The sequence below is a fragment of the Mus caroli genome, unplaced genomic scaffold (assembly GCF_978045245.1).
Source record: "Mus caroli unplaced genomic scaffold, Mus_caroli_1 scaffold_11, whole genome shotgun sequence".
NCBI classification, from domain to species: domain Eukaryota; kingdom Metazoa; phylum Chordata; class Mammalia; order Rodentia; family Muridae; genus Mus; species Mus caroli.
This window is the reverse complement of record NW_028227266.1, coordinates 34,990,271-35,060,333: the sequence shown is the minus strand read 5'-3', so window position 1 is coordinate 35,060,333 and position 70,063 is coordinate 34,990,271. Positions and strand designations below refer to the sequence as shown.

General features: G+C 40.2%; 2 protein-coding genes across 3 annotated transcripts; both read right to left on the bottom strand.

Moving 5' to 3' along the window:
- Nucleotides 1–25,223: 25,223 nt before the first annotated feature.
- LOC110302158 (olfactory receptor 8B12-like) lies at nucleotides 25,224–26,156 on the bottom strand. The gene has a single exon (XM_021172958.2). The coding sequence runs from the start codon at nucleotides 26,154–26,156 to the stop codon at nucleotides 25,224–25,226; it is 933 nt and encodes a 310-aa protein (XP_021028617.1).
- Nucleotides 26,157–43,915: 17,759 nt separating this feature from the next.
- Nucleotides 43,916–52,059, bottom strand: LOC110301912 (olfactory receptor 8B12-like). Of its 2 annotated transcripts, XM_085828245.1 has the most exons (2): nucleotides 52,042–52,059; nucleotides 43,916–44,836 (listed from the first exon to the last, which is right to left on the bottom strand). In XM_085828245.1, the coding sequence occupies exons 1-2, from the start codon at nucleotides 52,054–52,056 to the stop codon at nucleotides 43,916–43,918; spliced, it is 936 nt and encodes a 311-aa protein (XP_085684371.1). In that variant the 5' UTR covers nucleotides 52,057–52,059. The 2 variants fall into 2 exon arrangements, with proteins under 2 accessions (XP_085684371.1, XP_021028288.1); XM_021172629.1 differs by lacking the exon at nucleotides 52,042–52,059 and having other exon boundaries at nucleotides 43,916–44,851.
- Between the last annotated feature and the right edge of the window lie 18,004 nt (nucleotides 52,060–70,063).

Genomic DNA, 70,063 nt, shown 5'->3' with positions numbered 1-70,063 from the left:
TTGTAGAGTCTATATCACATCAGTCCAGGCTCTTCTGGCTTTTAGAGTTTGCACTGAGAAGTCTGATATAATTCTAATAGGTCTATCTTTTTGTGTTATTTGGTCTTTTTCTTTTGCAGATTTCAATATTCTTTGTTTTATAAGTTTAGTGTTTTGATTATTATGTGCCAAGGGAACTTTCTTTTTAGGTCCAATCTATTTAGTGTTCTGTAAGCTTCCTGTACCATTAAAGGCATGTCCTTCTATAGGTTAGGAAACTTTTCTTCTATAGTTTTGTTGAAAATATTTTATGGAACTTTGATCTAGAATTCTTCTCCTTCCTCTACTCCTATTATTCTTAGGATTGGTATTTTTATAGTATTCCAATTATATTTGGATGTTTTATGTCAGGAATTTTGTAGAGTTAACATTTTCTTTGACCAATGTATCCATTTTTAATATCATATATTCAATACCTGAGATTCTCTCTTCCATCTCTTGTATTCTGTTGGAGAAGTTTGTCTTTGTAGTTCCTGCATAAATTCCCAAATTTTCCATATCCAGAAATCCCTCAGTTTGCATTTCCTTTATTGCTTCTATTTCCATTTTCAGGTCTTGAACAGTTTTATATGTTTTCTTCAACTCTTTGTGTTTTCTTGGTTTTCTTGAAGGGATTTATTCACTATCTCCTTAAAGACCTCTATCATCTTCAAATAGCTAATTTTAAGGCCTTTCTTTGTGTTTTCCCTACATTGGAATGTTCAGGGTATGCTGTGATACAGTAGCCGAACTATAGTGGCAACACATTATCTGGGATGTTATTGACTTGTGTCCTTATGCTGGCTCCTAGACATCTGGATTTGGGAGTGATTATAGGTCTAGGTTATGGTTTTTGGATTTGTCTTTATTGGGTAGATGTTTTTTTTTTTCTTGGTTTCTGTTTCCTGTCTGGATTTTCAGTGTTATGGTGAGTGCTGCCTGTTTTCCTAACCTGTTTAGCTTTGCTTTTTCACAGGCAATGCCTGCTGTTACAGGCATAAATGAGGGGATACAGGGGTAAATGGGGGAAGGAACATCAGGAGGGAATGCTCCATGGGATCCACAGGAGATTCATGCAGGAAGGAAAGAAGGTGGCAGCTGGTGACCTGTTTCAGTGCTCAGGATGAGACTGAGGAATTGGGTCTGGGGGGATTTAGCCAAACATTTGTTTTAAAGTGCCAGGATTGTTGTCTCAGCTCTGGAAAGTAAAGAAGAGGCAAGCTGTCTGGAACAATTGCCACATTTATTAGCTAGTCATGGATCTACTCCCTAACTATCTGCCTACCAAGAAATCTGACTAACTCCTAGATTTTCATTAGGGCTCAAGAATTTATTTGTATGTTTTTTTTTTGTACCGTGATCATTGGTAGTTGTATATGAACATTGAAGTCTACCTTATCGATGTATAAGTAAAACCAAAGAAAATTAAACCAAATTATATGTACAATTCACTACTATTGAAAAACTTCATATTGACACAATCACCACTCAGTTAAGTTATATTTTCATTTCCAAAATAAGTTGGCTAACATAAGTTACCCTCACCCTACATGACTACTGCCTAATTGTAACCATCATATATTATTTTACCTGTCTTAAATATTATACAAAAGCATCATCCAATTTCATGTGATGCTTCTTTCACTCAGATAAATTTTAAAATTCATTTATTTTTTCCATGTCAGTTTTTTTTTAATTTTTTATTACGTATTTTCCAATGTGTATTTACATATTTACGTATTACATTTCCAATGCTATCCCAAAAGTCCCCCATAACCTCCCCCCCACTTCCCTACCCACCCATTCCCACTTTTTGGCCCTGGTGTTCCCCTGTACTGGGGCATATAAAGTTTGCATGTCCAATGGGCCTCTCTTTCCAGTGATGGCCTACTAGACCATCTTTTGATACATATGCAGCTAGAGTCAAGAGCTCCGGGGTACTGATTAGTTCATAATGTTGTTGCACCTACAGGGTTGCGGATCTCTATAGCTCCTTGGATACTTTCTCTAGCTCCTCCATTGGGGGCCCTGTAATCCATCCAATAGCTGACTGTGAGCATCCACTTCTGTGTTTGCTAGGCCCCGACCTAGTCTCACAAGAGAAAGCTATATCAGGGTCCTTTCAGCAAAATATTGCTAGTGTATGCAATGGTGTCATCATTTGGAGGCTAATTATGAGATGGATCCCTGGATATGTAAGTCTCTAGATGTTCCATCCTTTTGTCTCAGCTCCAAACTTTGTCTCTGTAACTCCTTGCATGGGTGATTGTTTCCTTTTCTAAGAAGGGGCAAAGTGTCCACACATTGGTCTTCGTTCTTCTTCAGTGTCATGTGTTTTACAAATTGTCTCTTATATCTTGGGTATACTAAGTTTCTGGGCTAATATCCACTTATTAGTGAGTACATATCATTTGAATTCTTTTGTGATTGTGTTACCTCACTCAGGATGATGCCCTCCAGGTCCAACCATTTGCCTACGAATTTCATAAATTCATTCTTTTTAATAGCTGAGTAGTACTCCATTGTGTAAATGTACCACATTTTTTGTATCCATTCCTCTGTTGAGGGGCATCTGGGTTCTTTCCAATTTCTGGCTATTATAAATAAGGCTGCTATGAACATAGTGGAGCATGTGTCCTTCTTACCGGTTGGGACATCTTCTGGATATATGCCCAGGAGAGGTATTGCTGGATCCTCCAGTAGTACTATGTCCAATTTTCTGAGGAACCACCAGACTGATTTCCAGAGTGGTTGTACAAGCTTGCAATTCCACCAACAATGGAGGAGTGTTCCTCTTTCTCCACATCCTTGCCAGCATCTGCTGTCACCTGAATTTTTGATCTCAGCCATTCTGACTGGTATGAGATGGAATCTCAGGGTTGTTTTGATTTGCATTTCTCTGATGATTAAGAATGTTGAACATTTTTTCAGGTGCTTCTCAGTCATTCGGTATTCATCAGGTGAGAATTCTTTGTTTAGCTCTGAGCCCCATTTTTTAATGGGGTTATTTGATGTCCTGGAGTACACCTTCTTGAGTTCTTTATATATAATGGATATTACGCTCTTCCGGTCAGAAAAGCACCGGGGTAGCTAGGGCGCAGAGTCTGCTGACACTCGCCAGCTACCCACAACACCCGCCACAGGATCTTAAGACTTCTGGTGAGTGGAACACAGCTTCTGCTCCAATCCAATTGTGCGCGGGACCTGAGACTGCATTAGTTAGGGAAGCAGAAACCGGCCTGAGTAAGGCCACAGGCCTCATCCAGCCGGATCAGCACCTGGGTAGCTAGAGCACAGGGTCGGCTGACACCCGCCAGCTACCTACGACCCTTGCCACAGGAGTTTGAGACTGCTGGTGAGTGGAACACAGCTTCTGCTCCAATCTTTAAACAGTGACAATGACAACAACTAACCCCAGAGATTACCAGATGGCGAAAGGTAAACATAATAATCTTACTAACAGAAACCAAGACCACTCAACATCATCAGAACCCAGCACTCCCACTTCGCCCAGTCCAGGGCACCCCAACACACCGGAAAAGCTAGACACGGATCTAAAAGCATATCTCCTGATGATGGTAGAGGACTTCAAAAAGGACTTTAATAACACACTTAAAGAAATACAAAGGAACACTGGTAAACAGGTAGAAGACAGTAAAGAGGAAGCACAAAAATCCCTTAAAGAATTGCAGGAGAACACTGCTAAAGAGTTACAAATCCTTAAAGAAAAAGAGGATAACATAATCAAACAGGTAGAAGTCCTTAATGAAAAACAGGAAAACACATCCAAACAGATGATGGAAATGAACAAAACCATACTAGACCTAAAAAGGGAGGTAGACACAATAAAGAAAACCCAAAATGAGGCAACACTGGAGATAGAAACCCTAGGAAAGAAATCTGGAACCATAGATACGAGCATCAGCAACAGAATACAAGAGATGGAAGAGAGAATCTCAGGTGCAGAAGATTCCATAGAGAACATCGGCACAACAATCAAGGAAAATGTAAAACGCAAAAAGATCCTAACTCAAAACATCCAAGAAATACAGGACACAATGAGAAGACCAAACCTACGGATAATAGGAGTGGATGAGAATTAAGATTTTCAACTCAAAGGACCAGCAAACATCTTCAACAAAATTATAGACGAAAACTTCCCAAATCTAAAGAAAGAGATGCCCATGAACATACAAGAAGCCTACAGAACTCCAAATAGACTGGACCAGAAAAGAAATACCTCCCAACGCATAATAATCAGAACAACAAATGCTCTAAATAAAGATAGAATACTAAAAGCAGTAAGAGAAAAAGGCCAAGTAACATATACAGGCAAGCCTATCAGAATTACACCAGATTTTTCACCAGAGACTATGAAAGCCAGAAGATCCTGGACACATGTTATACAGACACTAAAAGAACACAAATGCCAGCCCAGGCTACTATACCCAGCCAAACTCTCAATTAACATAGATGGAGAAAACAAAGTATTCCACGACAAAACCAAATTCACACATTATCTCTCCACGAATCCAGCCCTTCAAAGGATAATAACAGAAAAAAACCAATACAAGGACAGGAACCACGCCCTAGAAACAACAAGAAGGTAATCCCTCAACAAACCTAAAAGAAGACAGCCACAAGAACAGAATGCCAACTTTAACAACAAAAATAACAGGAAACAACAATTTCTTTTCCTTAATATCTCTTAATATCAATGGACTCAACTCCCCAATAAAAAGACATAGACTAACAAACTGGCTACACAAACAAGACCCAACATTTTGCTGCTTACAGGAAACTCATCTCAGAGAAAAAGATAGACACTACCTCAGAATGAAAGGCTGGAAAACAATTTTCCAAGCAAATGGCATGAAGAAACAAGCTGGAGTAGCCATTCTAATATCTGATAAGATTGACTTCCAACCCAAAGTCATTAAAAAAGACAGGGAGGGACACTTCATACTCATCAAAGGTAAAATCCTCCAAGAGGAACTATCAATCCTGAATATCTATACTCCAAATACAAAGGCAGCCACATTCATTAAAGAAACTTTAGTAAATCTCAAAGCACACATTGCACCTCATACAATAATAGTGGGAAACTTCAATACACCACTTTCACCAATGGACAGATCATGGAAACAGAAACTAAACAGGGACACAGAGAAACTAAGAGAAATTATGAATCAAATGGATCTGGAAGATATCTACAGAACATTTTATCCTAAAACAAAAGGATATACCTTCTTCTCAGCACCTCATGGTACCTTCTCCAAAATTGACCACATAATTGGTCACAAAACAGGCCTCAACAGATACAAAAATATTGAAATTGTCCCATGCATCCTATCAGATCACCATGGACTAAGGCTGATCTTCAATAACAAAATAAATAATAGAAAGCCAACATTCACGTGGAAACTGAACAACACTCTTCTCAATGATACCTTGGTCAAGGAAGGAATAAAGAAAGAAATTAAGGACTTTTTAGAGTTCAATGAAAATGAAGCCAAAACATACCCAAACTTATGGGACGCAATGAAAGCATTTCTAAGAGGAAAACTCATAGCTCTGAATGCCTCCAAAAGGAAACTAGAGAGAGCACACATTAGCAGCTTGACAACATACCTAAAAGCACTAGAACAAAAGGAAGCAAATTTACCCAAGAGGAGTAGACGGCAGGAAATAATCAAACTCAGGGGCGAAATCAACCAAGTGGAAACAAGAAAAACTATTCAAAGAATCAACCAATCAAGGAGCTGGTTCTTTGAGAAAATCAACAAGATAGATAAACCCTTAGCCAGACTCACTAGAGGGCACAGGGAAAGCATCCTAATTAACAAAATCAGAAATGAAAAAGGAGACATAACAACAGATCCTGAAGACATCCAAAACACCATCAGATCCCTCTACCAAAGGCTATACTCAACAAAACTGGAGAACCTGGATGAAATGGAGAAGTTCCTAGACAGATACCAGGTACCAAAGTTGAATCAAGATCAGGTTAATGATCTAAACAGCCCTATATCCCCCAAAGAAATAGAAGCAGTCATTAATAGTCTCCCAACTAAAAAAAGCCCAGGACCAGATGGGTTTAGTGCAGAGTTCTATCAGACCTTCAAAGAAGATCTAATCCCAGTTCTTCACAAACTATTCCACAAAATAGAAACAGAAGGTACTCTACCCAACTCATTCTATGAAGCCACAATTACTCTGATACCTAAACCACAAAAAGACCCAACAAAGATAGAAAACTTCAGACCAATATCCCTTATGAATATTGATGCAAAAATCCTCAATAAAGTTCTTGCTAACCGAATCCAAGAACACATCAAAACAATCATCCATCCTGACCAAGTAGGCTTCATCCCAGGGATGCAGGGATGGTTCAATATACGGAAATCCATCAACGTAATCCAGTATATAAACAAACTCAAAGACAAAAACCACATGGTCATCTCGTTAGATGCGGAAAAAGCATTTGATAAGATCCAACACCCATTCATGATAAAAGTTTTGGAAAGGTCAGGAATTCAAGGCCCATACCTAAACATGATAAAAAGCAATCTACAGCAAACCAGTAGCCAACATCAAAGTAAATGGTCAGAAGCTTGAAGCAATCCCTCTAAAATCAGGGACTAGACAAGGCTGTCCACTTTCTCCATACCTATTCAACATTGTACTTGAAGTCCTAGCCAGAGCAATTCGACAACAAAAGGAGATCAAAGGGATACAAATTGGAAAAGATGAAGTCAAAATATCACTTTTTGCAGATGATATGATAGTATATATAAGTGACCCTAAAAATTCCACCAGAGAACTCCTAAGCCTGATAAACAGCTTCGGTGAAGTAGCTGGATATAAAATTAACTCAAACAAATCAATGGCCTTTCTCTACACAAAGAATAAACAGGCTGAGAAAGAAATTAGGGAAACAACACCCTTCTCAATAGTCACAAATAATATAAAATATCTTGGCGTGACTCTAACTAAGGAAGTGAAAGATCTGTATAATAAAAACTTCAAGTCTCTGAAGAAAGAAATTATAGAAGATCTCAGAAGATGGAAAGATCTCCCATGCTCATGGATTGGCAGGATCAACATTGTAAAAATGGCTATCTTGCCAAAAGCAATCTACAGATTCAATGCAATCCCCATCAAAATTCCAAATCAATTCTTCAACGAATTAGAAAGTGCAATCTGCAAATTCATCTGGAATAACAAAAAACCTAGGATAGCAAAAACTCTTCTCAAGGATAAAAGAACCTCTGGTGGAATCACCATGCTGGACCTAAAGCTCTACTACAGAGCAATTGTGATAAAACTGCATGGTACTGGTATAGTGACAGACAAATAGACCAATGGAATAGAATTGAAGACCCAGAAATGAACCCACACACCTACGGTCACTCGATCTTCGACAAGGGAGCTAAAAACATCCAGTGGAAGAAAGACAGCATTTTCAACAAATGGTGCTGGCACAACTGGTTGTTAACATGTAGAAGAATGCGAATCGATCCATTCCTATCTCCTTGTACTAAGGTCAAGTCTAAGTGGATCAAGGAACTTCACATAAAACCAGAGACACTGAAACTTATAGAGGAGAAAGTGGGGAAAAGCCTTGAAGATATGGGCACAGGGGAAAAATTCCTGAATAGAACAGTAATGGCTTGTGCTGTAAGATCGAGAATTGACAAGTGGGACCTCATGAAACTACAAAGCTTCTGCAAGGCTAAAGACACCATCAATAAGACAAAAAAACCACCAACAGATTGGAAAAGGATCTTCACCTATCCTAAATCAGATAAGGGACTAATATTCAATATATATAAAGAACTCAAGAAGGTGGACTCCAGAAAGTCAAATAACCCCATTAAAAAATGGGGCTCAGAACTGAACAAAGAATTCTCACCTGAGGAATACCGAATGGCAGAGAAACACCTGAAAAAATGTTCAACATCCTTAATCATCAGGGAAATGCAACTCAAAACAACCCTGAGATTCCACCTCACACCAGTCAGAATGGCTAAGATCAAAAATTCAGGTGACAGCAGATGCTGGCGAGGATGTGGAGAAAGAGGAACACTCCTCCATTGTTGGTGGGATTGCAAGCTTGTACAACCACTCTGGAAATCAGTCTGGCGGTTCCTCAGAAAATTGGACATAGTACTACCGGAGGATCCAGCAATACCTCTCCTGGGCATATATCCAGAAGATGTCCCAACCGGTAAAAAGGACACATGCTCCACTATGTTCATAGCAGCCCTATTTATAATAGCCAGAAGCTGGAAAGAACCCAGATGTCCCTCAACAGAGGAATGGATACAGAAAATATGGTACATTTATACAATGGAGTACTACTCAGCTATTAAAAAGAATGAATTTATGAAATTCCTAGCCAAATAGATGGACCTGGAGGGCATCATCTTGAGTGAAGTAACACAATCACAAAAGAACTCACACAATATGTATTCACTGATAAGTGGATATTAGTCCAAAACTTAGGATACCCAAGATATAAGATACAATTTGCTAAACGCATGAAACTCAAGAAGAATGAAGACCAAAGTGTGGACACTGTGCCCCTTCTTAGAATTGGAAACAAAACACCCAGGGAAGGAGTTACAGAGACAAAGTTCGTAGCTGTGATGAAAGGATGGACCATTTAGAGACTGCCGTATCCAGGGATCCATCCCATAATCAGCTTCTAAACGCTGACACCATTGCATACACTAGCAAGATTTTGCTGAAAGGACCCAAATATAGCTGTCTCTTGTGAGACGATGCCGGGGCCTAGCAAACACAGGAGTGGATGTTCACAGACAGCTATTGGATGTATCACAGGGCTCCCAATGGAGAAGCTAGAGAAAGTACCCAAGGAGCTAAAGGGATCTGCAACCCTATTGTTGGAACAACAGGATGTACTAACCAGAACACCGGAGCTCTTGTCTCTAGCTGCATATGTATCGAAAGATGGCCTAGTCGGCCATCAATGGAAAGAGAGGCCCATTGGACTGCAAACTTTATATGCCCCAATATAGGGGAATGCCAGGGCCAAAAGAATGGGAATGGGTGGATAGGGAAGTAGGGGGCGCTATGGGGGACTTTTGGGATAGCATTGGAAATGTAATTGAGGAAAATATGTAATAAAAATATTAAAAATTTAAAAAAAGATAATTAGAAAAAATAATAATAATAATGGATATTACTCCCCTATCTGATTTAAGATAGGTAAAGATCCTTTCCCAATCTGTTGGTGGCCGTTATGTCTTATTGACGGTGGCTTTTGCCTTGCAGAAGCTTTGCAGTTTCATGAGGACCCATTTGTCAATCCTCCATCTTACAGCACAAGCCATTGCTGTTCTATTCAGCAATTTTTCCCCTGTGCCCATATCTTCGAGGCTTTTCCCCACTTTCTCCTCTATAAGTTTCAGTGTCTCTGGTTTTATGTGAATTCAGAACATAATTTCCTTGAAAAAGTACACTTTATAAATCAGTGTATCTCTAGTTCACATGAAGAATCTTAGGAAGTAGCAGCTAAGTGGGTAGCCATGAATGGTTACCATGGGGCTGGCATCAAAGGAGATGATCATGTGCTTTTGGTCTTTGAGTTTGTTTATATAATGGATTACGTTGATGGATTTCCGTATATTAAAGCATCCCTGCATCCCTGGAATAAAACCTACTTGGTCAGGATGGATTATTGCTTTAATGTGTTCTTGGATTCGGTTAGGGAGAATTTTATTGAGGATTTTTGCATCTATATTCATAAGGGAAATTGGTCTGAAGTTCTCTATCTTTGTTTGATATTTCTGTGGTTTAGGAATCAGAGTAATTGTGGCTTCATAGAATGAGTTGGGTAGAGTTCCCTCTACTTCTATTTTGTGGAATAGCTTGTGCAGAACTGGAATTAGATCTTCTTTGAAGGTCCGGTAGAACTCTGCACTAAACCCATCTGGTCCTGGGCTTTTTTCGGCTGGGAGACTATTAATGATTGCTTCTATTTCTTTAGGGGATATGGGACTGTTTAGATCATTAACTTGATCCTGATTTAACTTTGGTACCTGGTATCTGTCTAGAAATTTGTCCATTTCATCCAGGTTTTCCAGTTTTGTTGAGTATTGCCTTTTGTAGAAGGATCTGATGGTGTTTTGGATTTCTTCAGGAACTGTTGTTATGTCTCCCTTTTCATTTCTGATTTTGTTAATTAGGATGTTGTCCCTGTGCCCTCTAGTGAGTCTAGCTAAGGGTTTCTCTATCTTGTTGATTTTCTCAAAGAACCAACTCCTCGTTTGGATAATTCTTTGAATAGTTCTTCTTGTTTCCACTTGGTTGATTTTACCCCTGAGTTTGATTATTTCCTGCCGTCTACTCCTATTGGGTGAATTTTCTTCCTTTTTTCTAGAGCTTTTAGATGTGTTATCAAGCTGCTAGTGTGTGCTCTCTCTAGTTTCTTTTGAGAGGCACTCAGAGCTATGAGTTTCCCTCTTAGAAATGCTTTCATTGTGTCCCACAGGTTTGGGTATGTTGTGGCTTCATTTTCATTAAACTCTAAAAAGTCTTTAATTTCTTTCTTTATTCCTTTCTTGACCAAAGTATCATTGAGAAGAGTGTTGTTCAGTTTCCACGTGAATGTTGGCTTTCCATTATTTATGTTGTTATTGAAGATCAGCCTTAGTCCATGGTGGTCTGATAGGATGCATGGAACAATTTCAATATTTTTGTATCTGTTGAGGCCTGTTTTGTGACCAATTATATGGTCAATTTTGGAGAAGGTCCCGTGAGGTGCTGAGAAGAAGGTATATCCTTTTGTTTTAGGATAAAATGTTCTGTAGATATCTGTTAAGTCCATTTCTTTCATAACTTCTGTTAGATTCACTGTGTCCCTGTTTAGTTTCTGTTTCCACGATCTGTCCATTGATGAAAGTGGTGTGTTGAAGTCTCCCACTATTATTGTGTGAGGTGCATTGTGTGCTTTGAACTTTACTAAATTTTCTTTAATGAATGTGGCTGCCCTTGCATTTGTAGCATAGATATTCAGAATTGATAGTTCCTCTTGGAGGATTTTACCTTTGATGAGTATGAAGTGTCCCTCCTTGTCTTTTTTGATAACTTTGGGCTAGAATTCGATTTTATTCGATATTAGAATGGCTACTGCAGCTTGTTTCTTCAGACCATTTGCTTGGAAAATTGTTTTCCAGCCTTTCACTCTGAGGTAGTGTCTGTCTTTTTCCCTGAGATGGGTTTCCTGTAAGCAGCAGAATGTTGGGTCCTGTTTGTGTAGCCAGTCTGTTTGTCTATGTCTTTTTATTGGGGAATTGAATCCATTGATATTAAGAGATATTAAGGAAAATTAATTGTTGCTTCCTTTTATTTTTGTTGGTATAGTTGGCATTCTGTTCTTGTGGCTGTCTTCTTTTTGGTTTGTTGAGAGATTACTTTCTTGCTTTTTCTAGGGTGTGATTTCTGTTCTTGTATTGGTTTTTTTCTGTTATTATCCTTTGAAGGGCTAAATTTGTGGAAGGATAATGTGTGAATTTGGTTTTGTCGTGGAATACTTTGGTTTCTCCATCTATGGTAATTGAGAGTTTGGCTGGGTATAGTAGCCTGGGCTGGCATTTGTGTTCTCTTAGCGTCTGTATAACATCTATCCAGGCTCTTCTGGCTTTCATAGTCTCTGGTGAAAAGTCTGGTGTAATTCTGATAGGCCTGCCTTTATATGTTACTTGACCTTTCTCCCTTACTGCTTTTAATATTCTATCTTTATTTAGTGCATTTGTTGTTCTGATTATTATGTGTTGGGAGGAATTTCTTTTCTGGTCCAGTCTATTTGGAGTTTTGTAGGCTTCTTGTATGTTCACGGGCATCTCTTTCTTTAAGTTTGGGAAGTTTTCTTCTATAATTTTGTTGAAGATATTCACTGGCCCTTTAAGTTGAAAATCTTCATTCTCATCAACTCCTATTATCCGTAGGTTTGGTCTTCTCATTGTGTCCTGTATTTCTTGGATGTTTTGAGTTAGGATCCTTTTGCATTTTGTATTTTCTTTGATTGTTGTGCTGATGTTCTCTATGGAATCTTCTGCACCTGAGATTCTCTCTTCCATCTCTTGTATTCTGTTGCTGATGCTCGCATCTTTGGTTCCAGATTTCTTTCCTAGGGTTTCTATCTCCAGTGTTGCCTCACTTTGTGTTTTCTTTATTGTGTCTACTTCCCTTTTTAGGTCTAGTATGGTTTTGTTCATTTCCATCACCTGTTTGGATGTGTTTTCCTGTTTTTCTTTAAGAACTTCTAACTCTTTGGTTGTGTTTTCCTGTTTTTCTTTAAGGACTTGTAACTCTTTAGCAGTGTTTTCCTGTATTTCTTTAAGTGAGTTATTAAAGTCCTTCTTGATGTCCTCTACCATCATCATGAGATATGCTTTTAAACCCAGGTCTAGCTTTTCGGTTGTGTTGGGGTGCCCAGGACTAGGTGGGGTGGGAGTGCTGCGTTCTGATGATGGTGAGTGGCCTTGATTTCTGTTAGTAGGATTCTTACGTTTGCCTTTTGCCATCTGGTAATCTCTGGAGCTAGTTGTTATAGTTGTCTCTGGTTAGAGCTTGTTCCTCAGGTGATTATGTTTGCCTCTATCAGCAGACCTGGGAAACTAGCTCTATTCTTAGTTTCAGTGGTCAGAGTACTCTCTGCAGGCAAGCTCTCCTCTTGCAGGGAAGGTGCCCAGATATCTGGTGTTCGAACCTGCCTCCTGGCAGAAGTTGTGTTCCACTCACCAGAGGTCTTAAGATCCCGTGGAGGGTCCTGTGAGAAACTTGGGGGTGTCCAGAGACTCAGTGCACAAGGAACCCCGGTGCTGGAGTGGACCAGAAGGGACTTGTGTCCCTAATCAGGCTGGGTTATCTGTTTCCCTAGTTAATACAGTCTCAGGTCCCACATGATTGGATTGGAGCAGATGCTGTGTTCCACTCACCAGAGGTCTTAGGATCACGTGGGGGATCCTGTGTGGGTCCTTGTGGGTGTCCGGAGACTCCCCGGGCCAGGAACCCTGGTGCTGCAGTGGACCGGAAGGTGGTCGGATGTCCGGAGCCCGAAAAGTGCACTGCCTTAGAAGCTCTGTGGCTCCCATCTGTCCCTGAAGCTGTGTGCTTTTGTGTGCACACTTTCACCTGTGCAGACTACTTTTTGGCGGAGTCCCGGAACCAAGATGGCTCCCACCGTTCCTGAGGCAAAAGCCTTCTGGGCAAAATTCATTTATATTGAGATTCTTTGATATGAGCTTAATCCCTCAATAATTGCTAAATAGTGTTTAATTGTGTGAACATATCAATTGCTTATTTTCTTATTTGAATTGGTTGGAAATTTGAACTTTTGAGCAAGCACAGAAAATCCACCAAACATGACCACTCTACAAGGGGAAAAAAGTTTATTGGGGGACAAAAACAGGCTGTCTCACAAGAAACTAGAAAAAAGCAGCTCAGCTAGAAAGATCACATATACCTTGTGGAGTGCTTGAGGTTTAAGGCCAGATCCTTTTCTCCCAAAACATTTCTTCCCCATGGGTAGAACAAGGTCCCTGGGCTGAGCAGACGGAAAGTGTTCTGTGCCTGTGACAATCAGGCCAGTTTATTAGTAGTAAATGACCTGTTGAGAAGGAATGGGAAAACTGTAGTTATCTGTTAAAAAAGGTCTCTGAGTCATGGGGTTTCTGAAAAATGCACAAGCAGTTAATCATCGTCTCTTTGTTGTGGCCCAGGAAGTTTGAACTGAGACAGGGAAACAATTTAAGCCTATACATGACCAGATAAAAAGATATTACCTATGAAGACTGCAAGCAAATACATGGCCAGATAAAACTATTAGTTCTAGGGTTAGCATATCCATAAAAATTGTATACAAATTCTTCTAATAATCAGCTTTTGATGTTGCCTTGATAAATAACTGCATCCCCTTAATTTAAATTATTCACTGTTCCCTCAAAACTTCTTTTTTTTTAAATTTTTAATATTTTTATTACATATTTTCCTCAGTTACATTTCCAATGCTATCCCAAAAGTCCCCCATAGCGCCCCCCACTTCCCTACCCACCCATTCCCATTCTTTTGGCCCTGGCATTCCCCTATATTGGGGCATATAAAGTTTGCAAGTCCAATGGGCCTCTCTTTCCAGTGATGGCCGACTAGGCCATCTTTCGATACATATGCAGCTAGAGACAAGAGCTCCGGGGTTCTGGTTAGTACATCCTGTTGTTCCAACAATAGGGTTGCAGATCCCTTTAGCTCCTTGGGTACTTTCTCTAGCTTCTCTATTGGGAGCCCTGTGATACATCCACTGTGAACATCCACTCCTGTGTTTGCTAGGCCCCGGCATCGTCTCACAAAGTTCGTAGCTGTGATGAAAGGATGGACCATTTAGAGACTGCCGTATCCAGGGATCCATCCCATAAGCAGCTTCTAAACGCTGACACCATTGCATACACTAGCAAGATTTTGCTGAAAGGACCCTCAAAACTTCTAATCCTTAGTTGGTTATCCTGAGACACAGATTCTTCAGAGTTTCAGCTGCAAGTAGCTAGTTTTCCAGCTCTGCAGACCCTCCCCCCTTGCTCTAGGCTTTGAACTGTGTGTAGGCAAATGACTCTGCCTGGCAGCAGTGCCTGCTAAGGCAGTAATTGCTCTGAGCTCTGTTTTCCTCTGCCAGCTGGCATGAGGTTCCCTTCCCAGTCTCTGTCACAGGTTTCAGATGCAAGTAGCTGGTTTTCCAGCTCTGCATCCCCTCCCCCACTTGCTCTAGGCTTTGATCTGTGTGTTCGGTCCTGCCAGGCAGGGCCTGCTCTAAAATCTTTGCTTCCTCTGAACTCTGTTGCTCTGAACTCTGCTGCCCCCTCCCTACCATAGCCCCACTGGAGAGTTCAGTCCAAGCTGAGCAACCAGACAGAGATTTGGTCCCCGCCCCCGCACAGTGGAGTCCCAGAATGGGCTGCAGGCCTGCGTACAAAAGGACAAAGACCGGGGCGGGCTGCAGTCTGGCAAACAAGGCAGGGGCTGGCAAAAGTGACTCGCAGTGGGCAGACAGAAAGCGGGCAGAACAAAAGAGCCAAGGTGGACGCTGTGTGGGCGGGCAGGCCGGACAGCCCCCTTAGCTAAAAAGCCTTTCACTCAACCCCTTACTTTACCTTCTGCTTTCCTAGAGAAAACCAAGGGGGAAGCAAACTGCAGGGTACAATGCACCCCTCCCCCCCCATCCAGATAAGCCCACAAAAACTGCACTGAAGCTGTGTTCCCTCACAGGAATACCTGAATCGTGCTTTTCAACCCAAAATTTTCTTGCTTCTTTATTTAAGTGCTTTATTCTTCTCTAGTATTCATGATATATGTCCAAAAATTCTTTCAACTTGTTTAAGATTATCTTTAAGGTTCAAAAATCATCCAATCCTTAATTAATAACCAGTTTTCTTTTACAGACAGTCACTGCCTACCCCAGATACACAATTAACATAATATTTTCTTCCTCAACCATCCACAACGGACTGTAATGTGCTCCTAAGCAAATCATTGCAGGCATAACTTCTGTTATCTACACTTTGCAGCTGTTAGATCTAGTGGGGAAACCCCCACCCAATTCCTGATTCAGCGTGCACCCAAAAAATCACCAAGGACCATCTCTTGATGTAATTACATGAGGACGTTTAATTACGGAGCTCCGGACCAACATGCATCCCACACAGGAGATAACGGATGTCGGCCACGAGGCTTGAAAGCTAGGGGTTTTTATGGGGTAAGGGGCTTAGGGGTGTGGAATTCAGCATAGCAACACACTATTGGCTTATTCAAACATTAACAGAAAGTTTACAAAGATCAGGACTTTGTTCCTGTGGGCTGGGGGCTTATCTTTGTTCACATAGCAACCAGTTGATGTATGACTTTACCGGACGTCAAGGGGCAGTAGACAGAGGGGAGGTTCCGGCCAGGTGGTGTTGACTCAGATAATATAGCCCTGCTGGTCCTTGCATACCTTTTCATCTTTACAGTCAAGATGTTCTTAGGAATGCCTTAACAACAGCCCTGCCCTGGCATGTCTGGGGGCTGTTCTGCTTTGTTCTCAGTCCCAGGCCGGGGCAGTGGGCTCCTAAACAACTCACAAGTTACAATATTTCATCTTCCTTCACAGCTATCCCCTGCTGGAGTTCTGCATCTTTGTTATAATTACTCTATAGGTCTTATCTCCACATGGTTCCTGCTGCCACAGATCCATCTGAGACAGCGCCATCTCCTGAGACCTACAGACAACAAAGCTGCCTTCCTCCAAAAATCTCATCTGACTGAGGACTCCCAAGACAAGTGCTGAACCACAGAAGACAGACTTGGGACCTTCCAGCTACAGATGAACTCTTTTGCCAAAGCCAAATGGCTGCTGAAATTTGAGGAAAGTTACATGATAGTGAGGAAAGCATAATGTCTATCTAGATTAATTAATTGCTGTTCAAAATTGATGCTTTTACCCTCAAATTATACTATCCATGGAACAACTGATTGATTGTATAATCTCTTGCCTTCTCAACTCTTACCCTTAACCCTCCTTACTACTCTGGCCTTGTTCTACTACTTCTCTAGGCTATATATTTTCTTCTGATACTTCCATCCATTCTAAATTTTCACCAGAAATGACACAGTCACATCAGTGACCACCCCTTTTCTTATAAAAATAGGGGAGATGTCGGGAACTGGACTATGCACAGACAGGCTGGTCTCCAGTAGAGCCGAGGTCTGAACCCCAGAATGGTGATAATTCACCTATATGACACGGTAGGCGTTCCCTCATGTTCCTGGAACTCTGGCTCCTGCCTAAGTAACTGCCCCACCCCCACAGCCCCCACAAGAGAAGCATGACTAGAAGTCATGTAAGCAATGTCTCAAGCTTCTGACCTTCAGGCTAAACTCTTCCCCAGTTACATGGCAACAGTAAAGACCATAAAGAGGGTCTGCTTGGCCTCACCTCTCTCTTACTTCTCACTCTCAACCTCTCACTCCTCTCTCTTACTCTCTCTTTTCTTTGTTCTCTTACCTCTCACTTCTCTCACTCCTCTCTCCTCTCTCTTTATCTTCTCCTCTCCTCTCCACTTCTCTCTCCCTCTTACTCTTACTCTCTTTCTCTCTAGCCTTCTCTCTCTCTCTCTCTCTCTCTCTCTCTCTCTCTCTCTCTCTCTCTTCTAACTTCCCTCTTTCCCCCTGTCTTTCTACAATAAAGCTCTAAAACCATAGACAGTCTCTGCTCATCAAGATCCACTGCGCTCACTCTCACCGGTGTGGGAACCTCTCTTCCCTCATCCCACTGTCCCATAACCCTGGGGCTTTAAGGAGTAGCCCTGGGGCTCCCAGGTTGGGCTGCCCCTTGTCCACCCCAAGAAGAGTGGGTCAGAGGCTTGAATGCCCACCCTGGACTGAGTGAAAAGCATATGGTAGCCCTTCCATGTCTGCCTGTCAAGAGCATAGGTGAAACTCTGGCGGGACAAGGGTCTTTCCTTCCCACTCTTCCCCAGGGCCCCTTTTTAGTTTCCACAGTTGCCAGCATGAGCAACAGAATACAAGAAATGGAAGAGAGAATCTCAGGTGCAGAAGATTCCATAGAAAACATGGACACAACAATCAAAGAAAATGCAAAATGCATAAAGATCCTAACTCAAAACATCCAGGAAATCCAGGACACAATGAGAAGACCAAACCTAAGGATAGAAGGTATAGATGAGAATGAAGATTTTCAACTTAAAGGGCCAGTAAATGTTTTCAACAAAATTATAGAAGAAAATGTCCCTAACCTAAAGAAAAATATGCCCATGAACATACAAGAAGCCTACAGAACACTAAATAGACTGGACCAGAAAAGAAATTCCTCCCAACACATAATAATCAGAACAACAAATGCACTAAATAAGGATAGAATGTTAAAAGCAATAACGGAAAAGGTCAAGTAACATATAAAGGCAGACCTATCAGAATTACACCAGACTTCTCACCAGAGACTACGAAAGCCAGAAGGTCCTGGACAGATGTTATTCAGACTCTAAGAGAACACAAATGCCAGACCAGGCTACTATACCAAGAAAAACTCTCAATTACCATAGATGGAGAAACCAAAGTATTCCATGATAAAACCAAATTCACATAATATCTATCCATGAATTCAGCCCTTTAAAGAATAATAAAGGGAAAACTCCAACACAAAGAGGGAAATGACACACTAGAAAAATCAAGAAAGTAATTCTTCAACAAACCTAAAAGAAGATAGCCACAATAACAGAATCCCAACTCTAACAACAAAAATAAAAGGAAGCAACAATTACTTTTCCTTAATATCTCTTAACATCAATGCACTCAATTCCCCAATAAAATGACATAGACTAATAGACTGGCTACATAAACAGGACCCAACATTATGCTGCTTACAGGAAACCCACCTCAGGGACAAAGACAGACACTACCTCAGAGTAAAAGGCTGGAAAATAATTTTCCAAGCAAATGGTCACAAGAAACAAGCTGGAGTAGCCATTCTAATATTGAATAAAATCAACTTCCAACCAAAAATTATCAAAAAAGACAAGGAGGGGAACTTTATACTCATCAAAGGTAAAATCCTCCAAGATGAACTCTCAATTCTGAATATCTATGCTCCAAATGCAAGGGCATCCATATTCACTAAAGAAACTTGAGTAAAGCTCAAAGCACACATTGCACGGCACACAGTAATACTGCAAGACTTTAACACTCCACTCTCATCAATGGACAGATTATGAAAACAGAAACTAAACAAAGACACAGAGAAACTAACAGTAGTTATGAAACAAATGTATTTAACAGATATCTACAAAATATTTTACCCTAAAACAAAAGGATATACCTTCTTCTTAGCACCTCATGGTACCTTCTTCAAAATTTACCATATAATTGGTCACAAAATAGGCCTCAACAGATACAAAAAGATTGAAATTATCCCATGCATCAGATCATCACAGACTAAGGCTGATCTTCAGTAAGAGCATAAATAATAGAAAGCCAAAGTTGACAGGGAAGCTGAACAACACTCTGCTCAACGATAACTTGGTCAAGGAAGAAATAAAGAAAGAAATTAAAGACTTTTTAGAGTTTAATGAAAATGAACCCACAACATACCCAAACTTAAGGGATACAATGAAAACAGACCCAAGAGGAAAACTCATAGCTTTGAGTGCCGGCAAAAAGAAACTAGAGAGAGCACACACTAGCAGCTTGACAGCACCCTAGAAGCTTTCAAACAAAAGGAAGCAAATTCACCCAAGAGCAGTAGAAGGCAGGAAATAATCAAACTTAGGGCTGAAACCAACCAAGTTGAAACAATAAGAACTATACAAAGAATCAACCAAATCAGGATCTGTTTTTTTGAGAAAATCAGCAAGAGAGATAAGCACTTAGCCTAACTAACTAGAGGGTACAGGAAGAGTATCCTAATTAACAACATCAGAAATGAAAAGGCAGGAAATCCAAGGCATCATCAGATCCTACTACAAAAGGCTATACTGAACAAAACTGGAAAACCTGGATGAAATGCACAACTTCGTAAACAGATACCAGGTACCAAAGTTAAATCAGGATCAGAGTAATGATCTAAACAGTCCTATATCCCCTAAAGAAATAGAAGCAGTTGTTAATAGTCTCTCAAACAAAAAAAGCCCAGGATCACATGGGTTTAGTACAGAGTTCTATCAGACCTTCAAAGAATACCTAATTCCAATTCTTGTCAAACTATTTCACAAAATAGAAACGAAAGGTATTCTACCCAATTCATTCTATGAAGCCACAATTACTTTGATATCTAAACCACACAAAGACTCAACACAGAAAGAGAACTTCAGGCCAATTTCCCTTATGAATATTGATGCAAACATACTCAATAAAATTCTTAAAAACTGAATCCAAGAACAAATCTAAATGATCATCCGTCGTGATCAAGTAGGCTTCTTCTCAGGGATACAGGGATGTTTTATACAGAAATAACCATCAACATAATCCACTATATAAAGAAACTCAAAAACAAAATGCACATTATCATCTCGTTGGATGCTAAGAAAGCATTTGACAAAATCCAACACCCTTTCATAATAAAAGTCATAGAAAGATCAGAAATTCAAGGCCCATACCTAAACAAAATAAAAGCAATATACAGCAAACCAGAAGTCAACTACTAAACTAAATGGAGAGGAACTTGAAGCAATCCCACTAAAATCAGAGAATAGAAAAGGCTGGCCACTCTCTCCCTACGTATTCAATATAGTACTTAAAGTCATAGCCAGAGCAATTAGACAACAAAAGGAGATCGAGGAGATACAAATTGGAAAGGAAGAAGGCAAAATATCACTATTTGCAGATGATATGATAGTATATATAAGTGACCCTAAAAATTCCACCAGAGAACTCCTAAACATGATAAACAGCTTCAGTGAAGTAGCTGGATATAAAATTGACTCAAACAAATCAGTGGCCTTTCTCTACACAAAGGATAAACAGGATGAGAAAGAAATTCAACGCCCTTCACAATAGTCACAAATAATATAAAATACCTTGGTGTGACTCTAACTAAAAAAGTGAAAGATCTGTATGATAAGAACTTCAAGTCTCTGAAAAAAGAAATTAAAGAAGATCTCAGAAGATGGAAAGATCTCCCATGCTCATGGAGTGGCAGGATTAATATAGTCAAAATGGCTGTCTTTCCAAAAGCAATCTACAGATTCAATGCAATCCCCATCAAAATTCCAACTCAAATCTTCACCAAGTTAGAAAGTGCAATTTGCAAATTCATCTGGAATAACAAGAAACCTAGGATTGCAAAAACTATTCTCAATAATAAAAAAAAAACCTCTGGTGGAATCACCATGCCTAATCTCAAGCTGTACTACAAAGCAATTGTGATTAAAAAAAAAAAAAAAACAACCTGCATGGTACTGGTAAAGCGACAGACAGACAGGTAGACCAATGGAATAGAATCGAAGACCCAGAAATGAACCCACCCACCTATGGTCACTTGATCTTTGACAAGGGAGCTAAAACCATCCAGTGGAAAAAAGACAGCATTTTCAACAAATGCTGCTGGCTCAACTGGCGGTTATCATGTAGATGATTGCAAATTGATACATTCTTATCTCTTTGTACTAAGGTCAAGTCTATGTGGATCAAAGAATTCCACATAAAACTAGAGACACCGAAACTTATAGAGGAGAACATGGGGAAAAGCCTCGATGATATGGGCACAGGGGAAAAAATCCTGAACAGAACAGCAATGGCTTGTGCAGTAAGATTGAGAATCCACAAATAAGACCTCATAAAATTGCAAAGCCTCTGTAAGGCAAAAGCAACTGTAAATAAGACAAAAGGGACACCAAAAGATTGGGAAAGGATATTTACCAATCCTACATGGGATAGGGGACTAATATCAAATAAATACAAAGAACTCAAGAAGCTGGACTCCAGAAAATCAAATAACCCCATTAAAAATGGGGTACAGAGCTAAACAAAGAATTTTCAACTGAGGAATACTGAATGGCTGAAAAACACCTGAAAAAATGTTCAGCATCCTTAATCATCAGGGAACTACAAATCAAAATAACCCTGAGATTCCACCTCACACCAGTCAGAATGGGTAAGATCAAAAATTCAGGTGACAGCAGATGCTGGTGAGGATGTGGAGAAAGAGGAACACTCCTCCATTGCTGGTGGGATTACAAGCTGGTACAACGACTCTGGAAATCAGTCTGGCAGTTCCTCAGAAAATTGGACATACTACTGGAAGATCCAGCAATACCTATTCTGAGCATATACCCAGAAGATGTCCCAACCGGTAAGAAGGACACATGCTCCACTATGTTCATAGCAGCCTTATTTATAATAGCCAGAAGCTGGAAAGAACCCAGATGTCCCTCAACTGAATAATGGATACAGAAGATGTGGTACATTTACACAATGGAGTACTACTCAGCTATTAAAAACAACAAATTTATGCAATTCTTAGGCAAATGGATGTATCTTGAGGATATCATCCTGAGTGAAGTAACCCAATCACAAAAGAACACTCATGATATGCACTCACTGATAAGTGGATACTAGCCCAAAAATTTAGAATACCCAAGATACAATTTGCAAAACACATGAAACTCAAGAAGGAAGACCAAAGTGTGGATACTTCGTTCCTTCTTAAAATGGGGAACAAAATACCTATGGAAGGAGTTACAGAGACAAAGTTCGGAGCAGATTCTGAAGGAATGGCCATCCAGAGACTGCTCCACTTGGGATCCATCCCATAAACAACCACCAAACCCAGACAATAGGCAGATGCCAACAGGAGCCTGCTGACAGGAGCCAGATATAGCTGTCTCCTGCGAGGCTCTACCAGTGCCCAGCAAATACAGAAGTGGATGCTAACAGTCATCCATTGGACAGAGTACAAGGTACCCAATGAAGGAGCCAGAGAAATACCCAGGGAGCTGAAGGGGACTGAAGCCCCATAGAAGGAACATCAATATGAACTAACCAGTACCCTCAGAGCTCCGTGGAACTATACCACCAGTCAAAGAAAACACATGGTGGAACTTGTAGCTCTAGCTATATATGTAGCAGAGGATGGCCTAGTCGGTCATCAATGGGAGGAGAGGCCCTTGGTCCTGTGAAGGCTATATGTCCCAGTATAGGTGAATGCCAGGACCAGGAATGGGAGTGGGTGGGTTGGAGAGCAAGGGGAGGGGGGAGAGGGGAGGGGAGAGGGGATTTTTAGAGGGGAAACTAGGAAAGGGGATAACATTTGAAATGTAAATAAAGAAAATATCTAATAATAAATAAATAAATAAATAAAACCAAGGAACTCATGACTGACCTGACGTTTGGAGCTCATTGCAAAGAGATTGGGCTGGCTGGTCCTAGGAGCCAAAAGCATAGAAGAGATGATCCAGGAAGCTAAGACAACCGAGACTATAAGACTAATGGAAGCTAACAAAGAGGGAATCCCTGGAAATGTTCTATCTAAATACTATCGAAGCAAGGCATAGCATGGGACCTCCAAGACGATGCTCTCAATTTGCTTCGTTTTTAAAGTTTTTTTCTTCAATGTGTGTGTGTCTGTGTCTGTGTTTCTGTGTGTTTGTGACTTTGTTTGTATCAGAGTCTGTGTGTGTGTGTGTGTGTGTGTGTGTCTGTATATGTGTGTCTGTGAATCTGTGTGTGTGTATTTCTCTGTGTCTGTGTGTATGTCTCTGTCTGTCTATGTGTCTGTGTCTGTGTGTGTGTGTGTGTGTGTTAATGTGTGTCTATATCTCTATATATGAGTCTGTGTGTGTGTCTGTATCTGTGTCTGTGGGTGTCTATGTGTGTGTGTATATATGTGTGTCTGTATGTGAGTCTGTGTCAGGCTTGGGCAGAGGTCTGTGTCTGTGTGTCTTTGTGTGTGTCTATGTCTGTGTCTGTGTGTTTATGTTTGTGTGTATCTATGTCTGTGTGTATCTATGTCTGTTTGTGTCTATGCCTATGTATGTCTGTGTATGTCTATGTCTGTTTGTGTTTATGTGTGCCTGTGTCTGTGTGTGTCTGTGTCTATGTGTGCCTGTGTCTGTGTGTGTCTGTGTGTGTTTCTGTATCTGTCTGTGTCTGTCTGTGTGTGTCTGTGTCTGTGTGTGTCTATGTCTGTGTCTGTGTGTGTCTGTGTGTGTGTATGTGAGTCTGTGTCTATGTGTGTCTATATCTGTGGGTGTCTATATGTGTGTGTCTGTATCTCTGTGTGTGTCTGTGTGTGTCTGTATCTGTGTGTGTGTCTATGTGTGTCTGTATCTGTGTGCATTTGTATGTATGTCTGTATCTGTGTGTTTCTTCATGTCTGTGTGTGTGTCTTTGTCTGTGTCTATGTGTGTATCTGTGTCTCTGTGTGTCTTTGTCTGTATCTGTGTTTGTATGTATGTCTGTATCTGTGTGTGTCTTCATGTCTGTGTGTGTGTGGCTGTGTCTCTTTGTGTGTCTATGTGTGTTCCACATGTGAGTAGGACAAGGTGTTGCATCCTCTAGAACTATAGCTACAGGGAGGTGGGAGCCACAGAACCTGGATACTAATAACTATGTGCAGGTCCACTGGACTAGCATCAAAATGTGTGTGTGTGACTGCTGAGTCATCTCTACCACCACCCCAAAAATTGTCTTCTGAGAAGTTGCATTGAATTATTATACATAAAATAAGATTTTAATTTATTATCATGATTTTAAAAGATAAATAAATCAAAGGGCCAGAAGGTGGTCCTTGACAAATAATAGCAACAGGAAAGAGTATAAAAAAAAAACAAAATTGCATTTATATGATTAGAAAGATGTAACAATTAAGGAACAGGGAGTCATAAATTTGGGAGAAAAAGAGGGTACATAGGATGGGCTGGAGGGTTGAAAGAGAAAAGGGAACCTATATAATTATATTTTAATTTCAAAAAATAAAATAATTTAAAAAGAAATCCTAAAGGAAGGATAATATGGCAAGAAAACAACATAAAGGTAAATAATACATACATGAATTCAACTTTCTAAACTTGAGATAATTTTTGATACCAAATAGTTTTATGTCCTTGAATAAAACATATTTCTATATCTTCAATATCTACTATATATAGATAAATATTCCATGATTATTACAAATGCATTATATTAAATATTGAACAAATGGAAAAAGCTGGCACATTGAGGCACAGGCTTTGAACCCTGACCACTGCAACGTGACAAAAATTGCTATTATGTTCAATGTTTGTAAATTACAGAAAACTAGCTTATGAATGAGAGAAAATGACTGTTAATTATACATTTGTGCATATTCAATTGACAAGTACATATTTTTCATTAAAAATAAATGTTGAAAGAGTTTTGGCAGAGTAAGAGTCAGGAAGAAAAAAGCTGTGTTAAAATGTTGCTCAAATGTAAGGATTTGAAGCCCTGTTTCTGGGCTGCATGTAATTTGTTGGATGAACAATTGCCCAGTATCCATGAAGACCTAGTTTCTCCATAGTGCCATAAATTTCTCTTATCATACAAGAAGGGGAAAAAAATGACCAGAACTTGAACTCCTCGTGGCAACATTGCATCTTCTTATCCAAATACAGATCTTTGCATATGAACACTGCTCACAGACCAGTCACACCACTGCAGCTCATGATACTGCTCCTCTGTTAAGAAAGAATTCTCATACCCAAGGTTTTCCTCAGAGCAACTTTGACATCCTTATTTCTCAAGCTATAGATCAGAGGGTTCAACATGGGCACCACAATTGTATAGAACAAGGAAGATACTTTTCCTTGGTCAAGGGGCAAAATGGAAGGAGGTTTGAGGTACATGAAAGCCCCAGAACCAAAGAAAAGACAAACCACAATCAAGTGGGAGCTGCAGGTGCTGAAGGCCTTAGACCTGCCCTCTGTGGAATGCATACGAAGAATGCTAGAGAGGATGAGGGCATAAGAAATGAAGATGGTGACAATGGGCACACCAATACCAAATGCCACAACAATAAAAACTACGAGCTCATTTGAGAAGGTGTTGCTACAGGAGAGCTCAAGAAGAGGAAGAATGTCACACATGAAGTGATTGATGAGGTTATCAGCACAGAAGGTCAGATTCATAAGGTTCCCTGTATGGGCTATGCCTCCAGAGAAACCCATTACATAGACTCCCAGTAAAAGAAGTAAAAATACCTGGGGAGACATGGTGACCGTGTACATCAGGGGGTTACAGATGGCAACATAACGGTCATATGCCATGGCTGACAGAATGAACGACTCAGAGAAAACAAAGAAACAGAAGAAAAACAACTGTGTCATGCACCCTGAGTGTGAGATGATGTTCTTCCGTGAGATAAAACTCATAAGCATTTTGGGGATGATAGTGGAGGAATAACAGAAATCTATTACAGAAAGATTGAAGATAAAGAAGTACATAGGTGTGTGCAGGTGAGAGTTCAACCCAATCAGGGAGATCAAGCCCAGGTTCCCCACCAAAGTCACCATGTAGAAACCTAGAAACAGGAAGAAGAGGGGCATCCGGAGTCCTGGTTGGTTTGTCAGGCCTGCAAGGATGAACTCTGTCACAGAGGAATTCTTGGCAGTCATTCTTCTCAGAAACCCGGCCTGTGTGACAGAGAAGAAAACCAGTGAATAAAAAGAAGCATCATCACCATCCTCAGAAATCTATGTTCTCCCTCTGAAAATGGAATCCAAAGGAGGTTTGCACTACGTACATTGTAGGTAGTAATGAACTACCAGCTGACAAAAACTTCCAGAGCACATTAAGGGCTACACTTATCATCCAGAATGGGAGGTTGAGCATCTCTTAGACTCTGAAGATGGTCCTTTTACCATGCACTGCTCTGTATGAGTTACTTAAATTGGGGCATCTTCTCTAGGTCAGCACTATAGACTAACAAGTTGATGTTGTGTTTCCTACAATCTCCTAACACAAATAAACATGCACTTGTTCTAAGCTAACACTTAGTTAGGAGTTACTGGGAGAACATCTAGGAATATGTGACCATATAGTAATCTCATTTTGCAAAGGAGACACAGAGTTCTCAAAGACACAGAGTCTCAGTGTTCACTCCTGCCTGAAGTCTGGAGGGAAGCTCCAGCAGACCCACACAGAGTCTGTATTCCTAACCCTTGTTTCATGGCTGTTCTGGGTCAGAGGGGCACATACCTTCCTTTACTTGTAGGAGGGTTGTTCTGCTTACTGTCTCTCATCTGAAGTGTTCTAGGAAAAATAAAGACCTCGTGAATGGGAAAGAATAGCTTGGAGTGCAGAACTGTCTCTTCTGCAAGGCCAAAGTGCAGACTCAGGCTTATCTTGTAATCCTTTCTCTACTGACAATATTCACAATTGCTGTTTATGCAGTGGCCCCTGCAGGTTCCAGGAAGGAAGCAGCCCCTGCCTTTGAATAACAGAATAAGAGTGTCATTCTGATTTACAGATCTCAGGGGCCTGGTTATGAAGACAGAGTCTCTCTCAGGACTATTTCCTCAGAGTTTCTCTCCCTAAGGAAGCAGGAATGTTTGGTTTATCTGTAAAATTCCTTGTTTAGCCTTTAGGAAAAAAATTCTTACAATTAACAGTTATAATTATGATGGAGGAGATGATCCTGGTTCCTTCAACATATCCAAATCCCTAGTGTCAGAAGATTCAATATTACTAAAAATACAGTAAAATGATAAAACATGGTCCAGGGCCCAAAATATATTCAGTAATGCAAATCTGTATAGCCTGGAATTAGAAGTAGGAACTTTAAAATATCCACTTGAAATACATTTTAATTTATATAGAAGGAAAGAGAATGAGCTAACAAATTGCAACAAGGAACAACAAAACAAGGAAAAATAAAATGCCAACTGAAAATTTTGAAACAGAAATGTTATATATTTGGTCTAGTGCTGCCTATATTGTGTTAATTTGGTCTGCAAGATTACAGAAGAATGCACAAGTCTGCATGTAAGATGCTGAGGGACCCTGCCCCCAATTTTGTTTCACTAATAAATAAAGTTGCTGGTGGCCAATGGCTGGGCAAGGAGACAGAGGCAGGACCTTAGGATTCCAGGCAGAGGACTGAGAAAGCAGCAGGAAGGGAGATAGCTGCATGCCTGAGAAAGAGTGGTGACATCACTCCTGAGAGATGCAGAGGACAGAAAGACAGCTGACATGAAAGAACCAGGGAAAAGCAGTCCCAAGAGGCCCCCTGACTGGGCTTAGGGCAACAAAGATGGAATATGATTTTAGTAAGCAATAAATCAGAAATATTGGTGGAAGGGAGAGTGTAGTCACATGGAAGTTTGGAAGTGGGCCAGCCATTGAACTGTTAAAGGCATGTGTGTATGTGTGTGTGTGTGTGTGTGTGTGTTTCCTTCAAGAACCCAGAACATTGGGGCAGGTAGCAAGAGGGATGCTGCCACCTCCAGGGTGGAAATGAGTAGGATTAATTGGGTACTACTACACTGAAACTTTCTATAGAGGATTAGGAATTTTGTGAGTTGAGTTAATATCACATTAGGTAATGTCACACATAGTATCAGTGAAATCAAAGACAGAATTAATAGAAATCAGCTGTACTAAATTCAGATAAAAAAAAACAAAAACAACTTCCCAGAGGCCATGGAATCACAAGCCTCTGGGATAATCTCAAACAAGTCCAATATATTTGTAATCACAGTTCCAAAATGTGACCTAAAAAATAGATAGAAAATTTTCTTTTAAGTACTAAATTAAAAGGCTTCCATCCAGTAATATTGATGAACCAGAAAGCAAAGTAAGTTTAGGAAACCACAACAAGAAAACAGTGAATACAAAACATATCATAGTTATGTATAACATTGTCAAACACCTGAAAACTGGATTAAAAAGAAAAGCACTTTGAAATAGGCATAGACAAGAGGCTCAGAGATTCTTAGGGACCTGAAGTGAAATCAACTCACCAGTTATAAAGGAAATGGAAATGAGGAGACAATTAAATGACATCTTTAAAACTCTGAAGAAAAACAATTGTCAATCTAGTATTACGTATCTGATAAAAATACCTCCAGCAATGAAGCAAAGAAATTGTCAAGCAAATGAAAAGTGAAAGGATTTATTACTAAGCACTTCAAGATGTGAAAAGCAAATCATTCCAGATGAAAGTACCAGTCTACAGGAGGAACTTCATATCTGTGCAAATATCAAATACATGGGCATACATAAAATACTTTCTTTTAGTTTTCCTTCAAAAGTAAATTTGGTTGTTTAAGTCAATAAAACAATAACATGATTCAGCCAAAAATATAGAGATGTGCAACTAAAACTACAAGAGGAGTTAGATTAAAAGAACCTTGCATAAATCAACAGGATCAAAAATTTCCAGATGTAAATGCAAACATTTACAGTTCGGCACAAGTAACAACCTTAACAACCTAGTGTGAAGAGAGGAAACACCAGAGTGGAAACTGAGTCCTAAACCTTGGACCTTCCCATCCTCTTAAGCAGGCATGACAGTGACAATTGGTCCAGAAATCCTTACCAGCCTCAGTCCTCTGTGGCATTCAAACCCTTCCCAAACCACTGTCCTGTTCTTGCTCAGCTCTGCCAAGTCAGAGTGTTTCTCTTCTGTACTACACTCTCCTCAGCTCCCAAGTGACAATCCACATGTACTAGAGGGTTTAAATCAAGATATGCACAAGCTATTACATATATATCAAGGGAACAGCTAACTTGAATACAAGATCAAAATCCAACATGTCTTACAATTCAGAGATAATATCAGAAATAAATTTTCAACTGTATATTTTCAAAGATTTATTCCCGCTTTATGTACCTATCCTAAGGTGTGAATTCCCACCAATGTCAATGGATACATACAACTGATGCCTGATGTCTATTCAATCCATCAAGAACATTTACATAGATGGATGGGTATATCGCTGTCAATTAACTTTGGATAGGACTAATAATAATAAGTCTTATCAAAAATTGTGAAGAAATTTTATATTGCTTATCTAGTCTTATTAGAAATGTGATGTTCTCTCTTGTAAAGCTTGCAGTATCTGTCAAGACAAAATATACACCTACTCTATGACCCAGCAATTATCCCCTCAAGGAAATACTCCCCCAAAATAATACCCTGTTTAGAATTAATTTCCAACACCTAGATTTCACTGCCAAAGACCAGCCTCAGCTTGGAGAAGGGTTCCTGAGAGAAGGGAGGGGTGTCTGGGAGAAGCAAAACAAATGACTGGAAGTCAAATCATGGGTCCAAGCTGATGGCCTATTTTCTCCTTGAGATCGATTTCATGGCTGATATCTCTCTCTCTCTCTCTCTCTCTCTCTCTCTCTCTCTCTCTCTCTCTCTCTCTCTCTCTCTCTCTCCTCTCAATTTCCCTCCTCCCTCCTCCTCCTCCTCCTCCTCCTCCTCCTCCTCCTCCTCCTCCTCCTCCTCCTCCTTCTTCTTCTTCTTCTTCTTCTTCTTCTTCTTCTTCTTTTACTTCTCAGGACAGCTTTGCAGACTGCTCTCTGTGTTCTGCTCTGCTAGAGACATCTTTCTCTTGCTATACTCTAAAAACTCTCTGGATAGGTCATCTCTTGCAGATCAAAAGCCCAGTTTTTTTATTTGCATAGCAATTTAGTCATTACCCCAGGTTCCCTTTCAATTATCCCCTAACTCAATTTCCTATGACCCCAGCCCCTTGATTCTTAGAAACAAAAGACAGCAAGCACAAGCACACACAAAAAGATAGCTTTGTGGGACCCAGCCCTAAAATTACCATTCCTCCCACTCCTGTGCCTGGACCAGGCTGACCTTGAGCTCAGGAATCTACCTGCCCTTGTAAGCATAAACAATAAACTTAGCTGGGTGGGATTTTGCCTTGCAATCACCGATCCCTAAATTTCTTTATCTTCTTCCTTAGTACCTTTCAGACAAGCTGGCTCACACTGCAGTTGCCTTTTTTCCTTTACATTTATGAAACTCCTTAAAAAATTCCTATTGCATCCTTATATTTTGCATAGTTGAGAAATTATATATATATATGCTTATATATATATATATATATAAGCATATATATATTCAGCATTCGTGTGCACTATTATATAAACAAGTCTTTTGCCCATAGCAACCATCAAGACTCAAGGAGGCCCAAGTCCTTCTGGATCTGTACCAGGGGCAGTAACCATGTCATGTCATCCCATGGCCAAGCAGGACTTGACATCTCACAGGTGTTCAAACTGGAAATTAACAAAGTAGGGCTTAACAGAAGGGATGAATAAGCCATGGTGTTTCATTAAAATGAAATTCAACTCCGTAATAAAAAGAAAACACTACTGAAATATGTGGTGTGCTGGTTTGAATGAAAATGGCCCCCATAGGCTCATAGGGAGATGTGGCCTTGTTAGAGTAGATTGTTGCAGGAAGTGTGTCATGGAAAGGTGAGTAGAAGGAGGGACTTTGAGGTAACAGGTGGTCAAACCAGGTACAGTATCACTCTCTCTTCCTGCTGCCTGAAGATCCAGAAGTAGAACTTTCAGGTTCTCCAGCTCCATGTCTGCCTGCATGCTACCATGCTTCCCTCCATAATGATAATGAACCAAACTTCTGAATTTATAGGACAGTCCCAATTAAATATTTTCCTTTATAAGAGGCATTGTGCTAAAAGAGTCTCTTCATAGCAATAGAAACCCTAACTAAGTCAAGCTGAATGGGTTCAGAAAAGCAACAAGGGATACATCTCTGGGAGATAACTAAGAATGCACTGAGAAGAACCTCAAATGTGCTCAAAGGTACTTCATTAATGACAAAGGCACATCTGAGACTCTGAAAAAGAAAGTGATACTCACTATCTCATTCAACAAGTTGAGAAATTCTGCCAAGCACTGTTCAAGAGGTTACAGAATAAAATATTAACAAAAACATAGTATGTATCAATTACTAAGAAAGAGAAAACAAATAATAAACAAGTTATGTGATATATCACAGCAGATAGTAAGAAGGAGGAAAAAGAAAGGACAGGGATTCTGCACTATATATTTAAACAAGATGACAAATCATGAAACATTTATGGGGATTGGATGGCTTATGAAGCATATAATGATCCTGTTGGTCAGGTCTTTAAAAATGATGATTACACTGTTTCAGTCAGTATCCATCACTTTAATGGGTCAGTGGGTGACCAGTGATGAACTTGTCACAGCACTCATTGCCTCCTGACTCAGATAATAGGGCCACTAAAAAGAACTGTCTCTACTGAAGGGAATTTTAGATATCACAAATTACAGCAACAAAAGAACTTTCTAGACCTTCTTTAGAATCAGAAGTCATACAGTGAAGAGTTGTAATCTCTGTGTATCTCTAGTCTAAACATATCATCCATTTCTCTGAGTTTCCCTAATTTTCAAATCAGCTTTCTGGCATAGATCCAGTGTAGTCCTATAAGGCACCAATTGAGCTAGTATCTAGCCAGCTACATTTTAATACTTTCTCAGGACTATTTATGATGCCTTTAGCCAAAGATGAAAGAAAATGATCTTCTGCCTGAACCCACCAGAGGCTGCCAGGAGCCCTGGAGTATTCTCCACACTGCAGGACCTCGGGATCACCTCAGGATCACGAGTGAGTGAAATGCAACATCAGCTCCAAAGAATAGCAGAAGGTCTTGTGCCAGCAGGAACAGGGACAAGGGAACCCGTCTGACCAGAGGCTGGGATCCTTTCTGGTCCAGGCCAGCCTTGCCATCTTCTGCCTGAACCCAGCCAAGGGTGCCAAGAGCCACAGGGAACTCTCCACACCACAGGACCCCTAGCACACCCAGGACTTCAGGATCACAGGTCAGTGCCAGCCTCACCATCTTCTGCCTGAACCCAGCCGAGGGCAGCAATGGCCCCAGAGGACACTCCATGCCACAGGACCCCTACCACACCCAGGACCTCATTATTGCCTGAGAGCATGTGGGCGACTGAAGCAGAAGAGCTTCTTGGACAGGATTTCATCAGGCCTTCATCCTCAGCCAGAAGGCAGAGCTGAGACCCAGGCCCCTGGTGGGCACCTTGCTTGCTAGAGAAGAGTTGGCCTACAGGGAGGGCTCTGACCCTAGGACTCAGGAGGTAGATCAGAGCTCCAGACTTCTGGACACCTGCCCTGCAAGAGGAGATCTTGCCTGCAGACTACTGGGACTCACGTGAGAGTTGGACTCCCAAGAGTGCTGACAGAGGCTAACAGAATCACAAGAGGATCAAACTCCAGTCAGAGACAGCTTAAACATTAGCACCAGAGATTACCAGATAGTGAAAGGTAAACATAAGATTCTTACTAACAGAAACCAAGAACACTGGGCATCATCAGAACCCAGTACGCCCACCACAGCAAGTCCTGGATACCCCAACACATCTGAAAAGCAAGACTTGGATTTACAAGCATATCTTATGATGATGGTAAAAGATTTTAAGAAGAGCATTAATAACTCACTTAAAGAAATACAGGAGAACACTGCGAAATATGTAGTGTGGGTTCACACAAGGTGGGACTCAAAACCCACAGTAGAAGCCCTTAAAGAGGAAACACAAAAATCACTCAAGGAATTACAGGAGAACACTGCTAAACAGGTAGAAGTACTTAAAGAACTACAGGCAAACACTGCTAAACAGGCAGAAATCCTTAAAGAAGAAACAGAAAAATCCCTTAAAGAATTTTAGTAAAACACAACCAAACAGGTGATGGAATTGAACAAAACCATCCAAGATCTAAAAATGGAAGTAGAAACAATGAAGAAAACCCAAAGGGAGACAACTCTGGAGATAGAAAACCTAGGAAGGAAATCAGGAACCATAGATGTTAGCATCAGCAACAGAATTCAAGAGGTGGAAGAGAGAATCTCAGGTGCAGAAGATTCCATAGGGAACATGGACACAACAATCAAAGAAAATGCAAAGTGCAAAAAGATCCTAACTCAAAACATCCAGGAAATCCAGGACACAATGAGAAAACCAAACCTACGGATAATAGGAGTAGACAAGAATGAAGATTTTCAACTTAAAGGGCCAGCAAATATCTTCAACAAAATTATAGAAGAAAACTTCCCATACCTAAAGAAAGAGATGCCCATGAACATACAAGAAGCCTACAGAACACTAAATAGACTGGACCAGAAAAGAAATTCCTCCCAACACATAATAATCAGAACAACAAATGCACTAAATAAAAACAGAATATTAAAAGCAGTTAGGGAAACAGGTCAAGTAACATATAAAGGCAGGCCTATTAGAATTACTCCAGACTTCTCACCAGAGACTATGAAAGCCAGAAGATCCTGGACAGATGCTATACAGACACTAAGAGAACACAAATGCCAGACCAGGCTACTATACCCAGCCAAACTCTCAATTACCATAGATGGAGAAACCAAAGTATTCCATGATAAAACCAAATTCACACAATATCTTTTCATGAATCCAGCCATTCAAAGAATAATAAAGGGAAAATACCAACACAAAGATGGAAACTACACCCTAGAAAAAGCAAGAAAGTAATCCTTCAACAAAATTAAAAGAAGACAGCCACAAGAACAGAAAACGAACTTTAACAACAAAAATAACAGGAAGAAACAGTTACTTTTCTTTAAATTCTCTTAACATCAATGGACTCAATTCCCCAATAAAAAGACACAGACTAATAGGCTGGCTACACAAACAGGACCAAACATTTTGCTGCTTGCAGGGAAACTACCTCAGGGACAAAGACAGACACTACCACAGAGTAAAAGGCTGGAAAACAATTTTCCAAGCAAATGGTCCCAAGAAACAAGCTGTAGTAGCCATTCTAATATTGAATAAAATTGACTTCCAACCCAAAGTTATCAAAAAAGACAAGGAGGAACACTTCATACTCATCAAAGGTAAAATCTACCAGGACAAACTCTCAATTCTATATATCTATGCTCCAAATGCAAGGGCAGCCACATTCCTTAAAGAAACTTTAGTAAAGCTCAAAGAACATATTGCACCTCACACAATTATAGTAGGATATTTCAACACCCCACTCTCACCAATGGACAGATTCTGGAAACAGAACCTAAACTGAGATAGATGGACACTAACAGAAGTTATGAAACAAATGAACTTAACAGATATCTACAGAACATTTTATCATAAAACAAAATGATATACCTTCTTCTCAGCACCTCATGGTACCCCCTCCAAAATTGACCTTATAATTGGTAACAAAACAGGCCTCAACACATACAAAAAGATTGAAATCATCCCATGCATCCTACCAGATCATGACGGACTAAGGCTAATCTTCAATAACAGCATAAATAATAGAAAGCCAACATTCACGTGGAAACTGAACAAGACTCTACTCAATGTTAACTTGGTCAAAGAAGAAATAAAGAAAGAAATTGAAGACTTTGTAGAGTTTAATGAAAATGAAGCCGTAACATACGCAAACTTATGGAACACAATGGAAGCAGTCCTAAGAGGAAAACTCATAGACCTGAGTGCCTCCAAAAAGAAACTGGAGAAAGCACATACTAGCAGCACATCTGAAAGCTCTAGAACTAAAGGAAGCAAATTCACCCAAGAGGAGTAGAAGGCAGGAAATAATCAAGAACAGGACTGAAATCAACCAAGTGGAAACAAAAAGATCTATTCAAAGAATCAACCAAACCAGGAGCTGGTTCTTTGAGAAAATGAACAAGATAGATAAACCCTTAGCCAGACTAACTAGAGGGCACAGGGACAATATCCTTATTAACAAAATCAGAAATGAAAAGAGAGACATAACAACAGATCCTGAGTGTTGGGGCCGGCCTGCTGCTCTCATGTCTGGGTTCGAGCCCGGGAGACAACCTGGAGCTGAAAGAAAAGGAAACTAGGCAGAAGAGAGAGAGAGAGAGAGAGAGAGAGAGAGAGAGAGAGAGAGAGAGAGAACCAAGACAGGATTCTGATCAAGTCTCAAATGTTTAATGAAAATCTGCACTTTATAAAGAGGGAAGCCCATCCCCAGTCACGCCAAGTTTATTGTGAAGTAGTCAAAATATCCATTTAGCAGAAACTCGCCAAATTCACAGTTTGGTGTTAACTCTGAGAGATCTTGGAGAACCAGTTAGGCCTCAGGCAGGTGGCAGACAGTGTCACATCAAAGGAGAGGGATGAGAAGCAGCACAGCAGGTGGCCCCACATCAGTAACTAACAGTCTGAACCAGCCTGCCCAGGCTGAAGAAAGGTACACCTGAGGAAATCCAAAACATCAGATCCTACTACAAAAGGCTATACTCAACATAACTAGAAAATCTGGATGAAAAGGACAACTTTCTAGACAGATACCAGGTACCAAATTTAAATCAGGAACAGATTAATGATATTAACAGTCCCAATTCCCCTAAAGAAATAGAAGCAGTCATTAATAGTCTCCCAACCAAAAAAAGCCCAGGACCAGATGGGTTTAGTGCACAGTTCTATAAGGCCTTCAAGGAAGACTTAATTTCAACTCTCCTCAAACTATTCCACAAAATAGAAACAAAAGCTACTCTACCCAGTTCATTCTATGAAGCCACAATTACTGTGATACCTAAACCACACAAACATCCAACAAACAAAGAGAACTTCAGACCAATTTCCCTTATGAATATCGATGCAAAAATACTCAATAAAATTCACGCAAACCGAATCCAAGAACATATCAAAACGATTGTCCATCATGACCAAGTAGGCTTCATCCCAGGGATGCAGGGATGATTTAATATACAGAAACCCATCAATGTAATCCACCATATGAACAAACTCAAAGACAAAAATCACAGGATCATCTCGTTAGATGCTGAGAAATCATTTAACAAAATCCAACACCCCTTCATGATAAAAGTCTTGGAAAGATCAGGAATTCAAGGCCCATACCTAAACATAATAAAAGCAATATACAGCAAACCAGTAGCCAATATCAAACTAAATGGAGAGAAGCTGGAAACAATCCCACTAAAATCAGGGAATAGACAAGGCTGCCCACTTTCTCCCTACTTATTCAATTTAGTACTTGAAGTCCTAGCCAGAGCAATTAGACAACAAAAGGAGATCAATGGAATACAAAGTAGAAAGGAAAAAGTCAAAATATTACTATTTGGAGATGATATGATAGTATATATAAGTGACCCTAAAAATTCCACCAGAGAACTCCTAAACATGATAAACATCTTCAGTGCATTAGTTGGATATAAAATTAACACAAACAAATCAGTGGCCTTTCTCTACACAAAAGATAAACAGGATGAGAAAGAAATTAGGGGAACAACACCCTTCACAATACTCACAAAAAAAATATAAAATACCTTGGTGTAACTCTAAGGAAGTGAAAGATCTGTATGAAAAAAACTTCAATTCTCTGAAGAAAGAAATTGAAGAAGATCTCAGAAGATAGAAAGATCTCCCATGCTTATGGATTGGTAGGATTAATATAGTAAAAATGGCTATCCTGCCGAAAGCAATCTACAGATTCAATGCAATCCCCATCAAAGTTCCAACTCAATTCTTCACCAAGTTAGAAAGGGCAATTTGCAAATTCATCTGGATTAACAAAAAGCCTAGGATAGCAAAAACTATTCTCAACAATAAAAGAACCTCTGGGGAAATCACCATGCCTGACCTCAAACTGTACTAGAGAGCAATTGTGAAACAAACAAACAAACAAACAAACAAACAAAAATGCATGGTACTGGTACAGCAACAAACAAGGTAGATCAATGGAATAGAATCGAAGACCCAGAAATGAACCCACACAGCTATGGTTACTTGATCTTTGACAAGGGAGCTAAAACCATCCAGTGGAAAAAAAAGAGAGCCTTTTCAACAAATGGTGCTGGCACAACTGGTGGTTATCATGTAGAAGAAAGCAAATTGATCCATTCTTATCTCCTTGTACAAAGCTCAAGTCTGAGTAGATCAAAGAACTCCACATAAAACCAGAGACACTGAAATTTATAGAGGAGAAAGTAGGGAAAACCCTTGAAGATATGGGCACAGGGGAAACATTCCTAAACAGAACAGTGATGGCCTGTGCTGTAAGATCAAGAATCGACAAATGAGGCCTCATAAAATTGCAAAGCTTCTGTAGGGCAAAAGATACTGTCAATAAGACAAAACAGCAACCAATAGATTGGGAGAAGATCTTTACCAATTCTACATATGATAGAGGACTAATATTCAATATATACAAAGAACTCAAGAAGTTAGACCCCAGAGAATCAAATAACACTATTAAAAAGTGAGGTATAGAGCTAAATAAAGAATTCGCAACTGAGGAATACCAAAGGCCTGAGAAGCACTTGAAAAAAATATTCAACATCCTTAATCATCAGGGAAATGCAAATAAAAACAACCCTGAGATTCCACTTACATCAGTCAGAATGGCTAGTATAAAAAATTCAGATGACAGCAGATGCTTTCGAGGATGTGGAGAAAGAGAAACACTCCTCCTTTGCTGGTAGGATTGCAAGCTTGTATAATCACTCTGGACATCAGTCTGGCAGTTCCTCAGAAAACTGGACATAGTACTACCAGAAGATCCAGCAATACCTCTCCTGGACATATACGCAGATGTTCCAACTGGTAATAAGGACACATGTTCCACTATGTTCATAGCAGCCCTATTTATAATACCCAGAAGCTAGAAAGAACCCAGATGTCCTTCAACAGAGGAATGGATACAGAAAATGTGGTACATTTACACAATGGAGTACTACTCAGCTATTAAAAACAATGAATATATGAAATTCTTAAGCAAATGGATGTATCTTGAGGATATTATCCTGAGTGAGGTAACCCAATCACAAAAGAAGTCATTTGATATGCACTCACTGATAAGTGGATATTAGCCCAGAAACCTAAAACACCCAAGATACAATTTGCAAAACACAAGAAAATCAAGAAGGAAGACGAACATGTGGATACTTCATTCCTCCCTAGAATAGGGAATAAAACACCCATGGAAGGAGTTACAGAGACAAAGTTTGGAGCAAAGATGAAAGGATGGACCATCCAGAGACTGCCCCACCTGAGGTTCCATCCCATAATCAGCCACCAAACGCAGACTAGATTGCATAGGCCAGCAAGATTTTGCTGAAAGGACCCTGATATAGCTGTCTCTTGTGAGGTTATGCCAGTGCCTGGCAAATACAGAAGTGGATGCTCACAGTCATCTATAGGATGGAACACAGGGCCCCCAATAGAGGAGCTAGAGAAAGTACCCAAGGAGCTCAAGGGCTCTGCAATCCTATAGGTGGACCAACAATATGAACTAATCAGTACCCCCAGAGCTCATGTCTCTAGCTGTATATGTAGCAGAAGATGGCCTAGTCGGCTATCATTGGGAGGAGAGGCCCCATGGTCTTGCGAACTTTATCTGCCCCAGTACATTTGAATGCCAGGGCCAAGAAGTGGGAGTGAGTAGGTATGGGAGCAGGGCAGGGAGGAGGGTATAGGGGACGTTTTGGGATAGCATTTGAAATGTAAATGAGGAAAATATCTAATAAAATAAACATCATCTAGCAAGACAGGATAGAAATGAAAATCTTATGTAATTTTGACAAGTTGTGTAAGTAAAGAAAATCACATTTAGCTGACAGCAGTGACTTGATATAGCAGGCCATGAGAACAGGCAATGGGATCGGGCATGTATCGATGATGAAACGGATTGTAAAGAGAGCAGGCTGGTCCAAGCAATGCGTGTGTGTATGTGCAGTTGAAGAACCAGCTGTATGCACCTCCAAGGTGCTGCTGAATGCTGGTACAGCAGCTGTGGCCAAGGACCAGTGCTTTGAATGGGGCAAGGAGGGGGGGAACGGGGGATGGAGCACTTGAAGTAGCATCCCATATCCCAGCAGTATGCTTACTATTCTTGTGGCACATGGTGCCACTCGCTCTCACTTTATGAGTCCTGGGGAGAGAGGCAGAGAGAGAGAGACACAGAGACAGAGACATAGACAGAGACAGAGACAAAGACGGGGGAGGGGGGCTCCCTCCTGTGAGTGGGAAAGCAGCTTCTCAGACAAGAAAAAGGCTGTTTTTCTCACAGCTGCATTGGAACACCTAAAAGCAACTACAATAGTGGACAAAGAAGGAAGCAGCAACAGGGCAGATAGGGGCAGGCAGGACCAAAGCTGCTTTGGGGGCAGGCAATGCCCAGTGGCAGCTTTGGCAGGCAGAGTTCAGGAGACCCTCCTCTGAGAGAAAACACAGGTGGCCATGCTCAAGTGGGAAAACATGTGTCACAGAGTCCCTGGCAGGACACAAGGAGCAAGGCCAGACTCACTTTTCCCATGGCTAACAGAAAACAGAGCTAATGAGCAAATGCAAGAAGGGGGAGAGCTGCAAGCAGAGTCCCTAGGAGGGTGCAGGGCCATCCTGCTTTTCAGACTATGAACCCTTGGATCAGCAGGAGCCACAGTGGCATGCAGAGCCAGAAAATGATGGAGGTGTAGTGGGGTAAGACTATGCTAGGGGTTGCTAACGAGAAAGTGCCAGTTTAGTGGCCATGTAGAGATAATGTTTTCTGTTAACTGTGAATGAGACCAAGACATCTCAGTAAGTAGGGACAAAGGTGGTAAAGACCAACCCATGGGTAAGAGAATAGGATTATTCTGCCCCTACCAGCATCCTGAGGGCATCATTAACAAACAGAGAGATTCTAGCACAGACCAGACCTCCAGGTTGGCACATGGGAGCTTGGAGTTACACTCAAAGTCAATGCTTCTGAGACAGAGAGCAGTTTATCCAGGCCCAGCCTGGGTTTCTCAACCATGAGAAACTGTCTCAAAAGGAGAGAGGAAAGTCTCACCCAAGGGGAAAGGGTCTTAGAATGAGTGTCAGTGAAAGACTGAATGCCTCCCATCCTCACCTGCAGTAGTTCTGAGCTTGAGAACTCTCCCTGGGACCATGAGGACATTTACGCTGACCAATGGGGGTAGGGAGATGCTTCCCAGTTCTCCGAAGTTTAGGCTAGAGAGTGTGGACCTCCATGTGATATCTGGGGTAGGATGCAAACCTGGAGAGTTTCTAAATCCCAGGTTTTGGCACCAATGGTGTATTTATAAAAAGACAAAGAGGGGGGCAATATGTTCTTTGGAGGTGTGGTGAGGTATGGGGGAAATGGGTGCCTCAGTGGGCCCATACCAAGGCATCTCTTCCCCCTGAGGGACCAGCCACACAGTGGTATAGTATAGAATAGAGTTTATTCAGGGAATGGGGAGGGCAGTTAAAAGGGTAGTTGAGGCAAAGAAAGGCAGAGAGAGACAGTAGAGAAATAGAAGAGTACAGGAGTAGAGGCTGGCCAAGGTCATGTGGAGAGAGATGGGAGAAGAGAACAGGAAGAGCAGAGTAAAGGGAAGCAGGGAAAGAACAAGAGAGGAGAGACAGAGACAGAGACAGAGACAGAGACAGAGACAGAGAGACAGAGAGACAGAGACAGAGACAGAGAGAGAGCAAAAAGAGGGGACAAACAGCTCCTTTAAGAGTGGGTCAGACCTACCTGGCTGTTGTCAGGTAACTGTGGGGTGGAGCATAGACCTAATTCTAACACCTGCCCCCATTTGGCTTTGATTGGTAAATAAGGTTATCAGGGGCCATTGGCTGGGCAGGGAGACAGAGGTGGGACTTTAGGATTCACAGGCAAGTGGACCAAGGAGAAAACAGAATTACCAAGCCAAGAAAGGAATAAAATCTAGGCTTAAGAGCTGTAGAAGAAATATCATACAATAATGTAAGATCCAGAGAAGAGACACCCAACCCCCACCCCTGCATTGCGTCTAGGGTAGAAAAGTTAGTATACAGATTTTAGTAAGTACAAGTAAATATAAGGCTGTGTGTGGTGTGTGTGTGTGTGTGTGTGTGTGTGTGTGTGTGTGTGTGTCTTTCATTTGAGAATCCAGAACATTGGGGCAAGTAGCAAGGTACACACACTAATGCTGCTGAGAAGATTAGAGCAGATTAATCTTCTACTACTACTAATATTGCTATAGAACAGTTATCAACTTCATATGGAAAAACAAAAATCCCTGTAGAGCCAAAATAATCCTGAACAATTAAATAGAATAAATCACCATCTCTGACCTCAAGATGTACTACAGAGCACTAATGATTAAAAACCACATGAGATTGGTACAAAAACAGACATGTTGATCAATGGAATTGCACCAAAGACCCAGAAATAACCAACACACCTATGAACACTTGATTTATTTAGAAAGAAGACAAAATGATATATTGGAAAAGAGAATGCATCTTCAACAAATGGTGCTGCACTAACTGGATATCTACACATACAAGGATGAAAATATATCCATATTTATTACTCTGCACAAAAATCAAGTCCAAGTGAATCAAGGATCTCAACATAAAATGATAACCTGGACCCCTGGGGCTCTCAGAGATAGAACCACTAAACAAAGAATATACACAGGCTGCTCTTAGGACTCCCCTCACATATGTAGCAGCTATGCAGCTTGGTCTTCATGTGGGTCCCGAACCATTGAAGCAGGGCTATCCCAAAAGCTGTTGCCTGTAGGTGGAATATATTCTTCTAGCTGCACTGCTTTGTCCAGTCTCAGGGGGAAAAGCTATACCTAGATTCACAGAGCCTTGATGTACCAGGGTGGGCAGACACCCAGGGAGACCCCTACCCACATAGGGGAATAGGGGAGGAAGGAGCAAGAACAGATTGCAGGAGGGAGTGACTGGGAGGAAATCAGTGAATGAGATGTAAAGTGAATAAGTAAAAACAAAATTAATGAAAAAAAGAATTGAACACATATATTTCTAATAAGCATCATCTTTGTGTTGTCCTGATAAATAACTTCATCCCTCCAATTTATTCATTGTTTCTTTAAAATGCTCAATCCTTACTTGGTTATCCCGAGTCACAGATTTCTCCATCAAGGCTCAAATACACAAGTTCATATCCCAAAAGCTCTAAATTCTGCTCATCTGTCTTTAAACTTAGGCATGATGTTGCATTCCGCATCATTATAACAAATGAGACCTTAGGAATCCCAGTGAAGGAGGTTGAAGTTGCTATGTTCTACACATGACCTTACCCTTAAGTCAGTGGAAAACGTATAGTACAGTCACATTACTCTCTCATTTGGCCAAAAACAAGGAAATTTTTCTTCTCCTATCTAAAATGTAGTAATGGTAATTTTCTTGATTTTTAAAGATTTTTTTAAATTTGTGTTTATGTGTGCACAGGCATGTTCCACATGTGTGTTGGTGTACTAGTTAAACAGAGGAAGGTATAATCCTATAGACATAGAGCTACATGCAGTTGAGAGGCTGCTCAACCTGGATGCTAACAGCTATGTGCAGGTCCTCTGAAAGAGCAGCAAGTGCTCTTTTTGTTTGTTTGTTTGGTTGGTTTTTTGGGGGTGTTTTTGTTTTTTTCATTTTTTGAAACAGGGTTTCTCTGTATAGCCCAGGCTGTCCTGGAACTCACTTTGTAGACCAAGCTGGCCTAGAACTCAGAAATCTGCCTGCCCCTGCCTCCCGAGTGCTGGGATTAAAGGTGTATGCCACCATGCTCAGCACAGCAAGTGCTCTTAACCACTGAATAATACTACCACTACCCACAAACTTTCTTTTGAGAATTTACATTACATTAGTATAAGTAGAGAAAATTTTAATGTATTTTCATGCTAAAAAGGAAATACTACCAAGGGATTGGCCCATACATTATATATCTACAGATCACATTATACAGACTAATCAACTTGCATTTGTGTACTTAGGACTATATAAATTAAAGAAAAAGTGGTCATGAACTTGAAAGAGAAAGCAATGCACTGAATGTAATGAAGAGGAGAGAGATAAGGGCAAATATGTAATTATATTTTAACTTAATTAAATGAAATAATTTGAAATTATTAACAAAAAGAAACCCTAAAGGAGGCATACTATGACAAGAAAACAAAACATTAAGTCAACCCAAAAAATGGAAATAAATTCAACTTTCTGAACTTGAGTTTATTTTTGACAATAGTTTGCTATCCTTGAACAGCAACATGTTTCTGAGTCTCCAATACATAATAAATGACATTACATTAAATGATTTATAAGGCCCATTCAAGAATAAATGGCCTGGGATCATTAAAAAATTGCATAAAATTAGAAATTGGTAGTTTGTTGGTTGAACAATTGCCCCAGCATCTGTGAAGACCTAGTTTCTCCATAGTGCCATAAACTTCTTTTCTTGTGTAAAAAGGGAAAAACATGACCAAACCTTGAACTCCTCATGGAAACATAGCATCTTCTTATCCAAACACAGCTCTTTCCATGTGAATACTGCTCACAGACCAGTCATACCACTGCAGCTCATGATATGGCTCCTCTGTTAAGAAAGTATTCTCTTACCCAAGGTTTTCCTCAGAGCAACTTTGACATCCTTATTTCTCAAGCTATAGATCAGAGGGTTCAACATGGGCACCACAATTGTATAGAACAAAGAAGACATTTTTCCTTGGTCAAGGGGCAAAATGGAAGGAGGTTTGAGGTACATGAAAGCCCCAGAACCAAAGAAAAGACAAACCACAATCAAGTGGGAGCTGCAGGTGCTGAAGGCCTTGGACATGCCCTCTGTGGAATGCATTCGAAGAATAATAGAGAGGATTAGGGCATAAGAAATGAAGATAGTGACAATGGGCACACCAATACCAATAGCCACAACAATAAAGATTACGAGCTCATTTATGAAGGTGCTATTGCAGGAGAGCTCAAGAAGGGGAAGAATGTCACACATGAAGTGATTGATGAGGTTGTCAGCACAGAAGTTCAGATTCATAAGGTTCCCTGTATGGGCCATGGCCCCAGAAAAGCCCATCACATAGACTCCCAGCAAAAGCAGTAAATATACCTGGGGAGACATGGTTACCATGTACATCAGGGGGTTACAGATGGCAACATAACGGTCATATGCCATGGCTGACAGAATGAAAGCCTCAGAGACAACAAAGAAACAGAAGAAAAACAACTGTGTCATGCACCCTGAGTGTGAGATGATGTTCTTCCGTGAGATAAAATTCATAAGCATTTTGGGGATGACAGTGGAGGAATAACAGAAATCTATTACAGAAAGATTGAAGATAAAGAAGTACATAGGGGTGTGCAGGTGAGAGTTCAGCCCAATCAGGGAGATCAAGCCCAGGTTCCCCACCACAGTCACCATGTAGAAACCTAGAAACAGGAAGAAGAGGGGCATGCGGAGTTCTGGTTGGTCTGTCAGGCCTGCAAGGATGAACTCTGTCACAGAGGAATTCTTGGCAGTCATTCTTCTCAGAAACCCGGCCTGTGTGACAGAGAAGAAAACCAGTGAATAAAAAGAAGCATCATCACCATCCTCAGAAATCTATGTTCTCCCTCTGAAAATGGAATCCAAAGGAGGTTTGCACTACGTACATTGTAGGTAGTAATGAACTACCAGCTGACAAAAACTTCCAGAGCACATTAAGGGCTACACTTATCATCCAGAATGAGAGGTTGAGCATCTCAGACTCTGAAGATGGATCCTTTACCATGCCTGGCTTTGTGCCAGTTACTTAAATTGGGAATTCTTCTCTAGGTCAGCACTATAGACTAACAAGTTGATGTTGTGTTTCCTACAATCTACTAACTCAACTAAATATAGATTTGTTCTAAACTAACACTAAGGAGTTACTGTGAGAGCCTATAGGAATATGTGACCATATAGTAATCTCACTTTGCAAAGGAGACACAGAGTTCTCAAAGACATAGAGTCTCAGTGTTCACTCCTGCCTGACGTCTGGAGGGAAGCTCCAGCAGACCCACACAGAGTCTGTATTCCTAACCCTTGTTTCATGGCTGTTCTGGGTCAGAGGGGCACATACCTTCCTTTACTTGTAGCAGGGTTGTTCTGCTTACTATCCCTCATCTGAAGTGTTCTAGGAAAAATAAATACCTCATGAATAGGAAAGAATAGCTTGGAGTGCAGAACTGTCTCTTCTGCAAGGCCAAAGTGCAGACTCAGGCTTATCTTGTAATCCTTTCTCTACTGACAATATTCACAATTGCTGTTTATGCAGTGGCCCCTGCAGGTTCCAGGAAGGAAGCAGCCCCTGCCTTTGAATAACAGAATAAGAGTGTCATTCTGATTTACAGATCTCAGGGGCCTGGTTATGAAGACAGAGTCTCTCTCAGGACTATTTCCTCAGAGTTTCACTCCCTAAGGAAGCAGGAATGTTTGGTTTATCTGTAAAATTCCTTGTTTAGCCTTTAGGAAAAAAATTCTTACAATTAACAGTTATAATTATGATGGAGGAGATGATCCTGGTTCCTACAACATATCCAAATCCCTAGTGTCAGAAGATTCAATATTACTAAAAATACAGTAAAATGATAAAACATGGTCCAGGGCCCAAAATATATTCAGTAATGCAAATCTGTATAGCCTGGAATTAGAAGTAGGAACTTTAAAATAGCCACTTGAAATACATTTTAATTTATATAGAAAGAAAAAGATTGAGCTAACAAATAGTACATTCCAACAAGGAACAACAAAACAAGAAACAACAAAATGCCAACTGAAAATTTTGAAACAGAAATGTTATATATTTGGTCTAGTGCTGCCTATATTATATTAATTTGGTCCCCAAGATTACAGAAGAATCCACAAGTCTGCATGTAAGATGCTGAGGGACCCTGCCTCCAGTTAGGTTTCATTGGTAAATAAAGTTGCTGGTGGCCAATGGCTGGCCAAGGAGACAGAGGCAGGACTTTAGGACTCCAGGCAGGGGACTGAGAAAGCAGCAGGAAGGGAGATAGCTGCCATGCCTGTGAAGGTACAGAGGACAGAAAGACAGCTGACATGAAAGAGCCAGGGAAAAACAATCCCAAGAGGGCCCCGTGACTGGGCCTAGGGCAACAAAGATGGATATAGATAAGCAATAAGCAATAACTCAGAAATATTGGAGGAAGGGAGTGTGTTAGCCACATGGAAGTTTGGAAGTGAGCCAGTCATTGAACTGTTAAAGTTATGTGCGTGTACGTGCGCACATGTATGTGTGCGTGTGTGTGTGTGTGTGTGTGTGTGTGTGTGTGTGCATGTGCATGTGCGTGTGCGTGTGTGTGTGCGTGTGTTTCATTCAAAAACCCAGAACACTGGGGCAGGTATCACGAGGGATGCTGCCACCTCCAGGGTGGAAATGAGTAGGATTAATTGGGTACTACTACATTGAAACTTTTATAGAGGGTTAGGAATTTTGTGAGCTGAGTTAATATCGGATTAGGTAATGTCACACATAGTATCAGTGAAATCAAAGACAGAATTAATAGAAATCAGCTGTACTAAATTCAGATGAAAAGAAAAAAAAAAAAACATTTTCCCAGAGGCCATGGAATCACAAGCCTCTGGGATAATCTCAAACAAGTCCAATATATTTGTAATCACAGTTCCAAAATGTGACCTAAAAAATAGATAGAAAATTTTCTTTTAAGTACTAAATTAAAAGGCTTCTATCCAGTAATATTGATGAACCAGAAAGCAAAGTAAGTTTAGGAAACCACAACAAGAAAACAGTGAATACAAAACATATCATAGTTATGTATAACATTGTCAAACACCTGAAAACTGGATTAAAAAGAAAAGCACTTTGAAATAGGCATAGACAAGAGGCTCAGAGATTCTTAGGGACCTGAAGTGAAATCAACTCACCAGTTATAAAGGAAATGGAAATGAGGAGACAATTAAATGACATCTTTAAAACTCTGAAGAAAAACAATTGTCAATCTAGTATTACGTATCTGATAAAAATACCTCCAGCAATGAAGCAAAGAAATTGTCAAGCAAATGAAAAGTGAAAGGATTTATTACTAAGCACTTCAAGATGTGAAAAGCAAATCATTCCAGATGAAAGTACCAGTCTACAGGAGGAACTTCATATCTGTGCAAATATCAAATACATGGGCATACATAAAATACTTTCTTTTAGTTTTCCTTCAAAAGTAAATTTGGTTGTTTAAGTCATTAAAACAATAACATGATTCAGCCAAAAATATAGAGATGTGCAACTAAAACTACAAGAGGAGTTAGATTAAAAGAACCTTGCATAAATCAACAGGATCAAAAATTTCCAGATGTAAATGCAAACATTTACAGTTCGGCACAAGTAACAACCCCAACAACCTAGTGTGAAGAGAGGAAACACCAGAGTGGAAACTGAGTCCTAAACCTTGGACCTTCCCATCCTCTTAAGCAAGCATGACAGAGTGACAATTGGTCCATAAATCCTTTCCAACCTCAGTTCTCTGTGGCATTCAAACCCTTCCCAAACCACTGTCCTGTTCTTGCTCAGCTCTGCCAAATCAGAGTGTTTCTCTTCTGTACTACACTCTCCTCAGCTTCCAAGTGACAACCCACATGTACTAGAGGGTTTAAATCAAGATATGCACAAGCTATTACATATATATCAAGGGAACAGCTAACTTGAATACAAGATGAAAACCCAACAAGTCTTACAATTCAAAGATAATATCAGAAATACATTTTCAACAGTATATTTTCAAAGGCTTATCCCAGCTCCATGAAGCTAGCATAAAGTGTGAATTCTCACCAATGCCAATTGATACACACAACTGGTGCCTGATGTCTATTCAATCTATCAAGAACATTTACGTGGATGGATGAGTATATCCCTGTCAGTAAAATTTAAAAGACTAATAATAATAAGTCTTATCAAAAATCGTGAAGAAATTTTATATTGCTTATCTAGTCTTAGTAGAAATGTGGTGTGCTCTCTTGTAAAGCTTGCAGTATCTGTCAAGACAAAATATACACCTACTCTATGACCCAGCAATTATCCCCTCAAGGAAATACTCCCCCAAAATAATACCCTGTTTAGAATTAGTTTCCAACACCTAGATATCACTGCCAAAGACCATCCTCAGCTTGGAGAAGGGTTCCTGAGAGAAGGGAGGGGTGTCTGGGAGAAGCAAAACAAATGACTCAAATTTAAATCATGGGTCCAAGCTGATGGCCTATTTTCTCCTTGAGTCAGCTTTCTTGTCTTCTCTCTCTCACTCTCTCACTCTCTCGCTCTCCTTCTCCTCCTCCTCCTCCTTCTCCTCCTCCTCCTCCTCTTTCTCCTCCTCCTCCTCCTTTTCATTCTCCTTCTTCTCAGGACAGTTTTACAGACTGCTCTCTGTGTTCTGCTCTGCTTGAGACAGCTTTCTTTTGCTATATTCTAAAAACTCACTGGATAGCTCATCTCTTGCAGATCAAAAGCCCAGCTTTTTATTTGCATATCAATTTAGACATTACCCCAGGTTCCCTTTCAATTATCCCCTAAATCAATTTCCTATGACCCCAGCCCCTTGATTCTTAGAATCAAGAAACAGCAAGCACAAGCACACACAATAAGATAGCTTTGTGGGACCCAGCCCTAAGATTCCTATTCCTACCACTCCTGTGCCTAGACCAGGCTGACCTTGAACTCAGGAATCTACCTGCCTTTGTAAGCATAAACAATAAACTTAGCTGGGTGGCATCTTGCCTTGCAATCACATATCCCCAAACCTCTTTATCCTCTTCCTTAGTATCTTTCTGACAAGCTGACTCATACTGCGGTTGCCTCTGTTCCTTAAGATTGATGAAACTCCTTGTACAATTCCTACTGCATCCTTATATTTTGCATAGTGGACATATTATATATATTCAAACTCTTGTTTTCAGCATTCATGTACACTCTCATATAAGCAAGTCTTTTGCCCACAGCAACCATCAAGACTCATGGAGGCCCGTGTCCGGCTGGATCTGTACCAGGGGCAGTAACCATATCATGTCATCCCATGGCCAAGCAGGACTTGACATCTCACAGGTGCTGAAACTGGAAATTAACAAAGTAAGGCTTAACAGAAGGGATGAATAAGCCATGGTGTTTCATTAAAATGAAATTCAACTCAGCAATAAAAAGAAGACTACTGAAATATATGGTGTGCTGGTTTGAATGAAAATGACACCCATAGGCTCATAGGGAGGTGTGGCCTTGTTAGAGTAGATTGTTGGAGGAAGTATGTCATGGGAAGGGGAGTAGAAGGGGAAACTTTGAGGTTTCAGGTGTTCAAACCAGGCCCCGTGTCACTCTCTCCTCCTGCTGCCTGAAGATCCAGAAGTAGAACTCTCAGGTTCTCCAGCTCCATGTCTGCCTGCATGCTACCATGCTTCCCTCCACAATGATAATGAACCAAACCTCTGAACCTATAGGACAGCACCAATTAAATATTTTCCTTTATAAGAGTCAATGTGCACATCGAGTCTCTTCATAGCAATAGAAACCCTAACTAAGTCAAGCTGAATGAGTTCAGAAAAGCAACAAGGGATCCATCTCTGGGAGATAACTAAGAATCCACTGAGGAGAATCTCAAATGTGCTCAAAGGTACTTCATTAATGACAAAGGCACATCTGAGACTCTGAAAAAGAAAGTGATACTCACTAACTCATTCAACAAGTTGAGAAATTCTACCATGCACTGTTCTAGAGGTTATAGAGAAAACATTAACAAAAGCATAATATGTATCAATTACTAAGAAAGAGAAAACAAATAATAAACAAGTTATGTGATATATCACAGCAGATAGTAAGCATGAGGAAAGAGAAAGGACAGGAATTCTGCACTATATATTTAAACAAGATGACAAATCATGAAACATTTACCGGGATTGGATGGGTTATGAAGCATATAATGATCCTGTTGGTCAGGTCTTTAAAAATGATGATTACACTGTTTCAGTCAGTATCCATCACTTTAGTGGGTCAGTGGGTGAACAATGATGAACTTGTCACAGCACTCATTGCCTCCTGACTCAGACAATAGGGCCACTAAAAAGAACTGTCTCTACTGAAGGGAATTTTAGATATCACAAATTACAGCAACAAAAGAACTTTCTAGACCTTCTTTAGAATCAGAAGTCATGCAGTGAAGAGTTGTAATCTCTGTGTATCTCTAGTCTAAACATATCATCCATTTCTCTGAGTTTCCCTAATTTTCAAATCAGCTTTCGGGCAGAGATCCAGTGTATTTCCTATAAGGCACAAATTGAGCTGGTATCTAGCGAGCTACATTGTGAATACTTTCTCAGAGCTATTTATGATGCCTTTAGCCAAAGAAGAAAGAAATTTCTCTTGAAGAAATATAACTCTCAGACAAGTGATTAAGCTACCTTTTTAATCTAGGTTTCTACTGCTTTCATTACTTAAGAAGGGCATGTCTCATTGGCAGAGCATTTCCCTAGCAAGACCAAGTTCCTGAACTGGATCCCAAACACAGTAAGATTAAAAAAAAAAACTAAATTAAGTTAAAAAATTGTAAATGAATACTCATATAGGTGATGGTGCTTCTAATCCCACCTGTGAAAGCCACTCCACATGGTCTTACTGGCAGGTATGTATCCATGGCCCATTCTGGCATGCCTCCAATTCCATGTGTCAGAACCACTCCATGTGATCACCATGGCCTGGCCTACCTGCCCTACCTCCAGTCCCACTTAGTGCAGACATTCAGTGTGTACTTTATTGTCCCAGTAACTGTTTTTTCTCCCACCCCTGGCACAGTCCATAAATTAGACATTATACTTATCTTCTTTAAAAAGCACATTGTTTTTATTGGATACTTTCTTTATTTACATTTCTCCTTATCCCCCTTCCTGGTTTCCCCTCTGAAAAATTCCTCCCCCATCCTCTCCTGCATCCCCCTGCTCACCAACCCAACCATTCCCACTTCCTGGTGCTGGCATTCCCCTACACTGGATAATAGAGCCTTCAGAGTACCAAGGGCTCTCCTCCCATTGATGTCTGACTAGGCCATCCTCTGCAACATACACAGCTGGAGTCATGAGTCCCACCATGTGTACTCTTTGGTTGGTAGTTTAGTCCCTAAGAATGCTGGGGGGAGGGGGGTCCTGGTTAGTTCATATTATTGTTCCTTCTATGGAGCTGCAAACTCTTTCAACTCCTTGGTTTCTCTATCTAGCTCCTTCATTGGGGACCCTGTGTTATGTCTCATGGATGGCCATGAGAATCCACCTCTGTATTTGTCAGGCACTAGCAGATCCTCTCAGGAGACAGCTATATCAGGCTCCTGTCAGCAAGCACTTCTTGGCATCCATAATACTGTATGGGTTTGGTGATTGTCAGTGGGATGGATCCCCAGGTGGGGCAGTCTCTGGATGGTCATACCTTCAGTCTCAGCTCCACACTTTGTATCTGTAATGCATTCCATGGGTGTTTTGTCCCCTTTGGTATACCTTTGGTGGTTTGTGAATTGAATCTTGGGTATTCCGACCTTCTGGGCGAATATCCACTTATCTGTGAGTGCATATCATATGTGTTCTTTTGTGATTGGGTTAACTCACTCAAGATGATATCCTCCAGATACATCCATTTGCCTAAAAATTTCATAAATTAATTGTTTTTAGTAGCTGCATAGTACTCCATTATGTAACTGTATCACATTTTCTGTATCCATTCCTCTGTTGTGGGACATCTGGGATCTTTCCAGCTTTTGGCTATTATAAATAAGGCTGCTATTAACATAGTGGAGAATGTGTCCTTATTACATGTTGGAGCATCTTCTGGATATATCCCAGGAGTGGTGATACTGGGTCCTCAGTAGCACAATTTCCAGTTTTCTGAGGAACCACCAAACTGATTTTCAGAGTGGTTGTACCAGCTTGCAATTTCACCAGCAGAGGAGGAGTGTTCCTCTTCCTCAACATCCTCGTCAGCATCTGCTGTCACGTGAGTTTTTAATCTTAGCCATTCTGACTGATGTGAGGTGGAATCTCAGGGTTCTTTTGATTTGCATTTCCCTGATGATTGAAGATGTTGAACATTTCTGTTGGTACATCTTGACCATTTGAGTTTCCTCAGTTGAGAATTCTTTGTTTAGCTCTGCACCCCATATTTTAATAGGGTTATTTGGTTCTCTAGAGTCCAACTTTTTGAGTTCTTTGTACATTATTGGATATTAGTCCTCTATTGAATGTAGGATTGGTAAAGATCATTTCCCAACCTGTTGGTTGCCATTTTGCCTTATTGACAGTGTCCTTTGCCTTATAGAAGCTTTGCAATTGATGAGATCCCATTTGTGGATTCTTGATTTTACAGCACAAGACATTGGTGTTCTGTTCAGGAATTTATCCTCAGTGCCCATATCTTTAAGGCTCTTCCCTACTTTCTCCTCTGTAAGTTTCAGTGTCTGCTTTTATGTGGAGGCCCTTGCTCCACTTGGACTTGAGCTTTGTACAAGGAGATACGAATGGATCAGTTCACATTCTTTTACATGCTAACTTCCAGTTGAGCCAGCACCATTTGTTGAAAATGCTGTCCTTTTTCCACAGGATGATTTTAGCTCCTTTGTCAAAGATCAAGTGACCATAGGTGTGTGAGTTCATATCTGGGCCTTCAGTCCTATTCCATTGATCTACCTCTCTGTCACTATACCAGTACCATGCAGTTTTTATCACAATTGCTCTGTAGTACAGATTGAGGTCAGGGATGGTGATACCACCAATAGTTCTTTTATTGATGAGAATAGTTTTTGCTATCCTAGGTTTTTTTGTTATTCCAGATGAATTTGCAAATTGGCCTAACACTGTGAAGAACTGAGTTGGAATTTTGATGGGGATTTCACTGAATCAGTAGCTTGCTTTCAGCAAGATAGCCATTTTTAATATATTAACCCTACCAATCAATGAGCATGGGACATCTTTCCATCTTTTGAGATCTTCTTTGATTTCTTTCTTCAGAGACTTGAAGTTCTTATCATACAGATCTTTCACTTGCTTAGTGAGAGTCACACCATTTGTGACTATTGTGAAGGGTGTTGATTCCCTAAATTCTTTCTCAGCCTGTTTATCCTTTGTATAGAGAAAGGCCACTGATTTGTTGGAGTTAATTTTATATCCAACTACTTTGCTGAAGTTGTTTATCAGGTTTAGGAGTTCTCTGGTGGAATTTTTGGGATCACATATGTATACTATCATATCATCTGCAAATAGTGATATTTTGACTTCTTCCTTTCCAATTTGTATTCTCTTGATCTCCTTTTGTTGTTGAATTGCTCTGGCTAGGCCTTCAAGTACTATATTGAATAGGTAGGGAGAGAGTGGGCAGCCTTTTCTAATCCCTGATTTTAGTGGGATTGCTTAAAGTTTCTTTCCATTTAGTTTGTTGTTGGCTACTGGTTTGCTGTATATTGCTTTTACTTTGTTTAGGTTTGGGCGAATTCCTGATCTTTCAAGAATTTTATCACAAAGGGGTGTTGAATTTTGTCAAATGCTTTCTCAGCATCTAATGAGATGATCATGTGGGTTTTTTTTTTGAGTGTTTATATACTGGAATACATTGATGGATTTCCTTATATTTAACCATCCCTGCATCCCTCAGATGAAGCCTACTTGATGATCCTTTTAATGTGTTCTTGGATTTGGTTTGCCAGAATTTTATTGAGCATTTTTGCATCCATATTCATAAGGAAAATTGGTCTAAAGTTCTCTTTCTTTGTTGAGTCTTAGTGTGGTTTAGGTCATAGAAAGAATTGTGTAGAGTACCTTCTGTTTCTATTTTGTGGAATAATTTGAGGAGTATTGCTATTAGGTCAACTTTGAAGGTCTGATAGAACTCTGCTCTCAACCCATCTGGTCCTGGGTTTTTTTGGTTGAGAGACTACTAATGACTGTTTCTATTTCTTTAGGGGATATGGGACTGTTTAGATCGTTAATCCAATTCTGATTTAACTTTGGTACCTGGTATCTGTCTAGAAAATTGTCCATTTCATCCAGGTTTTCCAGTTTTGTTGAGTATAGGCATTTTTAGTAGGACCTGATGATTTTTTTGATTTCCTCAGTTTCTGTTGTTATGTCTCTCTTTTCATTTCTGATTTTGTTAATTAGGATACTGTCCCTGTGCCCTCTAGTTCATCTGGCTAAGGGTTTATCTATTTGGTTGATTTTCTCAAAGAATCAGCTCCTGGTTTGGTTGATTCTTTGCATAGTTCTTTTTGTTTCCACTTGGTTGATTTCAACCCTGAGTTTGATTATTTTTTGCCCTATTCTCCTCTTGGGTGAATTTGCTTCTTTTGGTTCTAGAGCTTTCAGGTTTGATGTCAAGCTGCTAGTGTATGCTCTCTCTCCAGTTCCTTTTTGGAGGCACTCAGAGCTATGAGTTTTCCTCTTAGGACTGCTTTTATTCTGTCTCATAAGTTTGGGTATGTTGTGACTTTATTTTCAGTAAACTCTATAAATCATTATATTTTTTCTTTATTTCTTCCTTGGCCAAGTTATCACTGAGTAGAGTGTTGTTCAGCTTCCACATGTATATGGGCATTCTATTATTTATGTTGTTATTGAAGATCAGCCTTAGTCTGTGGTGATCTGATAGGATGCATGGGATTATTTCAGTCTTCCTAGATCTGGTGAGACCTGTTTTGTGACCGATTATATGGTCAGTTTTGGAGAAGGAGCTATGAAGTGCTGAGGTGAAGGTATATCCTTTTGTTTTAGGATAAAATGTTCTATAGATATCTGTTAAATTCATTTGTTTAAAAACTTCTGTTAGTTTCACTGTGTCTCTGTTTAGTTTCTGTTTCCATCATCTTTCTATTGATCATGAGAGTGGGGTGTTGAAGTCTCCCACTATTATTGTGTGCAGTGCAATGTGTACTTTGCGCTTTATTAAAGTTTCTTTTATAAGTGTGGATTCCCTTGTATTTGGAGCATAGATGCTCAGAATTGAGAATTCATCCTGGTAGATTTTAACTTGGATGAGTATGAAGTGTCCTTCCTTATATTTTTTGATCACTTTAGGTTGAAATTTGATTTTATTCATTATTAGAATGGTTGCTCCAGCTTGTTTCTTGGGACCATTTGTTTTCCAGCCTTTTACTCTGAGGTATTGTCTGTCTTTGTCCCTGAGGTGGGTTTCCTGTATGCAGCAAAATGTTGGGTCCTGATTATGTAGCCACAGTGTTAGTCTACGTCTTTTTATTTTAGAATTGAGTCCATTGATATTAAGAGGTATTAAGGAAAAGTAATTGTTGCTTCCTGTTATTTTTGTTGTTAGAGTTGGAATTCTGTTCTTGTGGCTATCTTGTTTTAGGTTTTTTGAAAGATTACTTTCTTGTTTTTTCTAGGGTACATGGTTCCTCCTTATGTTGGAGTTTGCCATTGATTATCCTTTGAACGGTTGGATATGTGAAAAGATATTGTGTAAATTTGGTTTTGTCATGGAGTACCTTGGTTTATCCATATATGGTAATTGACAGTTTCATTGGGTATAGTAGCCTGCTCTGGCATTTGTGTTCTCTTAGGGTATATATAACATCTGTCCAGGATCTTCTGGCTTTCCTAGTCTCTGATAAGAAGTCTGGTGTTATTCTAATATGTCTGCCTTTATGTGTTACTTGACATTTTTCCCTTACTGCTTTTAATAGTCTATCTTTGTTAAGTGCATTTGCTGTTTTGATTATAATGTGTTGGTAGGAACTTTTTTTCTGGTTCAGTCTTTTGGAGTTCTGTAGCCTTCTTGTTCATGGGCATCTCTTTCTTTAGGTTAGTGAAGTTTTCTCCTATAATTTTGTTTAAAATGTTTACTGGCCCTTTGATAGTCTTCATTCTCATCTATACCTATTATCCTTAGGTTTGGTCTTCTCATTGTGTCCTGGATTTCTTGGATGTTTTGAGTTAGGATCTTTTTGCATTTTTCATTTTCTTTGATCATTGTGTCCATGTTTTCTATGGAATCTTCTGCTCCTGAGATTCTCTCTTCCATCTCTTGTATTCTGTTGGTGATGCTTGCATCTATGACTCCTGATCTCTTTCCTAGTTTTTCTATCTTCAGGGTTGTCTCCCTTTGTGATTTCTTTATTGTTTCTATTTCCATTTTTAGATCCTGGATGATTTTGTTCTATTCCTTAACCTGCTTGGTTGTGTTTTCTTGTAATTCTTTAAGGAATTTTTATGTTTCCTCTTTAAGGTTTTCTACCTGTTTACCTGTGTTCCCCTGTATTTCTTTAAGGGAGTTATTACTGTCCTTCTTAAAATCCTCTACCAGCATCATGAGATATGATATTAAATCTGAATCTTGCTTTTCCGGTGTGTTGGGGTACCTAGGACTCACTGTGGTGGGAGTACTGGGTTCTGATGATGCCAAATACTCTTGGTTTCTGTTGGTAACATTCTTGCATTTGCCTTTCACCATTTGGTAATCTCTGGTGTAGATGTTCTACCTGTCTCTGGCTGGAGCTTGCTCTTCCTGTGAGTCTGTAAGCCTGTGTCAGCACTCCTAAAATCACTTTTTTTCCTGACAAGACCAGTACACAGGGGGCTGTAGAACAGCCCCCCCCCTTCCTGGCTGCAGATATAGGTCTGTAGGACTCTGTCCTAGAAGCTCTGTTGCCTGTGCTCTCCTGAGTGACCTGCCTTAGAGACACATCTTCGAGTAAATGGTGATTTCCCCTGAGTCCCAGGGTCACAGCACTCCCTGGAGGCAAGCTCTCCTCTGGTAGGGAAGGTGACAGAGGACTGAGGATCAGCTCCACCTCCTGGCTGGGGATGAAGGCCCTGTAAGACTGTGTCCAAGAAGCTCTGTTGCCCACACACCTATGGTCACTTGATCTTTGACAAAGGAGCTAAAACCATCCAATGGAAAAAAGACATCATCTTCAACAAATGGTGCTGGCACAACTGGCGGTTATCATGTAGAAGATTGAAAATTGATCCATTCCTATCTCCTTGTACTAAGGTCAAATCTAAGTGGATTAAAGAACTCCACATAAAACCAGAGACACTGAAACTTATAGAGGAGAAAGTTGGGAAAACCCTCGAAGATATGGGTACAGAGGAAAAATTCCTGAATAGAACAGCAATGGCTTGTGCTGTAAGATCGAGAATCGATAAATGGGACCTCATAAAGTTGCAAAGCTTCTGCAAGGCAAAAGACACCGCCAATAAGACAAAAAGACCACCAACAGATTGGGAAAGGATCTTTACCTATCCTAAATCAGATAGGGGACTAATATCCAATATATATAAAGAACTCAAGAAGGTGGACTCCAGAAAATCAAATAACCCCATTAAAAATGGGGCTCAGAGCTGAACAAAGAATTCTCACCTGAGGAATACCGAATAGCAAAGAAGCACCTGAAAAAAATGTTCAACATCCTTAATCATCAGGGAAATGCAAATCAAAACAACTCTGAGACTCCATCTCACACCAGTCAGAATGGCTAAGATCAAATATTCAGGTGACAGCAGATGCTGGCGAGGATGTGGAGAAAGAGGAACACTCCTCCATTGTTGGTGGGATTGCAAGCTCGTACAACCACTCTGGAAATCAGTCTGGCGGTTCCTCAGAAAATTGGACATAGTACTACCGGAGGATCCCACAATACCTCTCCTGGGCATTTATCCAGAAGATGTTCCAACTGGTAAGAAGGACACATGCTCCACTATGTTCATAGCAGCCTTATTTATAATAGCCAGAAGCTGGAAAGAACCCAGGTGCCCCTCAACAGAGGAAAGGATACAGAAAATATGGTACATTTACACAATGGAGTACTACTCAGCTATTAAAAAGAATGAACTTATGAAATTCCTAGGCAAATGGATGGACCTGGAGGGCATCATCCTGAGTGAGGTAACTCAATCACAAAGGAACTCACACAATATGTACTCACTGATAAGTGGATATTAGCCCAGAAACTTAGGATACCCAAGATATAAGATACAATTTGCTAAACGCATGATACTCAAGAAGAATGAAGACCAAAGTGTGGCCACTGTGCCCCTTCTTAGAATTGGGAACAAAACACCCATGGAAGGACTTACAGAGACAAAGTTTGGAGCTGTGACAAAAGGATGGACCATCTAGAGACTGCCATATCTGGGGATCCATCCCATAATCAGCTTCCAAACGCTGACACCATTGCATACACTAGCAAGATTTTGCTGAAAGGACCCAAATAGAGCTGTCTCTTGTGAGACTATGCCAGGGCCTAGCAAACACAGAAGTGGATGCTCACAGTCAGCTATTGGATGGACCACAGGGCCCCCAATAGAGGAGCTAGAGAAAGTACCCAAGGAGCTAAAGGGACCTACAATACTATAGGTGGAACAACAATATGAACTAACCAGTACCCCCCTGGAGCTCATGTCTCTAGCTGCATATGTATCAGAAGATGGCCTAGTCAGCCATCAGTGGAAAGAGAGGCCCATTAGTTGTGCAAACGTTATATGCCTCTGTACAGGGGAATGACAGGGCCAAGAAGTGGGAGTGGGGGGGAGTGAGGGGGAGCGTGTGGGGGACTTTTGGGATAGCATTGGAAATGTAAATGAAATAAATACACAATAAAAAATAAAATTAAAAAAAAGAAGAAGAAGAAGAAGAAGCTCTGTTGCTTCTGTGGCCCATGCTCTCCTGCATGTACCCATCTTAGAGAGACTCTGGAGTGAAATATCTAAATAACATTTAATTGTATGAACATATTGGTTACTCATCTACTATTTAAGACAATCTAATGAAAAAAATCAATTGTTTCTGAATAAAAACAATGAAATAAAAAATGGAGGATATGACTACTTCTAAAATATGGAGAAGATTTTTATTGTGCATATAAGTGAGAAAACAGGTAGAGCAAAGAGTCTAGTCTGAACATAACCAGCTGAATAAACCTAAGCGAGGTGGGGTGGGAGTGAGGGGGAATAAGAGAGGAGCCACAATCTAGAGGCATCTCCAGGCCAAGAGACTAAGAAAGATATGTAGACAAAATAGCTGAGTTATATAGGGATTATGCTTGGGGAAATGAGGCTAAGGCTCAGACCTGAGAGAGAGTAGTTGAAAGTATGGGGCAGATGAAAAGTGCTGGGAGGAGCCATGGGTGCTAAGTGATGCTGGAGACTAGCCAGTACTTGCTTTCATAAGTTACTAGGCACCTCAGCTACCTTTTGTCCTTGGTTTCTAAGACCTAACATTTCTAATTTGAACTTGTAAGCACAGTGAACTCACTAAACAGGGCCACTCTACAGATGGGGGCAGGGGGAAGACAGTTTATTGGGAGACAAGGCACAGGGGTCTGTGCCTGTGACAATCAGGCTAGTTTATAGGCAGCAGATGGAATGGGGAAACCAGTTACCTGATAAACAAAATGCCTGAGTCAGAGTATCTGAGAAAGGCTGAGGGTTAGGTTTCTGTTGCCTCATAGCCCTCTACATTGACTGAGCTAGGGCAGTCATTCTAGTGTATTGGCAGCTGTGCTGCCATCTGAGGGCTCAGCTTTGTTACCTAACAGGACTATCATAAGCAAAGCTCCTATAAACATCCTTACAGATGTCTTTGAAAATAATATTTTGTCTTAGCCAGGGTATCTATTCCTGTACAAACATCATGACCCAGAAACAAGTTGGGGAGGAAAGGGTTTATTCAGCTTACACTTCCACATTACTGTTCATCACCAAAGGAAGTCAGGACTGGAACTCAAGCAAGTCAAGAAGCAGGAGCTAATGCAGAGGCCATGGCTTACTTCCCCTGGCTTGCTCAGCTTGCTTTCTTATAGAACCCAAGACTACCAGCCCAGAGATAGCACCACCCACAGGGGGCCCTCCCCCTTGATCACTAACTGAGAGAATGCCTCACAGCTGGATCTCATGGAGGCATTTCCTCAACTGAAGCTACTTTCTCTTTGATAACTCCAGCTTGTGTCAAACTGACATACAAAACCAACCAGTACATATTTCCATCGTGTTTTGGAAAACACTTAAGCAAATTTTTATTCAATACAGAGTGCCTAAATTTAACTGAACAAAAATCTTCCATGGAATTTGCTAAAGTGATTTTTAATGTGTTTATAAAAGGATGAAGAGAGAAGGAATATGATTTATGGATGTGTGATGAGGTTTAGGGAAATGGGGTGCCACAGAGGGCCCATGCTGAGTGATCCCTTCCCCCTGAGGTACCAGTTACAGGATAGGATAGTATAGCGTTTACTCAGTACTTGGGGAGGAGAGTTAAGAGGATAGTAGAGGCTGAGAAACAGAGAGAGTGAAAGAAAGAGAGAGACAGAGACAGAGAGAGAGAGAGAGTGAGAGAGAGAGAGAGAGAGATAAAGGAATAGAGGCCAACCATGAGCATGTGGGGGGGGTGAGGGAATAGGGAGAGAGCAGTAGCAGAAAGGCAAGAGCAAGAGAGAGAGGAGGGGGCAAACAGCCCCTTTTATAGTGAGTCAGGCATACCTGGCTGTTGCTGAAAGACCCACATGGTGAGGACTCCCCCACATTCTGACTCAAGAGAGGCGACACCCCAAAATCACCAACAAGAAACAGTCTTGCTGCAAACTGCAAGAGGATTTTTATTCAAGAGCGCTCTCGGGCCCACGGTCATACACCACGCAGGGGTAGAGGACCATGGTGCCCCGAGTAGCTGGATAAGGGGGTATTTAAAGGAAGAAACCACAACTCAAGGAAGGGCGTTGTTGAAAAAAAAATACCAAAGATACCAGTTAAGAGTCACAAGGAAGTACAAAGTCACAAGTGTCACAAGGAATACCTGGTAATTGTTAGCTCTCAAGACAGTTTCTTAGAGCCCCTAACAATAGCACATTTGCATTGCAGGTTCCAGCAATGGTCAGGGTGGGTCAGGGTGACTTTCTTTGAATGAACACTCTTTGAACCCAGGAAGCGGGTGGGTGGAGGAAGGAATGTCGCTATCTGTTTTATGACCAACACACCTCGGAGCACTGAGCCACAGAGGTCACATTCCCAAACTTGGGCCTAAAGGCCTAGAATTTTGTTTTTACGTTTTACTTCTTCCATTGCCAGTTAACTTTGGGGTGGAGCTTAGACAAAATGCTAATGGTTTTCTCATTTGACACCTCCATCAGTAAAAAAGTGATGGCCTGAAGCACTCCCCAGTACTTGTGTTATTGCTGTCTTTAATTTATCCAGTTCTGTTCAGTACATAATGATATGGCGATTCTACCTACATTTCTCTTAACTATTAATTGAAGCAATATACCTAGTGGCCACTTAACATGCCTTCTTACTTGCTGACTCATTGCATGTTACATGTTGTGTTTCCTAAACAGAGTCTAGGTATATCTTGTGTCACATGTATATGTTCTTGAAGTCAGTAGATTTATTGTTTCTTATATAAAGATACACATGAAGAAAGAGTCTAAATTTGTATAGTTATTTTATTAAATATTTTTCATCTGATATGCTTTGATCATATCTTATCTCCTACTACTACTCCTCTCAGATCCTTCCCACTTCCCTACCTACCCAGAAGCCCAATTCACATTGTAATTAGTAGTTTTTATTCTAAACTTCTTGAGAATTTTAAACCTCCTTTGAATTAGAAAAACTAACTTGGTTAAGAGGTTTTTTCTTAAATGTCTCCAAAAATTAATGTCAGTTTTGCTTTAACCATTTTAAGTTATTGCTGGTGTTCTTGGTATTAGAACAGGAATCCTTACCTGATGAATTTATTTTGATCAGCAGGCAGCCTAACTACCTTGTCCAGTGCTGCAAACAAGTTGCTCCAAATGTGACTTTCTTGGTATAGAGATTTTGCAATTTGGGTCATGGTTGAGTAAGGTTAATCCCATAGGCAAACAAAATGCATACTTAGTACACTAGCATTGTGAATGGCTTTGAAAATACTATTCTCATTTTATTTAGAAACAAGTTCTGTAGATAAACTAGTAATATATATATATATATATATATATATATATATATATATATACACATATATATATTGCTTCAAAAAATGAAAATGTTGAATAAAAGGCTAAAATAAAATGCTAAGACACTAATTGGATTAGCATGTCCTTAAAAATCCAACACAAGGCTTCCCCTCCCCCATCCATCTTTCCTGCTCGCTGAGTCCTCTGGGACAAGCCAAGCTGCATTAAGCAGACTGCTATCCCTTCTGGACCTCCATACTCACCCCACCTCTCTACCCATCTTCACCAGACCTCTACAACCCTAAAGGATACAGGTTAGTTTCCCTTTTCCCTTCCATCTATCCTGCTTGCTGAGTCCTCTGGTGCACACCAAGCTTCCCTAAGCAGGCTGCTACCCCCTCTAGACTTCCATTCTTCCCACCACCTCTCTGCTCATCTTCATCAGACCTTTGCAGCCTGAAAGCTACAGGTTAACTTCCCCTCCCCCACTCTTCTTCCCTGCTGGCTAACTCCTCTAGGGCCTACCAAGCTGCTCTGATGGCCTGTTAGCCCAGGTGAACCTCCATTCTCCCATGACCTCTCTGCCCAGCTTCATCAGACCTGCAACTCTTGAACTGTACAGACCTGTATATCTGAAACCATACAGCCCAAGGATACCCATCAGAAGTCTGACACACCTGGACCATCAAGATCAACTCCCCTCCAAAAACCTACTAAAAAGGAATATCCAGGGACCAAAGCAATCTCAGATGATTAAAGACTCTCAAAACAACAAAATCAGTAGAAACCAGAGCAACAGGACACCTTCAGAGCATGGCTACACTACTACAGCAATCCCTAGATATCCTAACTAAGAGGTCAGTTCAGGGAGGGAAGGGGGAGGCTAATTAATATTTCTCAGACAATAGTGGGTGGGGGATTGCAACCATCGGCCACCTTCAGGTAGGGAAGGAAGGCCCAAAGCATGTTGGCTACCTACAGACAAGAGAAGTTTCTGCAACCTCATTCCCTAAAGACCAATCAGTTTGAAAGTCATAGTGTTCTGCCAATCAAACTGTACCTAATTGCTGCTGCTCTGAAACATGTATAAAGACTGACCAAATGGGCTGCAGGGGTTTGCCACCTCTCTTTCAGGTGTAGGACAACCCTCAACTCATTGGAACAATAAATTACTCTTGCTTTTTATATCGATTCCAGACTCCATGTGGTTCACTCAGGGGGTCCCAAGTAAGCTAAGGCTCACCAGAATCTTATACTAACACAACTGAAACACAAGAAAATGGCCTTAAATCCAATCTTTTAAAGATAATAGAGGCCTTTAAAAAGGAAATGAGTACATCCCTTAAAGAAATATAAGGAAACACAATTATTCTTTAAAGAGGAAACAAATAAATATCTTAAAGATATACTGGAAAATACAATTATGAACAGGTGAAGAAAATAAAATATAAAAAGGGTAAAAACCATGTGCAAGATTTGAAATTTGAAATAGAAGCAATAAAGAAAACACAAACTGCTGGGCGGTGGTGGTGTATGCCTTTAATCCCAGCACTTCGAATATGTTGATATATCAGTCAAAGAAAATGTAAATCTAAAAATTCCTGATACAAAATGTCTAGAAAATCTGGTGTAATATGAAAACACCTAACGTTCTTCGGTTAAGTCTTAGGTGTCATAATAATAGGAATAGAGGAAGGTGAAGAGTTCCGGCTCCAAGGTCCAAAACTATTGTAAACAGAGTATTTTAAGCAGGTTTTCATAGAAGAAAAATTTCCAGCCTAAAGAAAGAGATACCTATAAACATACAAGAAGCTTATAGAACATCAATTAGACTGGAAAAAAAAAAAAAACTCCTAGCACATAATAAACAAAACACAAAATCTACAGAACAAAGAAACAATACTAGAAGCAGAAGGTGGGAAAGGCCAGGTATCATACAAAAATCAAACCTATCAGAATTACACCTGACTTCTCGACAGAGACTCTAAAAGCTAGAAGGGCCTGGACAGATATTATGCAATCTTTAAAAGTCATCACATGCCAACCTAGGCTACTATATCCAGAAAAACTCTCAATCACCATAGATGGAGAAAACAAAACATCCAAAGGCAAATCTAAATTCAAACAATATCTATGCATAAATATACCCCTACAAAAAATAGCAGAAGGAAAACTCCAACCCAAGGAGGATAACTGCATCCAAGAAAACACAGGATATAAGTAATTCCATACAAAAACAACACACACACACACACAAACACCACCAACATGGAAATAACAATCATTGGTCATTAATATCTCAACATTAATGGACTCAATTCCTCAATAAAAAGACACAGGCTAAGAGAATGAATGAGAAAACAGTATCCATCATTTTGTTGTATACAAAAAATACACCTCAGCAATGAAGATAGATGTTACTTCAGAGTAAAGGGCAGGAAAAAAAGTTTTCCAAGCAAATGGACACAAGAAGCAAGCTGGAGTAGCCATTCTAATATCTAATAAAACAAACTTTCAACAAAAATTAATCAAAAGACAGGGGAAAACACTTCCTATTCATCAAAAAAAAAAAAACTATGCCTAAAACACAACAGTACCTACATTTGTAAAAGAAACAAAGCACATCGAACCACACATGTTAATAGTGGGAGACTTCACCATCCCACTCTCACCAATTGACAAATCATTCAGACAAAAACTAAACAGAGAAATAATGAAACTAACAGACATTATGAATCAAATGGACTTAACAGACACCTATAGAATATTTCACCCAAACAAAAAAGAATATACCTTCTTCTCAGAACCTAATTGATCCTTCTCCATAATTGACCATACAGTCTGCCACAAGACAAGCCTCAAGTGAAATAATGCCTGGTATCTTATCAGACCACCATGGATAAAAGCTGGATGTCAACAACACAAACACCAGAAAGCTTACATAAACATGGAAATTGAACAACTCCCTAATCAATGATCTTTGGGTCAGAAAAGAAGAAAAGAAATAAAAGACTTTCTATAATTTAATAATAATGAAGATGCAACAAACCCAAATTTATGAGAGACAATGAAAGCAGTATTAAGAGGAAAGTACATACCACTTAGTGCCTCCATAAAGAAATTAGAAAGTTTTCATACAAGCAATTTAAAAGTACACCTAAAAGCATTATAAAAAAAAATAGACAATTTCTTTAAAAAGCACACTAAACAGGAGTAGAAGGCAAGAGGTAATAAGTAAAATCAGGGCTGAAATCAACCAGTTTAAAAAAAAAGAAAGCAATACAAAGAATCAACGAAAACAAGACCTGGTTCTTTGAGAAAATCAACAAGACAGATGAACCCTTAGCCAAACTAACTGAAAGAGAGAGAGAGAGAGAGATGGTATAAAAATAAACAAACTCATAAATGAAAAGAAAGACTTAACAACAGACACCGAGGGAATTCAAAGAATCATCAAGTCTTACTTCAAAAGCCTGCACTCCACAAAATTGGAAAATCTTAAAGAAATGGATGATTTTCTAGACACCAAAGTTAAATCAAATCCAGGTAAACCACCTAAACATCTCTAAAACCCTATAAAGAAATAAAAACAGTCATTAAAATTGCTAAGCAAAAAAAGCAAAAACAAAAAAACAAACCTAATCATATCACTAGCTGCAAAAAGCAAAAAAACGAAAACGCCACATAATCATCTCACTAGCTGAAAAACGAAAAACAAAACTTTGACAAAATCCAACACACCTCCATGTTCAAAATATTAGAGAGCTCAAAGATACAAGGAAAATACCTAAACATAATCAAAGCAATATATAACAGGCCAATAGCCAACATCAAACTAAATGGAGAGAAAGTTAAAGTAATTCATCAAAAATCAGGGACAAGACATGGCAGCCCAAGGGAGAGATCCTATCTATTCAGTATAGTACTTGAAGTTCTAGCCAGAGCAATTAGACAACTAAAGGAAAACAAGGGCATACAAATGGGGGAAAAGAAGACAAAGTGTCACTATTTTTTTAATGATATGATAGTTTGAATAACTGACTCCAAAAATTCTATCAGAGGACACCTACATCTGATAAAAAAAAACCTTGAGCAAAGTGACTGGATAGAAAATTAACTCAAAGAAATTATTAACACCCTTTATAAAAAATGATAAATGGTCTGCAAAAGAAATTAGGGGAAACAACACCATTTACAATAGTAACAAATAATATAAAATACCTTGATATAACTCTAACCAAGCAAGTGAAAGATCAGTATGACAAGAATGTCAAGTCAATGTAGAAAGAAACCGAAGAAGATGGAAAGATCTCCCATGCTCATGGATCAGCAGGATTAATATAGCAAAAGTGACCATCTTGCCAAAAGCAATCTACAGATTCAATGCAATTCCCATCAAAATTCCAACTAACTTCTTCATAGAGATAGAAAGAACAATTCTCAAATTCATTTGGAATAACAAAACCCAGGATAGTGAAAACTATTCTCAACAATAAGAGAACTTCTGGTGGAATCACCATGCCTGACCTTAAGCTGTACTACAGAGCAATTGTGATAAATACTGCGTGGTACTGGTACAATGACAGGCAGATAGATCAATGAAATAGAATTGAAGATCCAGAAATGAAACAACACACGTATGGTCACTTGATCTTTGACAAAGGAGCTAAAACCATCCAGTGGAAAAAAGACACCACTTTCAACAAATGGTGCTGGCTCAACTGGTGGTTAGCAAATTGATCCATTCTTATCTCCTTATACAAGCTCAAGTACAAGTGGATCAAGGACATCCACATAAAACTAGATACACTAAACTAATAGTAGAGAACATGGAGAAAACACATGGGCACAGAGGGAAAGTTCCTGAACAGAACATGAATATCTTATGTCCTTAGATCAAGAATCGACAAATGGGACCTCATAGAACTGCTAAGCTTCTATAAGGCAAAGGACATTGTCAATAGGACAAAATGGATACCAACAGATTGGGAAAAGATCTTTACCAATCCTCCATCCAATAGAGGGCTAATATCCAATATATACAAAAACACAAGAAGTTAGGCTCCAGAGAATCAAATAACCCTATTAAAACATGGGGAACAAGCCGGGCGTGGTGGCGCACGCCTTTAATCCCAGCACTCGGGAGGCAGAGGCAGGCAGATTTCTGAGTTCGAGGCCAGCCTGGTCTACAAAGTGAGTTCCAGGACAGCCAGGGCTATACAGAGAAACCCTGTCTCGAAAAACCAAAAAAAAAAAAAAAAAAAAAACATGGGGAACAGAGCTAAACAGAAAATTATCAATTGAGGAAACTCAAATGGCCAAGAAGCACCTAAAGAAGTGTTCAACATCCTTAGTCATCAGGGAAATGCAAATCAAAACCACCTCACACCACTCAGAATGGCTAAGATCAAAAACTCAGGTGACAGCATATGATGGCAAGGATGTGGAGAAAGAGGAACACTCCTCCATTGCTGGTGAGATTGCAAGCTGGTACAACCACTCTGGAAATCAGTCTGGCAGTTTCTTAGAAAATGGACATATTACTACCTGAGAATCCAGCTATACTACTCCTGGGCATATACCTGGAAGATGCTCCAACATGTAATAAGGACATATGCTCCACTATGTTCATAGCAGCCTTATTTATAATAGCCAGAAGCTGGAAAGAGCCCAAATGTTCCTCGACAGACTAATGGATACAGAAAATGTGGTACATTTACACAATGGAATACCAAGCTATTAAAAATAACGAGTTCATCAAATTTGCAGGCAAATGGATGGATCGAGAAAATATCATCCTGAGTAGGGTAACTCAGTCACATAACAACACACATGGTATGCACTCACTGATAAGTGAAATATTAGGCCAAAAGTTTGGAATACCCAAGATTCAATACATGGATCATATGAAGCCCAAGAATAAGGAAGACCAAAGTATGGATGCTATAGTGCTTCCTATAGGGTGGAACAAAATATGCACAGGAAGAAATATGGAGACAAAGTGTGGAGCAGAGACTGAAGGAAAGGCCATCCAGAGACTGTCCCACCTGGGGATCCATCCCATATAAAATCACCAAACCCAGACACTATTATGGATGCTAGAAAGTGTTTGCTGATGGCAGCCTGATATGGTTGTACCCTGAGAAGCTCAGCCAGAGCCTGACAAATACAGAGGCAGATGCTTGCAGACAACCATTGGACTGAGCACAGGATCACTGATGGAGGAGTTGGAGAAGGGACAGGAGTGGGTAGGTGCTTCAGATGCGACTGCAGACTGACCTCAGTCAGTCCCTCCATCTGCACAAGAATCAGAGTCCTGGTACAGGTGGGCAGGGAGTTGGTGAAAAGTGACAAACAGACATGGACACAAGCGAGTGTTGTATCTGAATGTAATTTTGTCAAAGTAAGCCCCAGACTTATAATACAGAAGAAAAACAAGAAAGCTAGGTGAATACCCCACCAATGTACATAATGGTTCTTTACACAAAACAAAGAAAATGTATACATGAAAAGCTAGGGGAAGCCAGGAAACAGCCCTATCTAAGATCAGCTAAACACAGGAGCCAGGTGAATGGTCTGACTCAATGCTAGTCTATTGTTAAACCCACCACCAGGGGTCCCTTAGTAAATACCTAATTATGCTGTTCCTCTGGGCCTAGTGAAAAACATGCTCCAGGGGAATTCCGTTCTACTAACCATTTCATGAATAATACAATACTTAAGTTCCTCCTAAAATCACAACCCATCTTCTTCCTAGGCCATTGTAAATTCCTGTGTATGGGAGTAACTCAGCTACTGTTCTAAGTGTTTACTCTGTAGACTAGCCCTAAGATTACTAGCTCTATTCAAGTAAATTGTAATGCTTGATTACTTTCACTGTCTCTCTTACAATACTAGAGGTAATTTTGAATGTTACTAAATAGGTAACATTCTTACTGAATTCCAAGCCCAGAGTCAGCTCAAGGACTGACTAGGACATTGGAACACTGATGGAGGCTAATCTAACGTAGCTATATGTCAAAATCAATCCTTAAAGGCACTTATAATAAAACAATATTGAAGAAAAGCACACAGATCCGTTCACCAACTAAAACAAGGACAGATTTGGAGCATTCATTTTACAAGATGCCACAGTTCCTGGAGACTAAGTTTCCATAAACCTTTTACCTTGGGACTGTGTCCAAGCTTTTGGGCCTGTCATGTGAGTCACTACTAGAGTGGGTGCAGCAGGTAGGTGGGTGGGGGAGCAACCTCATAGAGTCGGGGGAGGGGGTGTGTGGGATGGGATAGGGGGTTTCTGAAGGGGAGACCTGAAAAGGGGGAAACATTTGAAATGTAAATAAAGAAAATATCCAATTTTTTTTAAAGTTGTATCCAATTTTTTTTTAAGTTGTATCCAATTTAAAAAAAAAAAAAGTTGGACTGCATAGTAGAATGTTTCAGTAGAGTTAGGCAAATTTATAGGAACTTAAATAATGTTAGTGAAAGAAGTAAAACGTAAAAACAAAATTTTAGGCCTTTAGGCCCAGGCTTGGGAATGTGGCCTTTGTGACTCAGTGCTCCGAGGTGTGCTGGTCATAAAACAGATAGCGACATTCCTTCCTCCACCCACCTGCTTCCTGGGTTCAAAGAGTGTTCATTCAAAGAAAGTCACCCTGACCCACCCTGACCATTGCTGGAACCTGCAATGCAAATGTGCTATTGTTAGGGGCTCTTAGATTGCTAGGGGCTCTTAGAAACTGTCTTGAGAAATAACCCTCACAATTACCAGGTATTCCTCCTGACTCTTGTA

Bases quoted from the DNA above. Each gene is read 5' to 3' on its own strand.
- LOC110302158 (XM_021172958.2), bottom strand. From the start codon at position 26,156: ATGACTGCCAAGAATTCCTCTGTGACAGAGTTCATCCTTGCAGGCCTG.